Here is a 72089-nt window from a genome sequence, read left to right on the forward strand (position 1 = left end):
GCTGGGCAGGACCTCCTACTACAGATCCTCCCAGGAAAATCCCTCAGCACTTACTTATATGTAATTTTATGGTATTTTCACTAATACTCAATCTGATTTATTTGTTCAGTACATGACACACTTAATTACAATAACAAGTTATACAACGGCCTCAGCTTAGATAGCTTCATTCTCCAGCCATTTCCCTTTTTTTAAAACAAACACTTCCACGATGTACATGGACCCCAGAACCAGGAGGGTCATTTAAATTTAAATTTTTATTCCTCTGAAAGGGCAATTGCTCTTCCTGACTCCAATCCACAAGCAGGGATCTGCCTGTAGCCTAGGGGAAACCTTCAAGACCTTACACTTGGCAGCTTGAGGTTCGATTCCCATCCAGGACAGACTTTGGGGTGTCCATAACCAACCTCCTTTTCCTACCGCTGTCCCCAGTTTTTTTCTTTTAAACATAATTTATAATACACGACACACTATAACTTTTAACAGTACAAATTGATTACCAGGGATTAGGTTTCACTCCAATTTATCTCTTTTAACCCCTTTTAATATTGGATTACGGGGGGCGACTCCCTCCAGTGGGGCCCTCCACTTTTTAGCAATCTTCCAGCAACCCACCATAGGCCTGTGCTCTTAAAATCTATAAAGATAATTTTAACACTAACTATAACCCAAACCTAACCCTAACCCTAACCCTTACCTCAGGCTTTAATCCTAACCCTAACCTCAGTGAGCTCTTCATTCTAACCCTAAACCATAGGGACTGAGCAAAAAAATAGATGGAAAATATTTCTTACTGGCACATTGTACCAGGGAGCTTGAATAACATGCACTGGCCCATGCTTTGCCTTTGGCTCTCTATTCCAAACTGCTCTGCATCATATAGAGTGGGGAGAGTCATCCAGATAAAACCGTTACACCTAATCCTTGCCATGCCCAATGCTGCCACAGGGGGGCGGATATCCTTGTCAGATCTTGCTAGAATCTGCAGCTTCTAGCAGGTGCCTACCACAACAGCATGACTTGAAAAAAGCAATTTCACCACATATCTCACCTGTAGCCATTCTTCATGTGCACACCACTTCATATGTCTCTTCATGTTTTGCTTCACTATGATACACTTCAACAATTCAATTCAATTCAATTCAGTTTAACTAACTTCAATTTTATTTGCATAGCGCCAAATCACAATAAAGTCATCTCAAGACACTTTACAAAAAACAAAAACAAAAACACCCCCTTATGAGCAAGCACTTGGTGACCGTGGAGAGGAAAAACTCCCTGTAATGGAAGAAGAAACCTCCAGTAGAACCAGGCTCAGTTTGGGCGGCCACCTGCCTCGGCCGGTTGGGGTGAGTGGATAGAGGAGGGAAAAAAGGACAGCCACAACATATAGGCTGCAGGCTAATGCTGCAGAAGGTACAGAGAGAGAGGGAGGGAGAGAGCACAAAGTTAGTCACATTCAATGGTGGAATATACATGTCATGCCTGAAGCCAGCCCTAATTATACGCTTTGTCAAAAAGGAAGGTTTTAACCCTCAGTTTAACCCTGTCCTAACCCTTGCAATGCCCATTGCTGCCACAGGGGGGCAGATGTCCTTGTCAGATCTTGCTAGAATCTGCAGATTCTTGCAGGATCTGACAAATGGGCCTGCCACCACAGCATCACCTTTTCATGTCATAAAACAAAAAAACAAAAAAAACAAAAACAAATTGACTCTTGTGAGATACTAGTCAAAATGCAAGTCTGAAATAGATAGTTTTAATACCACAAGCTTACACATTTTTTAAACTCTTCTTTTTCTTCTGATTCACTTCATCTCATGGATTTGATTTACTTCCTCTCATATATATATTTTTATTCATTTTTTCTTCAGTATATATTGTTTTTTTGCTTGCTTTTCAATTCACACAGTGCCTCCTATTCACATGCAACTCTACCTGCCTGTCCTCTGAGCTCCCTGCCGGCTGATTTTCAGACTTCCTTCTGACCAGTCACGGCCAGTATGCAAATGAGAGTCATTCTAATGAGAGTCATCGCGACTTTCACCTTCTATACCTAACCCTAACCCTTGTGTTTTACTGTATGTTTATTTTTCTAATCCTGAATTTATTTTAACCCTAACCCTAACTTCTAGATTTTTTTGTTTTAATCTCAAATATAGCTCTAACCTTCAAAGGAAAATTTAAATTTAACTTATTAAATTTCATTATAAAACATTAAAAAGACAAAACAAATACTTAAACAATACGTGTTAAAATACTAAAAGGAAAACAAACTTTATATTTAACTGATTATAACATTTCATATTATAAATAACAAACATTTCTTAAAATATTAAAAACAAGTAAAAATGCATAAGTTAACATTACACTCATAGTTCTGAATTAAAAGGGTTAAAAAGGAGCTAAAACATTTGGTTGAAAGAACTAAAACATTTATTTTAAAGTGGATGGAGTTTCTCTGAGGGGAGGAGACTATAAACTGTATAGCCTATATACACACAGCCACTCTCCCTCATTCTTGCTCTGACCACCAACAGGACAACATCAAGAAGCCTGTAGCCAGAAGCACATTGGTATTTCTTTTAGTGCCCTCACCCTGAAGAAGACCCCAATACGGTCGAAACGTCGGCGACGGGCACTACTTTTTGGGTTTCATATTTTTTGTTTTTTGTTTTTTTTTGTTTATAACTCATATCTATACTAAAGTCCAAAAGCACATAGTGCAATATACACATATACATACATACCTAATTACCAAACAAATAAATAAATAAATAAATACAATAATAAATTCATAAATATATTAAAAACATTGTAGCCCAGCCATGAGTTGGCCTCAGGTCGCTGAGTGAACTGAGGTGCGCTACGGGAGGAGGCGGGGTCGCTTCCGTCAGAGTGGCTCCCCTACCCCTCCCCTCCCTTCCCTTCCCCTCTCTTCCTCTCCTCTCACATGTATATTCCACCACTGAATGTCACTAACCTTGCTCTCTCTCTCTCCCCTAGTTTGTGCTCTCTCCCTCTCTCTCTGTTCTCTCTCTGTACCTTCTGCAGGTGTCCCTGGTCCTGGAGCTGTATATCACTGATGTGCAGTTACTGGCCCCACCAACCTGCAGTGTCTATTTGTTGTTTATTGTTGCTGTTCTTTTCTCTCTCCTCTATCCACTCACCCCAAACGGTCGAGGCAGATGGCCGCCCAAACTGAGCCTGGTTCTGCTGGAGGTTTTTTCTTCTGTTAATGGGAGCTTTTCCTCTCCACTGTCGCCAAGTGCTTGCTTATAAGGGATTTGTTGGGTTTTTTGTTTTTGTAAAGTGACTTGAGATGATTTGTATTGTGATTTGGTGCTATACAAATAAAATTGAATTGAATTGAATTACTACTATTGTAGTACTACTTGGACTTGCTGCCTCTACAGTTTGGTGCACACGCATACAATGATACTTCAGTTACGCGTGCAAAGTAACCTACACAGACCATGTTAATCGTCAACCGTACTGCTTTTTTAAAAATAATCTAACTATGAAATCTTAGCATTTGAAGTCTGTCTTATGCCCTTTGCTCCAGTTTCACTGCAGTAAAAGTCCATGATTTCAAACAGCAGCTGTTCATGTTGGTGCTGTATAAGCAAAATGGATTTCAGAAACAGCAGTGACAGCTTTATTTCTGCTCCTTTTCTGGTTTTATGTGTTGTTGCATTTCAGACTCTCTCGTAGGTCGCTTCTCTGGCTTGCAATAATCTTGTGAGGTGAGATGATGTTTTATCTAAGGGGTTAAAATTATGATGTGTGACACAGTGCTTTGAGAATGCTGATAGAGAAGTACAGAGAAGACCAGAAGGAGCTGCATTGTGTCTGTAGATTTGGAAAAAAGCATATGACGGTGCCGAGAGAGCTGTGGTTTTGTATGAGGAAGTCTGGAGTGGCAGAGAAGTATGTTTGAGTGGTGCAGGACATGTATGAGAGCTGTAAGACAGTGGTGAGGTGTGCTGTAGGGGTGACAGAGGAGTTCAAGGTGGAGGTGGGACTGCACCAAGGATCGGCTTTGAGCCCCTTCTTGTTTTCTGTGGTGATGGACAGGCTGACAGATGAGGTTAGACTCCGCGGAGTCTGTTTGCAGATGACATTGTCATCTGTAGTGAGAGCAGGGAGCAGGTGGAGGAAAATCTAGAGAGGTGGAGGTTTGCTCTGGAAAGGAGAGGAATGAAGCTTAGCCGCATTAAAACAGAGTACATGTGTGTAAATGAGAGGGACTCAAGTAGAACGGTGAGGCTACAGGGAGTAGAGGTGAAGAAGGTGGAGGATTTTAAGTACCTAGGGTCAACAGTCCAGAGCAACGGAGAATGTGAAAAAGAAGTGAAGAGACATGCAAGCAGGTTGGAACGGGTGGAGAAAGTGTCAGGTGTGATGTGTGACAAAAGAGTGTCAGCAAGAATGAAAGGAAAGGTGTCCAAGACAGTGGTGAGACCAGCAATGTTGTATGGTTTAGAGACACTGGCACTGAGAAAAAGACAGGAGGCAGAGCTGGAGGTAGCAGAGCTGAAGATGTTGAGGTTCTCTCTGGGAGTGATGAGGATGGATGGAATCAGGAATGAGTACATCAGAGGGACAGCTCATGTTAGATGTTTTGGAGAAAAAGCCAGATTGAGATGGTTTGGACATGTTCAGAGGAGGGACAGTGAATACATTGGTAAAAAGATGCTGAGGTTAGAGCTGCCAAGAAGGAGGCCTAGAGGAAGACCAAAGAGGAGGTTATTGGATGTAGTGAAGGAGGACATGAGAATAGTTGGTGTGGGTGACGAGGATACTGAGGATAGGGTTGAATGGAGGTGGATGATTCGCTGTGGCGAGCCCTGAAGGGAGCAGCCAAAAGGAAAAGAAATGTGACACAGTAAAAAAAACATATCTGTTTATAACCCAGACAAAGGGGTTGTAAAATAAACAAGATAACTGTAAAAGTTTTAAAGTCAAAGCTCTGAAGTATGTATGGAAATCATTAGGAAGAACTAAAAAAACCTCAGTCACAAATGTAAACTGTTAAAAAGCAAAAATAGTAAAAATCCTGAAAAAACCCCTTTAAATTTTTCACTCTTTGTGTCATTGCAGCCATTTGCCAAAATCAAAAAAGTTCATTTTATTTCTCATTAATGTACACTCAGCACCCCATCTTGACAGAAAAAAACAGAAATGTAGAAATTTTTGCAAATTTATTAAAAAAGAAAATCTGAAATATCACATAGTCATAAGTATTCAGACCCTGTGCTCAGTATTGAGTAGAAGCACCCTTTTGAGCTAGTAGAGCCATTAGTCTTCTTGCAACAAGTTTTTCACATCTGGATTTGGGGATCCTCTGCCATTCTTCCTTGCAAATCCTCTCCAGTTCTGTTCCTCTCCAGGTTGGATGGTGAACGTTGGTGGACAGCCATTTCCAGGTCTCTCCAGAGATGCTCAGTAGGGTTTAGGTCAGGGCTCTGGCTGGGCCAGTCAAGAACGGTCACAGAGTTGTTCCGAAGCCACTCCTTTGTTATTTTAGCTATGTGCTTAGGGTCATTGTCCTGTTGAAAGGTGAACCTTCGGCCCAGTCTGAGGTCCTGAGCACTCTGGAAGAGGTTTTCTTCCAGGATATCTCTGTACTTGGCTGCATTCATCTTTCCTTCAATTTCAACCAGTCGTCCTGTCCCTGCAGATGAAAAACACCCCCACAACATGATGCTCCCACCACCATGTTTCACTGTAGGGATTGTATTGGACAGGGGATGAGCAGTGCCTGGTTTTCTCCACACATACCACTTAGAATTAACACCAAAAAGTTCAATCTTGATCTCATCAGACCAGAGAATCTTATTTCTCATAGTCTGGGAGTCCTTCATGTGTTTTTTGGCAAACTCTATGCGGGCTTTCATGTGTCTTGCACTGAGGAGAGGCTTCCGTCGGGCCACTCTGCCATAAAGCCCCGACTGGTGGAGGGCTGCAGTGATAGTTGACTTTGTGGAACTTTCTCCCATCTCCCTACTGCATCTCTGGAGCTCAGCCACAGTGACCTTTGGGTTCTTCTTTACCTCTCTCACCAAGGCTCTTCTCCCACGATTGCTCAGTTTGGCTGGACGGCCAGGTCTAGGAAGAGTTCTGGTCGTCCCAAACTTTTTCCATTTGAGGATTATGGAGGCCACTGTGCTCTTAGGAACCTTGAGTGCTGCAGAAATTCTTTTGTAACCTTGGCCAGATCTGTGCCTTGCCACAATTCTGTCTCTGAGCTCCTTGGGCAGTTCTTTCGACCTCATGATTCTCATTTGCTCTGACATGCACTGTGAGCTGTAAGGTCTTATATAGACAGGTGTGTGCCTTTTCTAATCAAGTCCAATCAGTTTAATTAAACACAGCTGGACTCCAATGAAGGAGCAGAACCATCTCAAGATGGTCAGAAGAAATGGACAGCATGTGAGTTAAATATGAGTGTCACTGCAAAGGGTCTGAATACTTATGACCATGTGATATTTCAGTTTTTCTTTTTTAATAAATTTGCAAAAATTTCTACATTTCTGTTTTTTTCTGTCAAGATGGGGTGCTGCGTGTACATTAATGAGAAATAACATGAACTTTTTTGATTTTGGCAAATGGTTGCAATGACACAAAGAGTGAAAAATTTAAAGGGGTCTGAATACTTTCCGTACCCACTGTATTTACTCAAACAGAATATTCTGACATTCACAGAAACAGTCAAACTCCATTAGATGTTTAATGACAAAATAAGCAAAGCACACTTTACACTGAAAGTACAAATATAAGTAAAAGTGGTAATATATAGCTAAAATTATTCCATCTATCCATCCATCATCTATACCCACTTATTACCAACCAGGGTGACAGGGATCTGCTGGAGCCTACCCCAGCTCTCTTTGGGTGAAAGGCAGGGGTCCACCCTGGACAGATCATCAGTCCATCACAGACTGTCTCGACTATATAAAATTTAGATTCACCACTTTACCTGACCTGCATGTGTGTAGACTGTAGGAGAAGTCAAAATAAGTTCGATCTTTAAGGTATGAACAAAATTAGTATGAAAAAAGCAAAGTTCCTAATTAAAAAATAAAACGTTGAACTCCACTGTCTTTCTCCCATTTGTATTTTGATTAATATTCAGCCAAGTTTCAGCTACATGTAGTCTTGCTGCCAAACCAACTGAGCCCTTGTTTGTACGAGTGTAGTAGTGTGTAGAATCTGATGTGCTCATCACATGATTTGCACCTGCATCTCATTCACTGGCACACTGGATGCACTTTGTTTACAGAGAGCACAGAGACGAGGCTACAGGTTGGAAAATGAAAAACTACAATGCATAAGTCTACAAATAAAATTGAAACATACGTCTGTCTTGGATCAGGAAACCCAATGTGAAACAGAAGAAAACAATGCTCAGGAGAATGACCATGGTTTTTGTTGTGTTTTTATTATTTATTTCTGTATTTTGTTAGAATTTGGTTTTCGTGTAGTGAGACTTCATTGTTCTGGTTCACTTATGTGAAGCATATGTGCCTAAATTGAAACATAAAAACGTAATGTATGAACAATATGCAGGCTGAAAGGCAGGAAGTTTAGACATCTGAAATTATTAAAATGATAACATATCGATTATGCAGTCGTCTTAAAAACATGACTGCACAACATGTATTACAAGAGGTAATGTACAAAATCCAAATTTACTAGTACAGGAGGAAGAAAAGTCACAACAAAAAGGACACTGACATTGGATGGGCCTGATATCTATAAATTCAACAGTAGCTGGCAGTAAAACAAATTATCTCAGGATCAAATTTGTCATCAAATCTAATGTGCATACTAAATATTTTAATATCAATTTTTTGGGTTATATGATCATTAAGTTTTGTTTTCATTTAATATACAACATTAATTGGTTGATCCAAAATAAAAAACATCCCAGATTTCCCGATTGACCTGGGTGGACGTGTTTTTTGTTTTGAATAGTATTGGGTGTATGGACCCTGCTATATATATTTTCAAGTGTAGTTTAATTTCTTTGCTTTGTGAATCTCAGCTTTGAGTTCCAATTGTAGACATGCAGCTTTAAACACACTTCACAAAGTGCTGAGACGGACTAGCATCTTGTTGTTTTGTGCCACTTTATATTGACAGAAAGTAAAACACAGTTTAATTCCAGCCTTGTTTAAAGTATAAAACTGAAAAATCCTTGAGCTGATTGTCAATTGTGGCAGCTCAGAAAATCCATCAGGATGTGAGATGAGCTCTTTGGAGGTCCATCTCTGCTTCTTGAGGCCCTTCCTCTTCAGGTGGCTCTCCTTCAGCTGCATGAGGTTATAGTAATCCCCCTTGCCGTCTCCACAGCTTCTGCCCTCTGCTGGCCTGGAAAGACATGACAGCACAAATCTGACAGTGCATCACTCCTCTCTTCAGCTGAGTGCATCGTTGTGAACAACACAGATGTATACAGTACCTTACAGTAGAAATAAAGGGCAGTGTTGATTAACAGCAGAGTCAGCGGCAGGACAACCATTTTGATGATAACAGCTATTGGATCTAATGAGTCTGCCGCTGTGGCTGGAAGAATATGACATCCAGTAAGGGCCTTAGAATACATCAGGGAAGGAAAAGATGCTTGGAGACATGTTAAGGAGGCAGTGACAAGAAACCTTAAAACCACTGAGCAGCACTTTCTAGGAAGTCACTGAAGTCAGTTGAGTGAAAACCGGCTAATAATTGGCTAATAATCATGATCCCTACCAATGAATTGGAAACACATGGTAGGATCAGACATCAAGAGAGTGCAGAGCGTAGGCAGTCAAAGAGACAGTGTTAGAAAAACCAGTCAGAAGTTTTGGCAGGTGGTTCAGCACAGCTCTCAGTGATGAAGAGCAGGTACAGAGCCTGAGGTATTAGGTGATTGATGGCATTAAGAGAACAGAGCTGTCAGGCCTTCCAAGCAAACTCAAACTGCGGTGTCTACACTTCAGTCTTTTATCATGGTTGTTATGGCACCTAGGAGTTTATGATGTACCCATTTAATTTCAAAATTTGAGAAGTTAAAGAAAACATTCAGTGCTTACATTACAAAGTGGCTGGGAGCTCCATGCTGCAGTGTGTGTCTGCATAGTAAAGGGATTTTGAAGCTCTCCATAACAAGTTTACCAGATGAGATTAGACTGGAGTTGACTGTCATGGTCTAAAGAAGCAGCCTTCCAGAGCACAGGACAAACACTCTCAATAGTGAGGAAGTGGAACCCAAAGCAGGCAGTTTTGCAGGCTCAGGTAGCTCTTACACATGTGGATAAGGTCTGAACTGGGGAAGCTGGTTATAGAGGGTTTGTTAGAAAGTCAGTCTTTTCTCTGTTGAGTGAACTGGGTATTAATGGGTGGAGCCTAAAACAGGCAGTAAGAAATATGGTCGACAATGCACAAGCTCTAGCAAATGGCTCAGGAAGAGAAGGAATATGAGTCAGTGGTTTATGGACAGGATGATTGTTGGTCATGTCTTGTTTCTAGGCTGTTGAGAGGGCTGTCTCCATCCAGCAGCAATCTTAGTGCTACCAATGTTTGGTGCATAATACAGGCCTGAGGCCTGTTAGACTAGTTTCTGCTTCCAGATTAGTTTGTTCTGCCGCTGAGTGGGTTGTCCAAGCTGACAGTATTTATTATTATTTCTTTGTGTGTTGCATGAGTCTGTGGAGTTCTGGTTAGCCTGCTGCTAGCATGGTCCTACTTATATTGCATGAGGCATGTCTGAGGACCAGTACTACTAGCTTAGTTTTTCTGCTGCTGAGTGGGCCATCCAATCCAGTCCAAGTCCCTGCAGTTGAACAGTTTCTTTGGTTCAGCTTACCTGAGACAGTCACAGACAGTTGATGGCTCTCAGAGGAGATGTTATGAGAAGAAACGTAGACCTGATAAACACAGGTGTAGTTTCCTTGGTGGGTGGGCTTTGCAGCAGGAAACAGAAAGTGGGCAGAGTGATTGGCAGCTGGCTGGGTGTAGTTGTGTGCTGTGCTGGAGGAGGTGAAACTGAGCTGGAAGGAGCCTCCAGGGTACTGAGGCTGGATGGAGCAGCTGATGGTGAAGTAGGAGCCTCTGAGGATCTGAAGCCCTTGCTGCTGGGCCTTAGAGACCGTGTCCACATAGGTGGATGCAAAGATGATTGGCTGAACCAGGTCTGTAAACACAGAGACAGGCAGATTTCTCTAGAGACCTGTATCACAAAGCGGGTTCAGCTTATTATGACCTGGGGTTATCTGGCTTCACTTAGCCCAGCATTGGCTGTCCCAGGTAACTGGTATGAAGCCTGTTATTGTCAGTCAAACATGTTCATGTGACATTGACATGAAGTGACATTGCCAGGACCATGAAAGAAGTACTGAATATAATATAAAATGAAAGAGTGACAAAAGCAGAAATTTGTTTATAGCCAGAGTTAAAAAAATAAAATAAAATAAATAATGTTATGGCAGGTGAACAATAGGCTATTAGCCCATAATATATTAAGAAGTTATTGAAACATGACCAATTGTTTTCACATATTACGGACTGAGAATATAAATGGGAACAGTATTATTGTGTTTTGATATGGTCCTATACTCTGGAGGAGATTAGCCATGCAGCATATGTTAACATGATGATCAGTTTTGTGATACAAGAAAGCCTCACTAAAGCCCAAAGAAAGTTAGATAAGACACTAATGTTGTACTGTGGCATGAGCCCTAGGTGTGTCCTGTCAGGTGAAAAAAAGTCACTCATCCAGACACTGTTGAGACTTTACAGTCCAATGCAATGGAAAGTACTGTCAAGTGTGACACAGGAAGAAACACACTGACAACATTCCTATGATATGTGCATTACATATCATAGGAATGTTGTCAGGAATGTTGTCCCACTAATGGACTTACCTGAGCAGGTGAGGTTCAGGATGTAGTGAGTGGAAATTGTTTGTACACACTCTCTCAGAGCAGATCCAGACTGCACACACCTAGAGTTGATGGTCCACACAGGCCCTCCTGAAAACTCTTGCAGTTCTACAGAAACAGCAGAGCCACAGTTCAGCTCTCTACAGGCAACAGCTGCTGTCTTCAGGGTCCAGCCATAGCCATCCACTGGTCTCAAGTCTCCCTTATGTTTCACCTCCAGTGTACCTGCACAGCGACTGTTTCCTCCCACCAACCTCACAGGCTCTGAACAGAAACAGCAGAGTCATCAACAAAAGAATAAACTGACTTTGAACACAAATGAACCAAATCAAAGCTGCAGCTCCTCTTATACCTGAGCAGGTAAGTCCAACAGCTTTACCAGGTGAGCAGGTGTTTCTGTCTGAGTCTGAGCTTCTGCAGTCCAGGAGAGCAGACTCATGGCCTCCACACTGGAACTCTCTGGTCCACATTGGAGCCTTCACTTCTCCATAAAGTCCCCCCTGGAGGACTAAAGGAGCCCCACAGCCAAGCTCCCTACAGACCACCTCTGCATCTCGCTGGTCAAAGTCAGCTTCACACATTGAGGACCACCGCTGGTTAGACTTCACCTCCAGTCTGCCTGAACACAGACTAGTCCCATTCACTAGCCTGACAGAGTCTAGAAGATAAAACAGAGATACAAGAAAATTTAAAAAATGAAAAACAATTCACTGATTCAAATTTGATTCAGAACAATTCCCAACATAAGCTCATCAGGTACAACAGAACATATTTATAACATCATGGAGACATTTTAGTGTTACATTAACATAAATACATTTTTTTACAAACATTTTCAACAGGTTTTCAAACAACAACACAACATTATCTGCAGATTTCTCAGTCCTGCTCCTGCTGCTCAGGAACTGCACAGGCTTTGGTCTTCACACAAATAAATGAAGTTAAACAGTTTTCATAGTTTTGCGTTTTTTTCTGAGAAGATTTGCAACTAAAACTAACTTTTCAGAAAATGCTCCACAAACTTTCAAAGTGCTGTGTCTGAGCTCTTGTGCAGGATGCTGTATAGGTGCAGAGACACAGTGGAATGTCACTGAGATCCTTGGATTGACCAGGTTATCTGCATTAATTGGTCATAAATGCTGATCTGATCTTCATGTAAGTCACAACCTTACACAAACACAGTATACTAATACTAACAATGTCAGAAAAAATGTTAATCATATAATCCTTTTCTTGTGTGACATTTATTATCAATGTGAGAAGCTCCTGCATTGTCCTGTTCTTCCTTAATAGTTAAATGTTGACTTACCACAGACTGGACCCTGGACCCTGACTACGGCTACATATTAGTTACTATCAGTTGAACACAACAGTCATGCTGTGCTGTTAGTTCATGTATGTAAAAACGGTCTCTGCCTGAAATAGAGTAGAGCACTCACTCTGTACTTTCTGTGCTGTGTGACCTGCTCCCCTCGCAAAGAATAAAAGGAAACATATTGCCTGAACGGATCGCTCTCCTGGTCATCTTCGATTCACTTGTCTAACTAAAGAAGTACAGTTTTTGAGTTCAATATGCTAAAGTCAAACTGTGTTTGTATTGTAAGTGTTTATATTACGGCGAATGCTTGGCCTCGGCCTACCACCGATGTTTTAATGCTCTCTGACTGTCAGACAGAGAGCAGTGCAACAACCAGTTGACCTTCAGTTAACATTTAATGCATTACGCAGCACAATATTCACTTAGATTCACTTAAGTGACTGAATACATTTCATTTTGATTCTTTTTTGGGGGGTTTACTTTGTTTGTTATACAGTAGGTCATTCTGAGTCAGCCAGGAAACACAGTAGAGAGTTCAACAGGTAGAGAAGGAGAGACACACAACACAAACTGGTAGTTGACCTCAAACCACTGATGTATGTGCTCTAACCGCTCGCTACCTGGGCACAACCTGAAACAATCTTGTTTTGGTCTGTGCAGTTGCAGCATAGTCTCCTAGTGAGGAGCAGAAAGAGTGAGGACAGGGTTAATGAAAGTCAGAAGTAAAAATCTGTGTTGGAAGCCTTACAAGCCTTCAGCTCAGCAAAGCCCATGGTTTAGATTTGACAGCTCATTATTGGATTCTCTGTCAAGCTGTCTGCTCACTTCAATTGATGTGAATAATACTAGCATGGCAAGAAAAAAGACCTTATTTTCAAATGCCAGCAATGACAGGTTGTATAGTTTTCCAGCCAGCATGCTCTGCTGTGCTGCTGGATTTTCTTCTGTTGACCTTTTTGAAAAGGGTGCTCCATGGAGCAGCTTGTAACTGGCAACGTGATCAAAACACAAACTGTTCACATTGGCAAATACATCCTTATCACACGAGTGTAAGACTTCAATTAGATGAATGAAGATCCCCATTCAACTTTCATTTTATCAGTTGCTACAATACTAGTCAGTTCAAACCCTTCTGCTCTGAGTCCATAATGCATATATGCAGCCTGTAATATTTCCATCTCACTAAAGAGATCTGATGCAAGGAAACCACAGCTTTAATGACTCCATAGGAATTATAAAGAAATTTAGCCATGAAGTCCCCTTAGCTGTCTTTCAAGAACTTTAATCCACAATGAAGGAAAATCCAAGTAGCTCCCAAAAGGCATAGATCTGCCAGATGTAGACATTATGAGATAATCTGCAAACCTTGAAAGTAATTTTCTTTGTTGAGCACCAGCAATGTTTCAGTTCTGCACATCATTTTCTTCATTATGTCATCACTGAATCCAATGATTCCCTGAAATTCCCCACCTGAGTTATTCCTTAGATTCTTTGAGGCCCTCAGTCAAGTGGATTCAATCAGTAAATAAAGCAGATGGGGAATGTGGCTCTTTTGTAGTAAAATCACTGGCACTAAATATTTTTAAAAATAGCACAAAGAGAAACTTGCTCTCTTGGTCTTTGTTGCAAGAGATTCAGCATCTGTTTTGGGCTGACCAGAGCTTTTTGCAAACTCACTCACTGTTTCTTCCTACAAAGTCAAATCTGAACTGGCAGGACCAGTGGTTACAATTCATCTGATATCTGTGGAACACACAAGGTCTGTCTGGGTGAAGCTCGTTTAAAAGTTTGAATTTTAGTAATTTGGAAAGTAAGGGCTCATCATTTTTGCATAGCTTGGAAGTTCATGAAGGGACCATGTTACCTCAGGCTCATATGTACAAATCAATTCAAGAATCAGAATCAGAAATTCTTTATTAATCCCTTGCAGGAAATTGGTTTGTTTCTGTGCTCCATACCACATCATATAAGTTCCAACAATGAAAGAAGAAAAGTAAAGAAAAAATAAAAATAAAATATAACATACAATAACTAATAAAAATAAAATTGCCTGGAGAATGCTCTGACTGGGGACTCCACGGTTCTACTGCGAGACTTTACCGCTCACTTTGGCAGGGACAGTGAAACCTGGAGAGGCATGAATGGGAGGAACGGCCTCCCCGATTTGAGCGATGTTTTGTTATTGGAGCTTCTGTGCTAATCAATAATGAACACCATATTCGAACATAAGGGTGTTCCATAAGTGCACAAGGCACCAGGACACTCTAGGTCGGAGGTCAATGAGGTCATAAGGTTGTCGGGGCCATTGAGAAGGACCTTCAGTTCTCAAAGAGACTCTGTGCCTCAGAAGGGGGAAACAGTGTGTGGCTCAATTCAATTCAATTCAATTCAATTCAATTTTATTTGTATAGCGCCAAATCACAATACAAATCATCTCAAGGCACTTTACAAAAACTAAAACTAAAAACCCAACAATTCCCTTATGAGCAAGCACTTGGCGACAGTGGAGAGGAAAAACTCCCTTTTGAGTGGATAGAGCAGAGAGAAAAGAACAGCAACAATAAACAACAAATAGACACTGCAGGTTGGTGGGACCAGTAACTGCACATCAGCGATATACAGCTCCAGGACCAGGGACACCTGCAGAAGGTACAGAGAGAACAGAGAGAGAGGGAGAGAGCACAAACTAGGGGAGAGAGAGAGCACAAGGTTAGTAACCTTCAATGGTGGAATATACATGAGGTGGGAGGAGAGAAGAGAGGGGAGGGGAAGGGAAGGGGGGGGTTAGGGTAGGGGAGCTCAGTGCACCGATGGTCCTCGGGCAGTCTAGGCCTATAGCAGCATAACTAAGGGATGGTTCAGGGTTGCCTGAAGCCAGCCCTAACTATAGGCTTTGTCCAAGAGGAAGGTTTTAAGTCTAGCCTTAAAAGTATAGAGAGTGTCTGCCTCCTGAACCCAGGCTGAGGGCTGGTTCCATAGGAGAGGAGCTTGATAACTAAAGGCTCTGCCTCCCATTCTGCTTTTGGAAACTCTGGGAACCACAAGTAGACCTGCACTCTGAGAGCGAAGTGGTCTATTGGAATAATATGGTACTATGAGGTCTTTAAGGTATGAAGGAGCTTGATTATAATATATACCTCACACTGTATACAGTGGGGATGGTGCGCTGTTGACCTCGACTGGGGACATTGTTGGATGAATGCTTTGAGGATGTCCTCAATCCCACCGCCATGCCCTTCGTAGAGGAAGCAGAGGACTCAGAAGAGGAGTCATCCATCACTATCACTGAAGTCACTGAGGTAGTTAAACAGCTGCACAGTGGCAAGGCAGCAGGGGTGGATGAGTTCCATCCTGCTTACACTGGGTTGGTTCGCAGCCGAGTGTGAAGCAGCTGGGATCAGCACCTCCAAGTCTTAGGCCATGGTTCTCAGCCAGAAAAGGGTATATTGTCCCCTCTGGGTAGATGAAGAGTCATTGCCTCAAGTGGAGGAGTTTAAGTATCTCGGGGTCTTGTTCAAAAGTGGGGGTGTTAGAGAAATTAAAATGTTTACCCTCCTGTGACCTGATTCACCTTACTTTAGTATAACTGAAACACTTCTGAATAGGGCCTATTGTGTATTGTGGAAATATAATTGTTGCTCTCAGTGAGCACAGTTTGCTCTAACCTTAACTATTTGATAAGGGTCCAGATGTCTTTCTGTGTGAAACCACCTCCCTTTTGTATTTGTACAAGGTCTTAGCTTTACCCAATGCAACGCTCATTTACTAATTCAGCCTGTGTATTCTCCTTAGCTGGTGGCACATGTATTTCGTTTTTTACACTAACACTACAAGTATTCAAGTTGATAATAATGGTATTGAATAAATAGAAAAAATACACTCCATGAGTAGCCGTTTGCATTAATAACTTGCTGTCATTCAGTCCAGACGCCTTGCTACCTGCCAGGGGTTTTTTCTCTGTTCCCACGCCTCAGTCCATAGCGAACGAACTGGTCTGGTCACTAGCGTTCACACTAATGGCATGCTAGTCACTAACCTTGGTTAGCTTAGCACTAATGTGTACCTACGTTATCCCACACTATATCTAAGCTAAAATGGCGGATGAGATACCTATGAAGAAAACGTTGTCACCTACAAATTTGAACCGTGCACAACTGTTAACTGTCATTGACAATTATTAACACCCTATAAAGCTCGAGTTAAATGCTGGCAGTCACACATTTGAAACACCCACAGTAAACCTCATTCAATGACATATAACAACTCCTAAAAAAGGAGTAGGTGAAATTATTTTAACAGTTTATAATATCAGTTGCACAGAAACACCCCTTTTGACCCACACGTCACTTCTTATCTTAAAATAAACCATTCTGTTATCTAAAAACAAACCATTTTGCTATTGGGGCCATAGGGAACACCCTTCACCCCTCCCTGACCTAGTTAAAAAAAAAACAAAAAAAAAACAACATTATTTTGACCACGTCCACTTTTATAATTAATTTAATATTGAGGGGAAAAAACAAACCATTCTTTTGACCACGGCCACTTGTATAATAAATTTAATATTGAGAAAAAAAACAAACCATTCTGTTATCTATAAAACAAACCATTCTTATACTACTGTTATTATCTTGTGCTCACAAGAGAAAAATGCATAGTTAAATGAAAATGCCGGCACGTTTTGTGGCATCTTCTGATAACGCCAAAAGAACTTAAATTTAGGTTTTGATCGTACAGATGAGAGCAATATATCATTCGAACCTGGCCTTATTTCAGTGACTTAAAAATGTTAGTTTTTCACTACCCATGCATAAACCCTGTTTCCTCAAAAAACACGATCATGTATGAACATGCTGATTACATATTATTGTAGCCCATTGTGGTGATTACAGTGTTATTGGATTTTAGCCATAAATATGTTTAAAACCAACTGAAAAAATGGCATGTCAAAACACCCCACCAGAACACCCTTAGAACCCGGAGGAAATGACTACAAACACATCTGCCTGTCTTAGTCTTTGACCAGCAGGGGGATTTGTGTCCACATGAAGCCTCAAGAAATGAACCCTTTTGCAAACCAAGGTTTGATGACTTCATGAAGCTTCATCTTGCCATCACCACTTAGCTCCAATTTGTGGTCCGCAGCTTCTCACCATGTGCTGCAGGTAGCCTCCTACTTCTTTGTTTGAGGCTGGTGCCCACTTCCTTTCTAAAATAAAGCCTCCTGGGAATGTAAAAGTCTAGACTTCCTGTAGACCATATATTCAAAGTGCTTTTTTATTCTACAGCAAAAATCCCTGGTCAAATGGAATTTAGCAGCACACGTACAGTATTATGTTCCCAAAAAGTTCACTCATATTATTGCCATACTTTTTTACATTTAAATTTAACCAAGAGCTAATGCTATTGTTCCATGTTCTGTATAAAAAAGGGCAAAGATGGCTTAGATGCTTGGACACCTACAGGAAGATGCTGCACATGTTTTACCAAACTGTGGCAGTCATTCTGCTGTTTTATGCTGCAGTCTGATGTGGAGGCAGCATAAAGCAGAAGGACACAAGACAACTGGACAAACTGGTAGAAAAAACTGGTTCAGTGACTGGAATGAGGCTGGACTCACTGGAGACTGTGGTGGAGAGACACCACAGAGACAAAGGTAGAGACCATCCTGGAAAACACTGACTATCCCCTTCATAACATCATGATGGACCAGAGAAGCAGCTACAGTGAACAACTCACCTCATTGAGCTGCAGGACTGAACCATACAGGAGATCCTTCATCCCCACTGCCATCAGGCCTTAGCCAATGGTGGATGAATAACCAACATGAACTGGACTGTTATTGACTATGTTTTCTACTTAGTACTTACTATTTTTACTACAAGACTACATGGATTTCCATTCAGTTGTTAATAAAGTTAATCTTATTTTATATCTGATGTCACTGTTGGGCTTACCTGAGCAAGTGAGGTTACAAATGGAGTAAGAAGAATCTGATGTTACACAGTCTCTCACAGCAGATCCAGACTGAACACAGTCAGACCTGAACCACCATGTAGATATTTTGGAAAACCCAATTTTCTGTCCATCAGAAACAGCAGAGCCACAGTTCAGCTCTCTACAGGCAATAGCTGCTGTCTTCAGGGTCCAGCCATAGCCATCCACTGGTCTCCAGTCTCCCTTATGTTTCACCTCCAGTGTCCCTGCACAGCGACTGTTTCCTCCCACCAACCTCACAGGCTCTGAAAAGAAACAGCAGAGTCATCAGCAAAAGAATAAACTGAGTTTGAACACAAATGAACCAAATCAAAGCTGCAGCTCCTTTTCTACCTGAGCAGGTGAGTCCAACAGCTTTACCAGGTGAGCAGGTATTTCTGTCTGAGTCTGAGCTTCTGCAGTCCAGGAGAGCAGACTCATGGCCTCCACACTGGAACTCTCTGGTCCACATTGGAGCCTCCACTTCTCCATAAAGTGCCCCCTGGAGGACTAAAGGAGCCCCACAGCCAAGCTCCCTACAGACCACCTCTGCATCTCGCTGGTCAAAGTCAGCTTCACACACTGAGGACCACCACTGTTTAGACTTCACCTCCAGTCTGCCTGAACAGAGACTAGTCCCATTCACCAACCTGACAAAGTCTGGAGAGAGAATAATAAAACAGAGAGGGATAAAACACAACAGTCATTTCTTTTCAACTTAAAATAAAATTTTCACTTACAAATTAGTTACATAATGTAGACACAGTTGTGCTCATGAATTTATATACCCCTGAAATAATGCCCATTTTCAAAATCTATAAAAGATCGGGTAGAAAATGTTTCTTTATAAGGAAAGTGGTCAGACAGTGTTTTTTGGAACTGCAGTTGTCATTATTTTAAAAAGGCAGACACAGGTTCTGCATATACAGTTATATTTTGCAAGACATGTCCAGTGCGTCTCAAACTGTGTCAGGCAAGGTTATTAATATTTGTGAGCACAAGTGTATAACAGCTGGACACACTCATGGCATTCTCTCTACAACGGATGTCAAATATTATTTGTAAAGTTCTTCCCAACACTGTTGGAGAAGTTCCCACAAATGTGTTGCATGTTTAGATTGCTTTGTTTTTACTGTTCATCCCAAGTCAGCTCAATGAGGTTTAAGTTTGGAGGCTGTGTTGTTATAGCTTTGGGTCTGCCTGATCTCTTCTTGTCAGTTTCCTCCAGGTGCCTTTTGATGGTGTAGGAAACTGTATTCTCTGAGCTAATGTAGTAGAAGATTCCTTTATTCCAGGTATAGGAAGCATCTGCTGAATTTTATCTCTAATAGTTGTGATTTTATTTGTAAAGAAACTCATAAATTCATCACTGCTGAGAGCTAAGGGAACACTGGGCTCAATAGAGCTGTGACTTTTTGTCAGTCTGGCTACAGTGCTGAACCTGTTTTGTTCTTATTGTTCTGGGATTGTTCTTATTTTCCTCTGTTAGTGATGAATTGTATGCAGTTCTGGCTTTACGGAGAGCTTTTTTATATGTTATTAGACTGTTTTTCCAGGCTAGAAAAATTTCCTCTAAATTTGTGGAACACCACTTCCTTTCCAGCCTTCGTGATGCCTGCTTTAATGTACGAATATGTAAATTATACCATGGGGCTAATCTCCTCTGATTCACTAACTTCTTTTTCAGAGGGGCCACAGTATCAAGCATTTCACGCAATGAGGCTACAGCACTGTCAACAATATGATCAATTTGGTAGGGAGTAGGATTGAGGCAGCTGCCCTCCACAGTGTTCATACTTGGCATAGATATAAATAAAGATGGAATCATTTTCTTAAATTTATTAACAGCGTAGTCAGATAAACATCTGCTGTAGTGGAATTTTCTTCCAAACACTGCATGATCCATCATTTTAAATTCAAAAGTTATTAAAGAATGATCTGACAAAACAGGATTTTGGGGAAAAACTATTAAATGTTCAATTTCGATGCCATAGGTCAGAACAAGATCAAGGGTGTGATTGAAACAGTGGGTGGGTTTATGAACATTTTGAGTGAAACCAATTGAATCTAATATAGAATTAAATGCAGTGCTGAGGCTGTTATTTTCAACATCTACATGAATGTTAAAATCTCCCACTGTAATGACTTTATCTGAACTAACCACTAAATCAGACAGGAAGTCTGGAAATTCAGTTAAAAACTCTGAGTAAGGGACAGGTGGACGGTACACAATGACAAGTAGAACTGGTTTGAGTGAAAGATTGCAGCTACTCCTCCACCTCGACCTGTGCTTCGAGGAACATGATAATTTTTATGACTGAGGGGGGTTGATTCATTCAGACTGACATTCATCCTGCTGTAGCCAGGTTTCAGTAAGTCAATTTGGTGATCAATTATCAAATCATTTACTGACAGATTTAGATGAAAGAGACCTAATATTTAATAATCCACATCTGACTGTTCTGTTTTTCTGTTCAATAAGAGGAGTGGTCTTAATTTTTATTAGGTTTTTATGAATAACTCCTCTTCTGTTAACATCTGATTTATTTGATTTATATGTTTGAGGGGCACACACAATCTCTATGTGTTTTGAGGGGGGTGACAGCTCTAAGGAAAATGCAGAGAAGCGTTTTAGACTGAGTCTCTCTAATTGGCTAATAAACTTGGCCAAATTTCTAGAGATGAGAGTTGCACCATTCAAAGATGTTGTCTGTCGCTATCAGAAAGTCTCTTCCCCAGAAAGTGGCCCAATTGTCTATGAAGCCCACATCGTTTGTTAAGTGTTTACTAAGGTTTACTAGAGTGTTTACACATACACAAAGTTTCATAAAATCAACACCAGTGAATCATCAGTTCAAGAGTTAGGCCATCATTCATCTGGGGATGCTACAGTCTGTCTTCCTTTGTTAATTGCCCTTTTCTCCCGAACCATTTAAGGTTCTTCACTGGAGTTGAACTGTTTAAATTAAAAAAAAAAAAAAAAAACGGGAAAAATTGAAGTATGTCCAAACTTATTATTGTTTATGGCATGTGTAGATATCATTTACCGGAACAGCTGTTGACCATTTTAAACATGTTTTCAAAGAACACAACATAATTATCTGCAGACTTCTTCTTTCTGCACAGGTACTCCACATAAGCACAGAGGCCTTTATGGTTGTTTTTGCACACAGTTCAACCTTTGGATGTTCTATTTGTAAGTGGGGTTTGCTGAATCCGTCCAGTTAGAGTCTGGAGATGGAAGAGATACATGTTGCCTTCAGATACATATTTTACAGACAATCTGGTAAGGACTTTAAAAGCAGAAAAAACATTTTTTTCTTAGAGTTCCCAAAATACAGAATGGAATATGTCAAGAAATGGATCAGCCTTCATATAGAAGTTCCCTGTCTAGATTGCCCTCATCCATGTGGCGCCAGAAAGGGGGTTATTAGGCAAAAAGATTGCTCCAACTCTTTCCTATCCTTATCCTGGTTGCACATTATAATCTATGTTGTTTTCAGCCCTCTCGTCACTAACCTACCTAAGGCTCAAGTGTGTTCCAGCATCCCAGAACCACCCCTTCTTTGCCTCAACCCACACCCCGAAGCTAGCCCAGTAGGCCGTGACCCTACTTTAGAGATTACTGCTGGGTTGGACAGCCTGCTTAGCACCAGACAAACTGAGCTGGTAGCAGCTAAACTAGCTAACTAACTGAAGTAGTACTGGTCCTCAGACATGCCTCATGCAATGTAAGTAGGACCATGCTAGCACCAGGCTAACCAGAACACCACACACCCGGCTCATGCAACACACAAAGAAATAATAAATACTGTCAGCTTGGACAGCACACTCAGCGGCAGAACAAACTAATCTGGAAGCAGAAACTAGTCTAACAGGCCTCAGGCCTGTATTATTCACCAAACATTGGTAGCACTAAGATTGCTGCTGGATGGAGACAGCCCTCTCAACAGCCTAGAAACAAGATATGACAACAATCATCCTGTCCTTAAACCACTGACTCATATTCCTTCTCTTCCTGAGCCATTTGCTAGAGCTTGTGCATTGTCGACCATATTTCTTACTGCCTGTTTTAGGCTCCACCCATTAATACCCAGTTCACTCAACAGAGAAAAGACTGACTTTCTAACAAACCCTCTATAACCAGCTTCCACTGGGCAGACCTTATCTTTCAAACCATCCGACTCTGCCTCCCTAGCTAGTTCTGTTGTGTTGTGCTGTTTCTACATCATCTTCACAGGAAACTAAATTCCACAAAATTCACAATCCTCTGTGTTTCTGACCACAGCATCTGATCTGAGATTTTAACTGACTATCTCCTGAGGCACTATGAGCTGACTTCCTAAATTACCCTCCTTTGCCAGTCTCTTTTGTAACTTATGCCTGTTCAAAGTTGCTTCCTTCCTGCCTTTTCACACTCCCTAACAACAAAATTCCTCCTTGATTGTTCTTCTCATTTATACAGTTCATTTCTACTCCTTTACTTTTAAGGGCTGCTGTTAGACATTTCAACACCTGGTTATGTCACCTGGCTTTATCACCCTCAAGTCCTTGTTTTACATCCTGAAAGAATGTGTTGCTGTGTAGCGATCTCTGAAAGCAAAGGTGTTAGAGAAATTAAAATGGTTACCCTCCTGATCCTGATCCACCTTACTTTAGTATAACTGAAACACTTCTGAATAGGGCCTATTGTGTATTGTGGAAATACAATTGTTGCTCTCAGTGAGCACACTTTGCTCTAACCTTGACTATTTGATAAGGGCCCAGATGTCTTTCTGTAAGAGATCACCTCCCTTTTGTATTACCATGAAAACTGATGTGTTGGGCTGCAAGCAGCCAGTGACCCTCAGGCTGTACTAAGGTGCTGTGTGACTGTTACTCCTTGCAAGTAAAACTTCTATATTACTGAAGTTCGTCCTCTGAGTCTATTTGTTAAAAGAATTTACCTAGTAAAAGGACACTTTGGGGCCTCATCTATTGAGATTTTGTGGAGATGGTAGTACATATTAGGTTTCATCTAGCAAACATTATTCCTATTTAATCTTTCTTTCTACACTTTCCCAATTCATCTGCTGTCCCTGAGAAACTGCCATTGCCAAATTGAAATATCACGTACATAAGTATTCAGACCCCGTACATGCAACAACATGTGAAAATTAGCTAAGAACCTCCCATTTCTCTTGATTCTTACTGAGATGTTTCTACACTTTGATTTGGAAAGGCACACACCTCTCTTTAGAATGCCACACAGCTTGCAATGCATATTAGAGCAAAAACCAAGCCTCTCAAATGTAATACTCAAATGGAAGAAGTTTGGCACAACCAGGACTCTTCCAAGAGCTGGTCACTTGGCCAAGGCTTAAGGAAAACTCTGAATGGAGTGTCAGGCTGCGACAAAATCAACCTGGAAAATGTAAAGTGGGTCTGAATACACTGTACATTAATTTCTGTGCCAACCTGGGTATATTGGTGATGTATAAAAGATGTCATAGCTGATGTCACTGATGGCCTTACCTGAGCAAGTGAGAGTGATGAAACAGGAAGTAGAATCTGATGTTACACAGTCCCTTGGAGCAAATACAGACTGAACACACTCAGAGTTGATCAACCACGCAGATCTGCTTGAGGACTCCTCTTTCTCTCCTACAGAAACAGCAGAGCCACAGTCCAGCTGTCTACATACAATAGCTGCTGTCTTCAAGATCAAATCATAGCAATCCACTGGTCTCCATTCTCCCTTATGTTTCACCTCCAGTGTACCTGCACAGCGACTGTTTCCTCCCACCAACCTCACAGGCTCTGAACAGAAACAGCAGAGTCATCAACAAAAGAATAAACTGACTTTGAACACAAATGAACCAAATCAAAGCTGCAGCTCCTTTTCTACCTGAGCAGGTGAGTCCAACAGCTTTACCAGGTGAGCAGGTGTTTCTGTCTGAGTCTGAGCTTCTGCAGTCCAGGAGAGCAGACTCATGGCCTCCACACTGGAACTCTCTGGTCCACATTGGAGCCTCCACTTCTCCATAAAGTCCCCCCTGGAGGACTAAAGGAGCCCCACAGCCAAGCTCCCTACAGACCACCTCTGCATCTTGATGGTCAAAGTCAGCTTCACACACTGAGGACCACCACTGTTTAGACTTCACCTTCAGTCTGCCTGAACACAAACTAGTCCCATTCACCAGCCTGACAGAGTCTAGAGAGAAGAGAAGATAAAACAGAGAGGGATAAAAGACAGCATGCTACCAGTCACCTGAGTTTACAGCAGTATAATGGTTCCAAAGAAAAATCAAAATGAGGATGTGGATGACATAGTTGCCTGACTTTTTAAGCGAACAAGTTTCTGCTATCAGACTACAGCAGAAGGAAATGTTGGATCTACTCAAAGAGGTGAAGACGCTGCATCTCCAGAATGTCACATAATGACGACATTATGGTAAGCCTGCTATTCTGAGGGTCATCATTCAGGGAAGGAAGCTAAAGGGGACAAATGTATTCATGAACAACCACCTAGACAAACAAAAAGGCTGACATTGCTAGAAAAGCACAATATTTCAAGAAACAAGTGAAAATACAGAACACTTGGACCACTAACTGCAAAGTATTCATCAAGCTAAACAAAACACCAGAGAAGACCAAAGTATTGGTCATCAAGAAAACTGAAGACAGATATCAATAAACAAATATCAATAAACTTCACAATATACAGGATTGTGAACTATATTTAGATACAGACAACAACTACTGTTATTACACAGTGGAACAATACAATAAAAGCATTAAGTCCAATGGCAGATTTTCAAGTGTCCATTTTAACAGCAGAAGTCTCTATGCCAACTTTAACAATATCAGGGAATATCTACAGCACCTTCAACATAACTGCCACCAAAGAAACCTGTTTAAAATTGAATAAAGGTGTAGGATTGACATTGATTGTGTTACGATTCGGTGTGGTGTTGGTGAAAGAGGAGAGGTAGGACCTAAGTGCAGGACAGCAGACTGTTTATTTCCCCTGAAAAATCCAGGGCTCTGGCAAATAAATATTCACCGCCACTTGGCGGGCAGACAGACAGGTAACAACTGAGAACGCCACTTGGCGAAACGAACAGGCAGGCAAAACAGGTAAACACGATCTTTCTCCTCTGGCTAGCATTAACTAATGCTCCGACAGGGAACAAAGGAAAGAGGGAGGTATAAATAGGGAGAACACAAACAATGATTAGGAACATAATTGAAACAGGTGAAACTCATGAACACAAATTAAGAGCATAAAGCTGGTGAAGACGCTGGTGAAGACCAGTGCGAGGAGAAAAAGAAGACCAGTGCGAGGAGAAAAGGATTTCTCTAGAAAATAAGAGTCCCAAGGCAGGAAGTCCCAAGGGAGAATCGTGACTGTCATGATCTGCACTTTTTTGACTTCCTGTTTTAGACTTTTAGTTTGATGGGATCATGACAGGATCTGATTTTGTTTCATTTTGGTTCACTTTACTTTGACCTAATTAGTTATCGCTTTCACCTGTGCCTTGTTTTGTCCCTCACTTTATACAGTGGGTACGGAAAGTATTCAGACCCCTTTAAATTTTTCACTCTTTGTGTCATTGCAGCCATTTGCCAAAATCAAAAAAGTTCATTTTATTTCTCATTAATGTACACTCAGCACCCCATCTTGACAGAAAAAAACAGAAATGTAGAAATTTTTGCAAATTTATTAAAAAAGAAAAACTGAAATATCACATGGTCATAAGTATTCAGACCCTGTGCTCAGTATTGAGTAGAAGCACCCTTTTGAGCTAGTACAGCCATGAGTCTTCTTGGGAATGATGCAACAAGTTTTTCACACCTGGATTTGGGGATCCTCTGCCATTCTTCCTTGCAGATCCTCTCCAGTTCTGTTCCTCTCCAGGTTGGATGGTGAACGTTGGTGGACAGCCATTTCCAGGTCTCTCCAGAGATGCTCAGTAGGGTTTAGGTCAGGGCTCTGGCTGGGCCAGTCAAGAACGGTCACAGAGTTGTTCCGAAGCCACTCCTTTGTTATTTTAACTGTGTGCTTAGGGTCATTGTCCTGCTGAAAGGTGAACCTTCGGCCCAGTCTGAGGTCCTGAGCACTCTGGAAGAGGTTTTCTCCCAGGATATCTCTGTACTTGGCCGCATTCATCTTTCCTTCAATTGCAACCAGTCGTCCTGTCCCTGCAGCTGAAAAACACCCCCACAACATGATGCTCCCACCACCATGTTTCACTGTAGGGATTGTATTGGGCAGGTGATGAGCAGTGCCTGGTTTTCTCCACACATACCGCTTAGAATTAACGCCAAAAAGTTCAATCTTGGTCTCATCAGACCAGAGAATCTTATTTCTCATAGTCTGGGAGTCCTTCATGTGTTTTTTGGCAAACTCTATGCGGGCTTTCATGTGTCTTGCACTGAGGAGAGGCTTCTGTCGGGCCACTCTGCCATAAAGCCCCGACTGGTGGAGGGCTGCAGTGATACTTGACTTTGTGGAACTTTCTCCCATCTCCCTACTGCATCTCTGGAGCTCAGCCACAGTGATCTTTGGGTTCTTCTTTACCTCTCTCAACAAGGCTCTTCTCCCACGATTGCTCAGTTTGGCTGGACGGCCAGGTCTAGGAAGAGTTCTGGTCGTCCCAAACTTTTTCCATTTGAGGATTATGGAGGCCACTGTGCTCTTAGGAACCTTGAGTGCTGCAGAAATTCTTTTGTAACCTTGGCCAGATCTGTGCCTTGCCACAATTCTGTCTCTGAGCTCCTTGGGCGGTTCCTTCGACCTCATGATTCTCATTTGCTCTGACATGCACTGTGAGCTGTAAGGTCTTATATAGACAGGTGTGTGCCTTTCCTAATCAAGTCCAATCAGTTTAATTAAACACAGGTGGACTCCAATGAAGGAGCAGAACCATCTCAAGGCGGATCAGAAGAAATGGACAGCATGTGAGTTAAATATGAGTGTCACTGCAAAGGGTCTGAATACTTATGACCATGTGATATTTCAGTTTTTCTTTTTTAATAAATTTGCAAAAATTTCTACATTTCTGTTTTTTTCTGTCAAGATGGGGTGCTGAGTGTACATTAATGAGAAATAAAATGAACTTTTTTGATTTTGGCAAATGGCTGCAATGACACAAAGAGTGAAAAATATAAAGGGGTCTGAATACTTTCCGTACCCACTGTATACCTTTGTTTAGCCACAGTGGGTTGCTGGGTTGTCTGCTCACAACTGCTGAAATCTTCTCTGACCAAAGAGTTTTTGTTTGCCACGCTTGCCTTGCTTTTTTCCCTTGTGGATTTATTCAATTCAATTTCAATTCAATTTTATTTGTATAGCGCCAAATCACAATACAAATCATCTCAAGGCACTTTACAAAAACTAAAACTAAAAACCCAACAATTCCCTTATGAGCAAGCACTTGGCGACAGTGGAGAGGAAAAACTCCCTTTAACGGAAGAAAAAACCTCCAGCAGAACCGGACTCAGTTTGGGCGGCCATCTGCCTCGACCGGTTGGGGTGAGTGAATAGAGCAGAGAGAAAAAAACAGCAACAATAAACAACAAATAAACACTGCAGGTTGGTGGGGCCAGTAACTGCACATCAGCGATATACAGCTCCAGGACCAGGGACACCTGCAGAAGGTACAGAGAGAGAACAGAGAGAGAGGGAGAGAGCACAAACTAGGGGAGAGAGAGAGCACAAGGTTAGTGACATTCAATGGTGGAATATACATGAGGTGGGAGGAGAGGAAGAGAGGGGAGGGGAAGGAAAGGGGGGTGGGGGGGGGGGGGGGGATGTTTTCTTCCATCCAGCATAACTAAGGGATGGTTCACGGTTGCCTGAGGCCAGCCCTAACTATATGCTTTGTCAAAGAGGAAGGTTTTAAGTCTAGCCTTAAAAATACAGAGTGTCTGCCTCCTGAACTCAGGCTGGGAGCTGGTTCCACAGGAGAGGAGCTTGATAACTAAAGGCTCTGCCTCCCAGTCTACTTCTGGAATCTCTGGGAACCACAAGTAGACCTGCACTCTGAGAGCGAAGTGGTCTATTGGGATAATATGGTACTATGAGGTCTTTTAGGTATGAAGGAGCTTGATTATGAAGGGATTTGTATGTGAGAAGAAGGATTTTAAATTCTATTCTATATTTTACAGGGAGCCAATGAAGAGAAGCCAATATAGGAGAAATATGATCTCTCTTGCTAGTTCCTGTCAGGACTCTGGCTGCGGCATTCTGGATTAATTGGAGGCTTTTTATGGAGATATTGGGACATCCAGATAGTAATGAGTTACAGTAATCTAGCCTTGAGGTAACAAATGCATGGACTAGTTTTTCTGCATCATTTTGAGACAGGAAGCTCCTAATTTTGTAAATGTTGCGCAGGTGAAAGAATGCAGTTCTAGAGATTTGTTTTATGTGTGAGTTAAAGGACATGTCCTGGTCAAAAATACCTCCAAGTTTTTTTTACAGTAGTGCTGGAGGCCAGGGTTATGCCATCTAGAGTAGCTATAATTTTAGAAAACTTATTTCTGAGATTTTTTGGCCCAAATATAATGACTTCTGTTTTCTCTGAGTTTAAAAGTAAAAAGTTACTGGTCATCCAGGCCTTTATGTCAGTTAGACAGGCTTGAAGTCTGGTTAACTGGTTTGTGTTAACAGGTTTAATAGATAGATACAACTGAGTGTCATCTGCATAGCAGTGGTAATTAATAGAGTGCTTCCTAATGACATATCCTAAAGGAAGCATGTACAGGGTGAACAGAATCGGTCCTAGCACGGAGCCTTGTGGAACTCCATAACTAATTTTTGTTTGTGTGGAAGGTTCATCATGGACATGAACAAACTGGAATCTGTCCAATAAATAGGATTGGAACCATTTTACGCTGTTCCTCTGATACCAGTCACATGCTCCAGTCTCTGTAATAAGATGCTGTCGTCAGTGGTGTCGAATGCAGCACTAAGGTCTAGGAGGACAAGTATAGAAACAAGTCCATTATCTGAGGCTAAGAGAAGATCGTTGGTAACTTTTAACAGTGCTGTTTCTGTACTATGATGTGCTCTAAATCCTGATTGAAAATCTTCAAATAGTTCATTCCTGTGTAAGTGGTCTGATAGCTGCTTAGCAACAGCTTTTTCTAGGATTTTAGAAATAAATGGCAGGTTGGATATTGGTCTATAATTAGCCAAGACTCCTGGATCAAGACTAGGCTTTTTGAGTAAAGGTTTGATTACTGCAGTCTTAAAGGCCTGTGGTATGTAGCCTGATACTAGAGATAAATTTACCAAGTCTAATAAAGATGAGTTCATTAATGGCAGGGTGCCTTTAAGCAGTCTAGTCGGGATGGGGTCTAAGAGACACGTTGATGATTTCGATGAAGCAACTACTGATGTAAATTCAGAGAGATCTATGAGAGAGAAGCAGTCTAAACATAACTGAGGTCCTACAGATGATTCAAGAGCTACTGTAGTAGAAGATTCATTTATTGCAGGTATAGGAATCATCTGCTGAATTTTATCTCTAATAGTTGTGATTTTATTTGTAAAGAAACTCATAAATTCATCACTGCTGAGAGCTAAGGGAACACTGGGCTCAACAGAGCTGTGACTTTTTGTCAGCCTGGCTACAGTGCTGAAAAGAAACCTGGGATTGTTCTTATTTTCCTCTATTAGTGATGAATAGTATGCAGTTCTGGCTTTACGGAGAGCTTTTTTTATATGTTAGTAGACTGTTTTTCCAGGCTAGAAAAATTTCCTCTAAGTTTGTGGAACGCCACTTCCTTTCCAGCCTTCGCGATGCCTGCTTTAAGGTACGAATATGTAAATTATACCATGGGGCTAGTCTTCTCTGATTCACTGACTTCTTTTTCAGAGGGGCCACAGAATCAAGCGTTTCATGCAGTGAGGTCACAGCACTGTCAACAATATGATCAATTTGGTAGGGAGTGGGATTGAAGCAGCTGCCCTCCACTATGTTTATACTTGGCATAGATGTAAATATAGATGGAATCATTTTCTTAAATTTATTAACAGTGTTGTCGGATAAACATCTGCTGTAGTGGAATTTTCTTCCAAACGCTGCATGATCCATCCATCCATCCATCCATCCATTTTCTACCGCTTATTCGGGGCCGGGTCGCGGGGGCAGTAGCCGAATCAGGGATACCCAGCTGCATGATCCATCATCTTAAATTCAAAAGTTATTAAAGAATGATCTGACAAAACAGGATTTGGGGGAAAAACTATTAGATGTTCAATTTCGATGCCATAGGTCAGAACAAGATCAAGGGTGTGATTGAAACAATGGGTGGGTTTATTAACATTTTGAATGAAACCAATTGAAGCTAATATAGAATTAAATGCAATGCTGAGGCTGTTATTTTCAACATCTACATGAATGTTAATATCTCCCACTATAATGACTTTATCTGATCTAAGCACTAAATCAGACAGGAAGTCAGGGAATTCAGTTAAAAACTCTGAGTAAGGGACAGGTGGACGGTACACAATGACAAGTAGAACTGGTTTTTGTGTTTTCCAGGTTGGATGCGAGAGAGTAAGAGTGAGGCTCTCAAATGAGTTATAACTGTTCTGAGGATGAAAGTTTAATAATAAGTTTGAGTGGAAGATTGCAGCTACTCCTCCACCTCGACCTGTGCTTCGAGGAACATGATAATTTTTATGACTGAGGGGGGTTGATTCATTCAGACTGACATATTCATCCTGCTGTAACCAGGTTTCAGTAAGATAAAGTAGGTCAATTTGGTGATCAGTTATCAAATCATTTACTAACAGAGATTTAGATGAAAGAGACCTGATATTTAATAATCCACATTTGACAGTTCTGTTTTTCTGTTCAATAAGAGGAGTGGTCTTAATTTTTATTAAGTTTTTATGAATAACTCCTCTTCTGTTAACTTCTGATTTATATGATTTATATATTCAAATGATGGCGCCTTTATGTTCATGGATCACCTCATTTAGTTAAGTAGCCTTTGTTCTTGTATTTGTTTTCCAAGCTTTTCACTATGTCTTGTGTTCTGGTTTAGTTCCCTTATGTTCGTATCTGGTCCCCTTTGTTCCTGTCTTGTTCCTTGTTCTCATGTTCATGTGTTGGTGTGGTCTGGTGCGTCTCCCCAAGTGTGTGTGACCCAGACGACTTCATGCCCTGACTTCCGGTTCTCATGTTCATGTGTGTGTGGTCTGGTGCGTCTCCCCAAGTGTGTGTGACCGAGACTACTTCATGCCTTGACTCCCTTCTTGTGTTCATGTGTCTGTGTGGTCTCGTGCATCTCCCCAGGTATGTGTGACCCAGACCCTCATGCCTTGTTCCCTTGTGTCCATGTCTTTGTTCCATGTTCATGTTTCATGTCCATGTTTCATGTCCATGTGTTTCCATGCCTTCATCTGTACCTGTTTAGCCTAGTTTCTGTCTCTTGCTTTTTTGCCTTGTTTAGTTAAATAAAGTCTTGTTTTGAACCCTGAGTACTGGAATGGGCGCATCATTGGTCCTAAAGAATTAACAATAATTCCCGAAACTTGACAGTGACAGATTGACATTGTGCCATACTAATAGATAATATATCCACTAAAGATAAAAAACAATAAAGTAAGTGGATATAAATGATATTAGTGATCATCCACCTATTTTTAATTTAATTTATGACAGTAACTATAAACACAGACTGTCAAAGGAAAAAACTCATTACAGTCGTATGAGAACTGAAGAATCAATACAAGCTCTAATAAATGACTTAATGGTACAAAACTGGGAGAAGATGCATGGGGGAAAATACATTGATATTCAATACAATACATCCATCCAGTATCTATACCCACTTATTCCTAACCAGGGTCACAGGGATCTGCGGGAGTCTATCCTAGCTCTCTTTGGGTGAAAGGCAGGGGTACACCCTGGACAGGTCACCAGTCCGTCACAGGGCCACATAGAGACAAACAACCTCACACACTCACACTCACTGCTATTGGCAATTTAGTGTCACCAATCAACCAGACATTCATGTTTTGGACTGTGGGAGAAAACCAGAGTACCTGGAGAAAACCCATGCAAACACGGGAAGAACATGCAAACTCCATACAGAAAGGTCCCTGAAAGGTTGCAAAACCACACCCTTCTTGCTCTAAGGCAACAGTGCTAACCACTCAGCCATCGTGCTGTCCTAAATAAAGTGTGTTTTCATATTCAAGTATTTTCACACCTGCCTGACAATTGCTCAGGGACCTGCTCAGTCCCTGACATGCCTGCTGTCATGTACCTGGTTTAGGTAATGATGTTTACCTTTGATCAACTCATAAGTTGTCTGTGCTAAAAAGCTAGTAAAGTGCTCATGTAACAGGGTTAGAAATGCAGTTTTTTAAAAAATAACTTATTTTCAAATTGTGTTGTGAATTTTATTCATCATTTAATAATTTTGTTTAGAAATTGTCAATTTTATCATATTGAGCCATTTTCTTTTATAGTTATTTTTACTTGTTTTCTGTGGAAGTAATATTGATGCATATCGCCCCTTTTGTGCCTCATGGGTTTCCGTAGTTCTTCCCTTCCCCCCTCACAGTGCGGTTGCGCATTACTGACGGTAAGTCGTATGAGAAATGCTGCTGACAGTATTTGACTATTTTCTTTGTAAAAATGAACGTTTATGTTGTTATATTTAATGTATGTTATTTTCAGTCAGATTTATTACATTACCACGTAATTTTTGTGTTGTTTTGACCGCTAATGTAAGTTTTATAAACGTCTTCGTTGCAACTGTTGGCGCCAAATGCCCAGCCGCAGACTGCTATATTAACGTAGCTCAGCAGAGATTTTAGCGGCATTTCTCCGTGTAAATTATTGTTTTGGGTATATTCTTTTGTTAATATGTTAGCATCCAACCCCATGCACCTTTCTCACATTGTCCATCTGGTGCCCCTGGTTTATATTTTGTACATGATTTCTCATGGTTAAAATGGTCAGTTTGCGACAAGTTCAGCCACTGGCTCAAAGGCCACAAATTCACATTTTGGACTGACAACAACCCGTTGACCCACATTCTGACAAAGCCAAAGCTGGACTGTTGTGAGCAACGCTGGGTGGCCAAGTTGGCGAGCTATAACTTTGACATTAAGTATGTCCCAGGTCCGCAGAACATCGTAGCCGACGCCTTGAGCCGCATACCATTTGTCAAGTCATGTGTTGAGCAAAGACTGCTTGCTGAGCCCTACGCAAACCTTCTGGCTGAAGTCAAAGATGTATCATGTAATTCTGTTCAAAATGCCTTCAAGTCATCCAGTGGTCATGTGAATCCCACTGCAGTGAGTAGCAATGTGCAGTCGACGTGCAATCCACCTCACAAGTGCTCACAGTCTGTTAGAATGGAGGACGTGTCTGCAGTATTGCAGTCACATCTTGAATGGGAAATTGGTCCCAGGGCCAGAGCAGTGGAAACATTGCAGTATCTCCCTCAGTTGGTACCACCTGGACTTGATACCTTACCTGCATACACTGAAAGAGACCTTCGTGATAAGCAGTTGGAAGATAGAATTCTCTCTCGTGTCCTGTATTATGTTGAAAGGCGACGGAGGCCTTCTAGGAGGGAAAGAGCTAAAGAGTCCATCTCTGTCACCAGATACTTGAAGCACTGGGACAAACTTATTGTGAGCAATGGTGTTCTATATAGGGTTTCAAAAGACCTGAAAACCAGAGCAAAGCGGTCCCAATATGTTGTTCCTTCCTTTCTCAAGGATGAAGTCCTGAAAGGAGTTCATGATGAGGCTGGACATCAGGCTCAGTCCAGGACTTTAAGTTTAGCAAGACAGCGATTCTTCTGGCCGAACATTGACAGAGATGTTAGGGATTATGTTTGCCATTGTCAGCGATGCATCATCAGCAAGACAGCCGAACCTGAAGGGAGGGCTCCACTGGAGAGTATAACAACAACTAGACCACTGGAGCTTGTCTGTATTGCTTTTTGGTCAGCTGAAAACTCCAGTAACAAGTTTGGTGGATGTTTTGGTGATAACAGACCATTTTACTAGGATGGCTCAGGCGTTTCCCTGTAAAGACCAGACGGCTAAGCAGGTGGCGAGAGTTCTGTGGGACCGATACTTCTGTGTATTTGGATTTCCTGAACGGATCCACAGTGACCAAGGTGCCAACTTTGAGAGCTAATTAATAAGTGAACTCCTAAAGGTCTCTGGTGTCAGAAAGTCGCACACTACCCCCTATCACCCAATGGGAAATGGGAGCGTAGAACGTTTTAATAGGACCTTGATCCGCGCTTTGTCACCTAAAGATAAAGCTGATTGGCCACGACGGTTACAGACTTTGACGTTCATGTACAACTGTACGGCCCATGAGACGACGGGCGATTCCCCTTTTTACCTCATGTTCCCCGCCTTCCTGTTGATGTTTTGTTTCATACTGTCCTTAATGATTCCGATGTGGCAAGCTATGACAAATACGTGGCCTCCCTATCTAATGATCTGAAGGAAGCAATGCGGATCGCCCAGGATCATGCTATGAAAGAGCAGAAAAGACATGCTGAGCTTTACAACAGGAAGGTGAAAGGAGCCAATACTGAAATTGGGGACAAAGTGTTGTTAGCCAACAGGAAGGAGAGAGGTAAAAAGAAACTAGCTGATAAGTGGGAATCAACCATCTACACGGTGGTGGACATGAATGGGATGACACACACATACAGAATATGTGATACAGCCACTGGAGGGGAGAGGGTGGTCCATAGGACTTTGCTTTTGTTGGGCAACTTCCTTCCTGTGGGGAACACATCTGACATGGCTGACTCGCTTTCACTGATGTCTGCGGCAGATGTTGTTATATTTAATGTATGTTATTTTCAGTCAGATTCATTACATTACCACGTAATTTTTGTGTTGTTTTGACCGCTAATGTAGGTTTTATAGAAGTCTTCGTTGCAACTGTTGGCGCCAAATGCCCAGCTGCAGACTGCTATATTAACGTAGCTCTGCAGAGATTTTAGCGGCATTTCTCCGTGTAAATTATTGTTTTGTGTATATAGGGGTCAATGTGCATGACAGAGAAGAAGACAATCTATGTGTCTGTGTTATTGTCTTCTGCAGGTATGTTTTGTTTCAATCGTCATTCTTTTGTTAATATGGTAGCATCCAACCCCATGCACCTTTCTCACATTGTCCATGTGGTGGCCCTGGTTTATATTTTGTACATGATTTCTCATGGTTAAGTTAGAAAAAAGTGTTAAACGTTACGACTTGTTATTATAGTGTGGGAAAGAAGAAAAAAAAAGTTTTCTAGTTTGATGACTCTTGTTAGAAATATCTTCATCTTGCATAATTCTGAGGAATTATAAATATTTAAGACCTGACAGTGCGGTTGCGCATTACTGAGGGGGTCAGATGTGCATGACAGAGAAGAAGACAATCTATGTGTCTGTGTTATTGTCGTCTGCAGGAGGAATAAATTCTGGAAAACAGTCCTTGGCGTCACGTGTGTCTATGCCCCTGTAAGTGGTCCTGTTACACTGTGCAGATGTGCAGATGTTTTGCACCAACACAGCTTCAACTAAATACAGAGGAAGTAATTTAAGTGTGGGTGCCTGATGTGTGGAGGCTGGGTGTCCCAGATAGGCTGCTATGGAAATAATGTACAGTAATGTAATGTAATGTAATAATGTAATATCTCAAAGCAAATGAAAAATACTACAGTTAAATGTGGTACAATCAGTAGTGACTACGTAGGCTGAGGGATGAGGCTGATAGGTGCAGTCGTGGCCTAATAGATAGCGAGTCAGACTTGTAACCTGAAAGTTGCGGGTTTGAGTCTCAGAATTGTTGGTGAGGCGGCGTGAATAGCCAGTGCCCTATCCATCTTAAAATGTCTGTCCTAGTATGACTGATGAGACCCTTGAGCAAGGCACCGGACCCCCAACTGTTCCCTGGGTGCTGCAGAAATGGCTGCCCACTGCTCCCTGCTCCGTGTGTGTGTTCACTGCTGTGTGCGCACTTTGGGATGGGTTAAACACAGAGCACAAATTATGGTATACGTCACCATACTTGGCCACAAAAGTCACTGATGCTGGGAGCACCCACTTACCAGCTACTGCTATGATGGTGTGATGCCTGCAGCATCACAGAACACACAAAGAAAAAACAGCAAGATTTTTACAACATGAAGTCAGTCCTAAAACCATCTTTCAGACCTTCTTTACAGCACCATTTAACATTTCCAAGGAAATAGTCAGGCTACAGGTTGGAATGTGCATCTCTGATTGTGTTGAAGTGCATTCAGGATTAAAAACAACATGGAAATCCTAATATGTATGTTTTTGTATGTATACTCAATCTGGGTATATTTTTTCTGGTGATTTATGAATCAGGTCATATCTGACGTCACTGATAGGCTTACCTGAGCAGGTGAGATTGATGAAAGAAGAAGACTCTTCTGATCTTACACAGCCTCTCAGAGCAGATCCAGACTGAGCACAGTCAGATGTTATTGACCACACATATCTGTTTGAGGACTCTTGTCTCCATCCTACAGAAACAGCAGAGCCACAGTCTAGCTCTCTACAGGCAATAGCTGCTGTCTTCAGGGTCCAGTAATTACCATCCACTGGTCTCCAGTCACCCTGTTTCACCTCCAGTGTACCTGCACAGCGACTGTATCCTCCCACCAACCTCACAGGCTCTGAACAGAAACAGCAAAGTCATCAGCAAAAGAATAAATTGAGTTTACTTTTGTTTTGTTTAATAAACAAATTAACTAAATCAAAGCTGCAGCTCCTCTTCTACCTGAGCAGGTGAGTCCAACAGCTTTACCAGGTGAGCAGGTGTTTCTGACTGAGTCTGAGCTTCTACAGTCCAGAAGAGCAGACTCATGGCCTCCACACTGGAACTCTCTGTTCCACATTGGAGTCCCCACTTCTCCATAAAGTACCCCCTGGAGGACTAAAGGAGCCCCACAGCCAAGCTCCCTACAGACCACCTCTGCATCTCGCTGGTCAAAGTCAGCTTCACACACTGAGGACCACCACTGGTTAGACTTCACCTCCAGTATGCCTGAACAGAGACTAGTCCCATTCACTAGCCTGGCAAAGTCTGGAGAGAGAAGATAAAGGGTGATGAAAGACAGCAGCAACATTATCATCTGCAGATTGTTCTACGCTCTGTTCCTTCTGCTCAGGTACATTACAAAAAGAAATAAAATGTTTGTTTTTTAGTAGAGAATTGTAACTAAGAATGAAAAGGTATATAAAAGAGTAAAACGGAAATATACAAATTTAGAAGACAAAGAAATACAGGAAATTATTATTAATTATTAATAATTAATAATAATAATAATAAGGACAGTAAAGTACAGGCCCTGTGTCCAGAAGGCCAAAATTCTAAAAAACAAGTCTTAGGTTTGACTGGGGTGGGTGGAGGGGGACTCAGCTGGCAGGTCTCAAAGGGTGGGTGGGTGGGAGACTGGCCAAAATCTGGGAATTCCCCCCGAAGATGCCCCAAGAGTCGAAGTGACTATACAGAGTCCGGAGTAGCTGGGGTGGGCCACCCCTCAGGTAACCAGGAGTCCAGAGCTGCTCTGTGGGGCGGCCCCTCTGGTGAACCGAGGTCTGGGGCTGCTCTGGAGGATGGCCCCTCAGGCGAACAGGAACATGGGTTGCAGTGGCGCCGGCAAAACAGGCTGAACCACAGGAATGAAGCTTTGGGGTTGGGGATGCAGTGACGTCGGTGGGATAGGCTCACCCACCGGGACGAAGCTCAGAACCTGGGGAAATGGTGGCATTGGCAGGGCTGGCCGACCCACCAGGACGAAGCTCAGGATCTGGACAAGCAGGACCAGCCAACACATTGGGACGCAGCTCAGGTTCAGCAGAAGCAGTGGTGTCAGTGGCATCGGCCGACCCACTGAGGCCGGGATCAGGAACATGGATGTGAACAGCACCAGTCTTGTCAGCCAGTCCACTGGGAGTGCCCGAAATGGGAGTAGGGGCCCCTGCGGGAACGCCTTCGTTGGTACACTGAGATCCAGGGAGGTGGGGCGGATCCTCAGCAAGGAGGCCTTCGACAGCACACTGAGGTCCAGAAAGCTGGAGCAGAACCTCAGTGGGGACAGCTTCGTCGGCAGACGGTGAACTTGGGACTTGGGCGAGACTGGTAGAGGTGCTGGAGACTGGGACTGGGAGGCTGGAGACAAGGCATCTTCTGTCAGCAGCATCGCCAGCATTTGAGGCTGTGGAACTGAGGATGCAAGCTGTGGACACAGGAGCTCAGACTGTTGGTTATGGAGCTTGGGCTGTGGGCTTGGGAGCCGAGGAAGGCTGGAGACTCAGACTGCGGTGCTGGAGACTTGGACTGGGGCACTGGAGACTCAGACTGGGAGACTGGAGACTAAGGTGGCCTTGTCTGGCGGTGGCTTTGCTGATGTCAAGGCAGTGGGTCTAGAGGCTCAGGCTAGGCACTTGGGAGCTCCGGCGATGGGCTCAAAGACTGAGGTTGTGTGCTCGGTGACACTGGCAAGCTAGATGAAGGTGGGCATGGGCCCCTCTGGCACCACCGTCGTTGTCAGGTTGCAGGTGTGCAGCTAGCAGGAACATGGGTGAGGTCCCACGGAGCAAGAGGCATAAGGGACTGAGCCCTACCCTCCTGCCAGATGATGTGAGTCTGTGCTGGTGTCAATGACAGGTGAGACTCAGATCCCGGCAGCGAAGACTGGAAAGCCAGTCTAGAAGGCTGGAGAGTCGGTGTCTGAGACTGAAGTGCGGGTGTCGGAGACAGGAGTGCTGATGTTGGAAACTGGAGTGCCAGCAGCAGAGACATGGGAGCCGTTGGCAGAGATGGGAGAGCCGGCGACGGAGACTGGAGAGCCAACACTGGAGACCTGGCAGTGGGGACTTCTTTGCCTCTGATTTGAGGTCAGGAATTGAGGTCATTGAGGTCATTGAGGTCAACATTGAGATTCAGAATTTCTTATTTATTGGACAAATGTGGCATTTTCCGACTGGGTAAGTTACTGTCATAGCTGTCACTGATGAGCTTACCTGAGCAGGTGAGATAGATGGAGGAGGAAGAGAAACTTGGTGTTAGACACTCCTCCAGAGCAGATCCTGACTTGACACAGTCAGACATGCTTTTCCACTCAGATCTTTTGGACCCCTTTCGCCGTTCTACAGAAATAGCAGAGCCGCAGTCCAGCTGTTGACAGACATCTGTTTCCAAGGTCCAGTCATCACCATCCACTGGTTTCCAGTCTCGCTTATATTTCACCTCTAGCGTACCTGCACAGAGAGTGTCTCCTCCTACCAGTCTGACAGGCTCTGAACAGAAACAGCACAGTTATTAGTGACAGAGGTGGATTTCATTAAAACATAAATCTGTAAATTTACTACAGATTATTTTATGATTTTTTATTTGGTTTTGCTTTCTCTCTTCACCTGTGGACTTCTGTTTTCCTTCTGTCTGGAGTCCTGAGGTGGAAATCAGAAAATAAGGATCAGAATAAAGCAGCATTTTGACAGCAGCGCAGCTGTGGACAGACCAAACATTCTCAGACTGTTTGGTAATGGCTTTTCTTTTATAAGCTCAAAAACATCTCACCCTGAAGTCTTTTTACCACTTTAGTAGAGGTGCGAATACACACAGCATTAGTCCACTGACTGGTTTATACACAGTTAAAGGAGAAGTTCCACATTTTAGGAGGGACAACAGTACAGACAACACAATTTTCAGAATAGATTGGAGATAGTGATGGTTTAATTTGGCAATGTTGTGCAGGTGAAAGAATGCAGTTCTAGAGATTTATTTTATGTGTGAGTTAAAGGACATCTTCTGGTCAAAAATAACTCCAAGGTTTTTCACAGTAGTGCTGGAGGCCAGGGCTATGCCATCTAAAGTAGCTATAATTTTAGAAAAGTTATTTCTGAGATTTTTTGGCCCAAATACAATGACTTGTGTTTTCTCTGAGTTTAAAAGTAAAAAGTTACTGGTCATCCAGGCCTCTATGTCTGTGTGTCATTTGCATAGCTGTGGTAATTAATAGAGTGGTTCCTAATGACTTTGCCTAAAGGAAGCATGTACAAGGTGAACAGAATCGGTCCTAGCACAGAACCTTGTGGAACTCCATAACTAACTTCTGTTCGTGTGGAAGGTTCATCATGGACATGAACAAACTGGAGTCTGTCTGATAAATAGGATTGGAACCATTTTTACGCTGTTCCTCTGATACCAGTCACATGCTCCAGTCTCTGTAATAAGATGTTGTGGTCGATAGTGTTGAATGCAGCACTAAGGTCTAGGAGGACAAGTATAGAAACAAGTCCATTATCTGAGGCTAAGAGAAGATCGTTGGTAACTTTTAACAGTGCTGTTTCTGTACTATGATGTGCTCTAAATCCTGATTGAAAATCTTCAAATAGTCCATTCCTGTGTAAGTGGTCTGATAGCTGCTTAGCAACAGCTTTTTCTAGGATTTTAGAAATAAATGGTAGGTTGGATATTGGTCTATAATTAGCCAAGACTCCTGGATCAAGACTAGACTAGACTAGACTACTTTTGAGTAAGGGTTTGATTACTGCAGTCTTAAAGGCCTGTGGTACGTAGCCTGATACTAGAGATAAATTTACCAAGTCTAATAAAGATGAGTTCATTAATGGCAGGGTGTCTTTAAGCAGTCTAGTCGGGATGGGGTCTAAGAGACACGTTGATGATTTCGATGAAGCAACTACTGATGTAACTTCAGAGAGCTCTATGGGAGAGAAGCAGTCTAAACATAACTGAGGTCTTACAGATGATTCGAGAGCTACTGTAGTAGAAGACTAATTTATTGCAGGTATAGGAAGCATCTGCTGAAATTTTATCTCTAATAGTTGTGATTTTATTTGTAAAGAAACTCCTCTATTAGTTATGAATAGTATGCAGTTCTGGCTTTACGGAGAGCTTTTTTATATGTTAGTGTTAGTGCTGTTTTTCCAGGCTAGAGAAATTTCCTCTAAATTTGTGGAACACCACTTCCTTTCCAGCCTTCGTGATGCCTGCTTTAAGGTACGAATATGTAAATTATACCATGGGGCTAATCTCCTCTGATTCACCAACTTCTTTTTCAGAGGGGCCACAGTATCAAGCGTTTCACGCAGTGAGGTTACAGCAGTGTCAACAATAAGATCAATTTGGTAGGGAGTGTGATTGAAGCAGCTGCCCTCCACTATGTTTATACTTGGCATAGATGTAAATAAAGATGGAATCATTTTCTTAAATGTATTGACAGCATTGTCAGATTAACATCTGCTGTAGTGGAATTTGCTTCCAAATGCTGCATGATCCATCATCTTAAATTCAAAAGTTATTAAAGAATGATCTGACAAAACAGGATTTTGGGGAAAAACTATTAGATGTTCAGTTTCAATGCCATAGGTCAGAACAAGATCAAGGATGTGATTAAAACAGTTGGTGGGTTTATTAACATTTTGAGTGATACCAATTGAGTGATACCCCCCCCCCCCCCCACCCCACCCCACCCCACCCCACCCCACCCCACACACACACGTATATTCCACCACTGAATATCACTGTGCCTCTCTCTCCCCTAGTTTGTGCTCTCTCCTTCTCTCTCTGTTCTCTCTCTCTATACCTTCTGCAGGTGTCCCTGGTTCAGCTGTATATTGCTGATGTGCAGTTACTGGCCCCACCAATCTGCAGTGTCTATTTGTTGTTTATTGTTGCTGTTCTTTTCTCTCTGCTCTATCCACTCACCCTAACCTATAGTGATGATATGACTGAACTTCCTGGGAACAGGCACACATTCTAGAAAAGGCGTCCTTTAGCATTGGTATGTGCTACAAAAGGTAGCACGTAGAGTCAGTTTTCGATGTTGTGAGATTGACAAAAGTCAACATGAATATCCGCATATGACACAGACCAGAATCAGAGTGTGGATAATAGCCAGTTGTACATTATGTGTGTGTCCTCATGTAGTGAAACAGTGAAACATTAGTCTAATAAAAGAGCACAGTGGAACAAAAGAAAGATGATCTACACCATGCAAATAATTTTGTTGATATCTAGACAATACACATTTTGTTTATGAAGTAACCTGTCAGCTTTAAATCCAGATGTTTGCTCCTGAGACAATGGTTGTCACAGTTGCCTGCCTCACTTTGTACAATTAAAACATTGAAACGCCTGGTGAGTGAGGGACCCACTGAGTCACCAAATACATGAAAACACTAATGAGTTTCATGTTTAGTTAAACAATGTGAGCAGAGCTGCATGTTGTGCCTGTTTCTGAGACTTTGTGCCCTTACATTTCCTGCTGCTGCAGCCCTGCTGGATGCAGGTTTGTTTTGGACATTTTGTGAAATGTACATGGTATGTTTGCTACACCATGAAATCAAAGTCACTGATGTCCAGAGGCAGTCAGATCCAAGCATTTTGAGCATGAATTAGTCTGTAAGCTTTAAATCCAGATGTTTGCTCTTGAAATGACAGCTATCAAAATCAGCTGTCGGTTGTACACATTTAAATACTGAAGACAGCTAATGGAACAAAGCCATTCAAATGATTTGATATGCACTGTGCATCTGACCTGTCAATAAAACCTGGCAGCCAGTCTCCACATTGAATACTGAATGTGGCAGCAACACATAACAATGGCCTATGTCAAATTATGAAGAGAGCGAGACGAAAAGCAGCTTGAGGGTTGTCTCACTATATTTAACATTATACACAGACTGACTTAATGAATAATCCTCATCTGTTACAGGAAGGTCCATATATTGTGTATGGTGAATTTGGTGGCATTTAAACAAAGTATAGCTGAGCACAGAGAGCAACACCAGACTGGATGGAGAGTTAACAGCACCACCACTGTGTTGCATCAGTAATCTAGGTGACAGCTTTGTTCCAGTAGTTAAACTTTTAAAATCATATTTGTATTTTCATTGATTCTGAATGCAGAGAGAAGAGGTGTAAATGTCATTCTAGTAATTTCCAACCAGGTAACTAGAGTTTTTATAAAAACCAAAAGTAAAACCAAAATAAAAAGAAATTATTATTCAAAGCAGAGTATTGTTCTACATCTCCCAACATGTTTGGAGGGATCTTTGAATATAGCACATTGTAATTTTAATGTGAAAGATTTTACAAAATCCAGTTTTGTTTTTCTCTTCTTGCTGTGATCCTTTGATATGTTGGTGTGTGCGAGCAGATTCAGTAAAAATGCAAATAATAACACATCACTTTAAACATAGTCCTACCTGAGCTCCACAGCAACAGCAGCAGCACCAACAGGTGATCCATGTCCAGGTAAAGTGTCTAAGTCTGTGTAATCATCACATGTGCAGTCCTCAGAACACATCTGCAACAGGAAGAGGTGGAGCTGCGCTCCAACATATCTCATCTCTGTGCCCTTAGTGTGTTGTCTCTTAAACTGGACTAAAACTGATACTGGTCCCTGCTGGGGCAAAATCTTGATTAAACATCATTCAGACTTTTTTTTGGTTTTGTGCAGTCAAGTTTTTGTCTATTTTGTCTACAAATGATGTTTCCACTGTGTCAACTACAAAATGCATTTCTGTTAAACACTGTCAAACTTTACTGTGATAAGAAGCTGCAGTCAGGTTATAGATTATGGGGCAGTGGCTCTGTTCACAGGAAATCCATGAAATCCTAATATCAGATGAATGTGGTCTGTGTTTCCTCATCATCTCTGATGTGTAATAATGTCAGCTGCTACTAATTCTTCCTGTTATCTTTTAAGTAAACAATGATCCTGTCTATCAAACAGCAGTAAGCAGTGACAAAATATCTTCCACAGTTTGTTAGAGTCCAAGCTCAAATGTCTCCAAGTTTAACAATGCTGAAGTTCAAGCTCATGTTTAGTGTTTAATGGAGAAAACATTTAATGTCCTATTATTTAAAAAAACAACTTTAAATCAGCAGCTGTGTGGCCTTACACTGTATATGTACTTCTTTTCTATTGTTAAATATCCTGATCTTTCTCTTACTGTTGCCCATGAGCTAAAGATCTTAGGGAAAGTGTATCTCAAATGTTACTGGAGGAAAAAATGAGTCAGCCAACCCCCAACCCTCATAGTCTTTGTTCACCCATGTGACATCCAACATATTCTTGATGCATTTATGTTAATGTTGATGTGTTTTTTTTCCATGGATGTTACAACCTTCAAGTCTGCTCTCAGACCTGTGATTCGTGCTGCAGAAGAATAGATCCATATTTATGATCAAATTAAACTAAACAATAAACTTATCACCATCACTCACAGATTACGAGACAGACATTCTCCCTTTCTAAGACCACAGACTCAGAAAGAAACAAAAGCACAAGTAGTCTGTTGTATCTGATGGTTTTATGTCTCTTTGTTGTCACTGTCTTCAACATTAGTCTTTGTAATATTAGTGTCTGTTTTTGAGATGATTGTTGATTCACTCAGATACAGGTAACAGGCAAATCTACTAAGCTGTGAAAATGCAGAAAGCCTGATTACAGAAAAAGTGTCTGACAAGTTTTAGTATTCATTTAAATCATTCTGTCACCACAACTGAAGATCATATTCTCTATAATGACATGGCAGTGGACCTATAATTTAGATTTCTCTGCATTCAGCAGAGCAGGTACCAGCACAACTAGAACCTGGGAACAAGCCAACAAGTAAAATCTAATGATATTTTGGGGTGTGCTTTTAGCTACACAAACATTTCTAATAGAGAAAATGTAAATGTAAATGAATCAAGAATCGTCCTTGTCTTTAAAGAAAATAAGAAGGTAGACAGAAATTGACATAATCCCCCTTACTTGGTTTTGCTGATGCTTTTATTTAACCTACAGTCCAAGGTAGACTTTTCCTATTACACTGTAAAAAGCACTTTTCCCTAAAAGCGCTGCATTGCTGACTGTATAAAGCAAAGTGCCAGTTGCCAAGAAGTGCAGTGTTAATGTGTGAGGGAAATTTACACCTTGAGAAGCAGATGAAAAGTCATAGACACAATAATCATATTATGTATGCCACCCAGCCGGCACAATTTACATGTGAGTGACTCTGATGTGTAAATTAATAGTGCTGAGCAGATATAAAAGATCATTTTCTGTGTTTGGGGTCAATCGGTATTGACCCGTTCTGCAGATCGTATGCTCTGTTGCTACTACAGTTTTGCCTATTAAACTTGCCATCCTATAACCTGAAATTTGCCTCCAAGTACTTTTTGCCATGACAGATTTGGTGTCAGGAGTGGGATGGACGCACGGTCTGGACTCTGAAGGATGGAAAGTAACAGTGTGCATTAAATAGCGATTCCTCCCTGCGGGTTGAGAAGCTTCCATCCAAGGAGTCTGGCCACCGATTTAACCCAAGAAATAAAAGTACAGACCAACGGCGAAGAAGCAGAGACACAGACAGACTGGTAACGTTATGGTAAGAGAAACCACTAACTCACTACATGGTTGAGTAGTTGACGAGATGTCGTCTTGGTAGAGACCGTTGTGTTATTGATTACTGTTGTATGCAGCACAGTAAAGAGTCTGGGTCGCACGAGGAAAGATAACACGAGAACGGCTACTAGAAAAATGGGACTAGTACTGGGTACTAAGAGAGAAGCTAATGCCTGGCCAGGGTCCAGTCTATCAATTGCATTGTCACCATTGTGTGAAGAAATGAGAAAAAAGTACAATGGAAGTTGTAAACAACTAACTGTATGGTGGGAGCTGGGTTTTCCTGTAGAAGGGAGTTTGAGTAGTTGACAATTAGTGCAATTAAAAGATAAACTTGAAAAGAAGGAAAGAAAGAGTACAGAGCAACACAGGTTCAATTCAATTCAATTCAATTCAATTTTATTTGTATAGCGCCAAATCACAATACAAATCATCTCAAGGCACTTTACAAAAACTAAATCTAAAAACCCAACAATTCCCTTATGAGCAAGCACTTGACAACAGTGGAGAGGAAAAACTCCCTTTAAATGGCCTTGATCTTTGTTCGTCCCGGGGTTTGACCCACGGAGCCACCCGGAGCTCTGCACTGCTAGAGTCCAGTTGTGGACTCAGTTCCCTCCCGCCGACCCTGGACTTTGTGTTTTGGACAATGTTTGTTTTTTTTCTTTGGCTGTCTGGAGGGGAGCTCAGTGCACCGATGGTCCTCGGGCAGTCTAGGCCTATAGCAGCATAACTAAGGGATGGTTCAGGGTTGCCTGAAGCCAGCCCTAACTATATGCTTTGTCAAAGAGGAAGGTTTTAAGTCTAGCCTTAAAAGTACAGAGAGTGTCTGCCTCCTGAAGCCAGACTGGGAGTTGGTTCCATAGGAGAGGAGCTTGATAACTAAAGGCTCTGCCTCCCAGTCTACTTCTGGAAACTCTGGGAACCACAAGTAGACCTGCACTCTGAGAGCGAAGTGGTCTATTGGGATAATATGGTACTATGAGGTCTTTTAGGTATGAAGGAGCTTGATTATGAAGGGATTTGTATGTGAGAAGAAGGATTTTAAATTCTATTCTACAGTGGGTACGGAAAGTATTCAGACCCCTTTAAATTTTTCCCTCTTTGTGTAATGACAGCTCTTCCGGGGGGACACCCGGAAGAGCTGGAGGAAGTGCATAGCAGTGGTAATTAATAGAGTGCTTCCTAATGACTTTGCCTAAAGGAAGCATGTACAGGGTGAACAGAATCGGTCCTAGCACGGAGCCTTGTGGAACTCCATAACTAACTTTTGTTTGTGTAGAAGGTTCATCATGGACATGAACAAACTGGAATCTGTCCGATAAATAGGATTGGAACGCTGTTCCTCTGATACCAGTCACATGCTCCAGTCTCTGTAATAAGATGTTGTGGTCAATGGTGTCGAATGCAGCACTGTCTAGGAGGAGTATAGAAACAAGTCCATTATCTGAGGCTAAAAGAAGATCGTTGGTGACTTTTAACAGTGCTCTTTCTGTACTATAATGTGCTCTAAATGTTAGGGCCTGACACAGTCTGGGTTTCTTTTCTGTTTAGATGTCTCTCTCTGTTTTCTCTGGTGTGTGTGTGTGTGGGTGTGGGTGTGCTGGTGTGTCTGTAATCTAGGCAATCAGGAACACCTGAGGTCTGAGGAGCCAACCGTCTGCCAGTCCTTCACCAAGGACTATTTATGCCTCGGCCTGACGGACGGCGGGCGTCAGAAGTTTCCCGGTCTCACTGGAAAGCGACTACCTACAAACCGAAGCTCTGATGAGTTACTTAGAAACTCAGTTCTCGTGTATGGAAGTAGAAGTTAGTAACCCTGTGTCACTGTTGTGTGCAACTCCCCTGTACTTTGAATAAAGCTCTGTTCCGACCATCTGGCACTGCCTCTCGTCTGCTCTTGGGTCCAACTTCACCAGGTCGCAACATTAAATCCTGGTTGAAAATCTTCAAATAGTTCATTCCTGTGTAAGTGGTCTGATAGCTGCTCAGCAAAAGCTTTTTCTAGGATTTTAGAAATAAATGGCAGGTTGGATATTGCTCTATAATTAGTGTGGGAATGCAGACACTCTGTGACTAGTATTGCAGTATAGTGTAATCCTACATGTTTAGACATGTGACAGGGTCACCGCTCTTTACTATAGGGGAGACATAAGGGAATAACAACTCCATATATGGTAATAGTTTGAATTCCTTTTGTGTAAAAGTACTGGCATGGCGGTGGCCAAGTTACAAGGTATATACATTCTATAGATTTCGCCTAGAGCTCAGATCTCTCCGTGTGCCAATGAGGGTTGATCTCCAGAGCGCTCTGTATAGTTTTAATAAAACCTGTAATCAGCTGAACCACTCCAGCCGCCTCTGTGTACTTCCTCATCAACGGACCTGTGTAAAACATGTGAGTATTCAACAATTTGGTGGCCCGTACGGGGATGAGGAAAATTGGATTGACTGCCTGAAGAACGCATTGACAATATACTTGGCACCACAGAAAGGTGAGCAGAAACCTTTTCATGAATTCTGCATAATTGGCATATTCTAAAATTACAATTGTCAATGTGTGAATCGGGATAGTTATAAATTTGGACGGTTTGGGGTGGTAGGTCGTCATTTCGTGTTGGATCGTTTGATGAAAAATAAAACCATGTTGGATCGGTAATAATAATAAATGTCGTGTTGGATTGGTGGATTTTAAGTTTTTGTATTTCCGGTCGTGGTGGACCCACCAGTCTTCGACGGGGGACTGGCAGAACTGGGTTGCAAGACCCGGGAAACTGGGGAACCCCCGAAAGAATGTAATGTTGGATTGACAAATAATTAAAGATTGTCGTGTTGGATCGGCAAAATAATTAAAGTGTCGTGTTGGATCAGCCGTGCAAAATTTTTAGGTTTGAAATATTGTGTATTTGTGTGGATGTGAAGGCAGTGTGAGTGAAAGTATGTTAGTGTGAATCAAAGTGTGAGGGGAGTAAGTGTGTGTGTGGAAAGTGCCAGAGATAGAGAGAGACAGGAAGTGTTGGGGCGCAGGGTTTGTGAAGACAGAGAGAAAGGCGGAAGTGAGAGGAGGTAAGGTAAGTAAGGCTCCGCCTATTATTTGGTTCCCTCTACTGGAGGAAGAGCGAATTGTATTACAATTTATTTGGCTCCCCCTTGCTGAAACAACCAGGGATTGCAATAACAACTATAGATAGAGCTCCCTCTGATGGGGAGGGGATAACTACAGAAAAATAAATAAATAAATAAATAAGATATGATAAAATAAAATAAACAAATAATAATAACGTTAATAATAATACACAATAAATAAATAAAAATAAAATAAATATATAATACAAGAATAAATGATAATAAATAAATAATAAGAATAATAAATAATAATGATAGTAATAATAGTAAAAATATACAAAATAAAAATAGACCACGCATTAATTTGGAAGGCAGACCTGAATACAACAATGGAAGGACACCTTGACCAACAGGTAAGTGATGAGGAATGGGGCCCACCTGAAAAATGGGTGAAACTGGAAATTCAGGTGGCATCAACCCTGGCGGCAGGTCGGCTGAAGCAAGGGCAGAAGACTACAAGAGAAGGAATGGAAGAACAATATAGGAAGAAGCTATTGGATGTGATTAAGGAAAAAGGAAGAGACCCACAGGATCGAGCTGCCCTGATCCCATGGATATGGGAGAAGGCACATGGACATGAGAAACGGGCCAAGGAAGCAGGAATGGAAGGAGAAAAGGAGCTCCGAGGGGGGGGGGGGGGGGGGTGGATGGAGAGGACGTGGGGGGCATGAGGCACGGACCCCGAGGCACGTCAAATGTATGCTTCCTATGTGGGGACACAGACCATTGGGTAAAAGACTGTCCTCACAGAGGTTACTTCGCCCGAGGAAGAGCCCTGGGGGGACAGGGTGCCGGTCCGTATCGTGGACGAGGTGGCCCTCCATCCTACAACATGCCAGTGATGGACGGGGGATCTCCCGTGACCTGGGAGGATCCCTACCAAGAATGATACACCCCACCAAGAGGCCCGCACAGCAGTAAAACTACGGCAGATCCACTGCTGCCCGTGACGGTCAATTACATGAATTTGTCGTTTTTGGTCGACACTGGGGCAACGTGCTCCACGTTGAACACCACCTCAGAATCTACGCTGTCGACGCAGACTACCACAGTTATGGGCTTCTCGGGGGAAGAAACAGACTCTGCCGGTGACACTGCCACTACTCACAGAAGTGGGCCACCAGTGCGTCCGCCACTCCTACATCTACTCTCTGGGCACTCCTGTCAACCTCCTGGGCAGGGATTTATTGATCAAATTGGGGGCTACCATTCTTTGCTCCCTTGAAGGACTGAGTGTGACTCTACCAGATGGCACGTGCTTGCCTTGTACCCGGTATTCTACCGGGGAATGTGCGCAGTTCCTACTTAGACCCTCTGAGGAAGAGGGAGCAGACATTTACTGGGCTAAACTTTGCCCTGAACCACCAGACCAGGGAGGCATCTGGTCAGCATATCAAAGGTGGCGCTCCTGGATCTCGCTCCTCGACCCCTACGTCCCTCCCCCGGACCCTCACCATGTCACCCTCTTCTATGACAGGCTCCAAACCGATTGGTACAATTCAATTTCAATTCAATTTTATTTGTATAGCGCCAAATCACAATACAAATCATCTCAAGGCACTTTACAAAAACTAAAACTAAAAACCCAACAATTCCCTTATGAGCAAGCACTTGGCGACAGTGGAGAGGAAAAAACTCCCTTTAACGGAAGAAAAAAACCTCCAGCAGAACCGGGCTCAGTTTGGGCGGCCATCTGCCTCGACCGGTTGGGGTGAGTGGATAGAGCAGAGAGAAAAGAACAGCAACAATAAACAACAAATAGACACTGCAAGTTGGTGGGGCCAGCCATATTTATGTGGCACCAGAAGGCGTGGCGGCAGCGGTGAAGTTGCTCCCGGCACAACAAATCATATCAAATGGAGGAGGACTCTGCACCCCATGTGTCTCTTGCACTACACTCGAATCATGAGGCCAAAGAATTGGGAGGTATCGTTAAGAGGGCATTGGCTCATTCTGACTGGAAGCCCACCTCAATACCGCAGGTCTTGTATGGTGCCATTATACAGACTTTTTGCATCCAGCTCTCTGCTACAGACACGGCGACATTGGAACATTGTGAGGTTTCTAGGTATCACGGGAGAGAAAAAAAAACAGACCACCATTTGACTGCCAGCATGCTTTCCACTCTGCCGGACTCACTCTGGGCGCAGTCGCCCATGGATGTGAGGTTGACAGATTGTGTGCCAGTCACCTTTCAGGTACGGGAAGGGCCCCCTTTGTGGGTACCCCCATAAACAGCAGGCAGCAGAGGGGATCCGGGACACCATTGAAGGCCTCTTACAGGCAGGCGTCTTGGAACCCTCTTATTCCAATTGGAATACTCCCATTCTCCCGGTTGAGAAGAAAGGTACCGGTAATTATCGCATGGGCCAAGACTTGAGAGCAATAAATGATATTCTGCTCACGCCTACGGTGCCTGTGCCCAACCCTTATGTTGCTCTGGCCAATCATACCCAGCACAGAATTGGTTCACCTGTATTGACCTGGCCAATGCTTTTTTCTGTCTGCCATTGGCAGAGAGTTGTAGGGATATCTTTTCCTTCACGTACCAGGGAGCCCAGTTGCGGTATACCAGATTACTTCAGGGCTTTCCTCTTTCACCCGGCATATTTAACCAGGTACTGAAGCAGGCGCTCTCCACTTGTCAATTGCCGGACCAGACCACCCTTATTCAGTATGTAGACGATCTCTTGTTGGCAGCACCATCTGCGACTGCCTGTATACAGGCCACTAAGCAGTCTTGATGCATCCGGCAGAGAGGGGTTTTAAGGTTAGTAAACAGAAACTCCAAACTTGCAGAAGACAAGTCTCTTTCCTGGGGCGTTCGATCTCCCAGAAGGGGGCAGGATTGTCCCCTGCCCACAGATCCACCATACTGCACCACCCCAAGCCCCTGCTGGTAAAGGACATGCTCTTCTTCCTTGGCCTTACAGGGTACAGAAGCTCCTACGTCCCGGATTACACCAACCTCACGAGCCCCCTCCGACGGATGGTGAAAGAACAAGGTCTGAGGAACCTCTCTGCCCACCTTGTTTGGACGACGGAGGCAGAGCAGAACTTCATCCGCCTTAAACAAGAACTGGCTACAGCAGCTGGCCATTCCAGACTATTCACTCCCATTCTTTTTGGATGTTTCTGTCACAGACGCCGTGGCCAATGGCGTCTGTGACAGAAAAAAGGGGGAGAGAGGAGAATTCTGATGTATACCAGTGTAATGCTTGATACAATGGAGAAAAGACATCACGCCTGTACACAACATGCAGCAGCCGTGGCAAAGATTATCAAAAAAAATGCTCATATCGTGATGGGACACGCACTTCGAGTCCTCACGACACACAGTGTTGTGGCATATGTGAATTCTCAAACATTCACTCTGTCGCCACTTAGGCAACAAAGGTTGAGCAAGGTTCTGGAGGAACCACATATTTCGTACACCCATGAGGGAATTAATATGGCAGATAGAAATGCAACAGGGCAACCACATCAGTGTGTGGAAAAGGTCCTGAAGGAGGAGAGGGTGCGAACAGACCTACAAGTGACCCCCCTGTTGGAGGCCCGAGATCTCTATACGGATGGCTGCTGTTATAGGGATGAGAAGGAAGGACTGAAGGCAGCATACTCGGTGGTGGAGGATACAGGGGACGGCTGGGAAATAAGAGTGGCCGAGAGATTGGAGGGACAACAGTCGGCCCAGAGAGCTGAGGTGATGGCAGTAATAGCAGCTTTGAAACTAGGGAAGGGACGAAGAGTTAACATTTACACTGACTCAGCATATACGGCAGGAGCCGTACATGTTGAATTAGGACAATGGCTTAGAGCAGGATTCCTAACAGCAGGAATCCCAGGAGGACATCCCTCTTGGAAGCTCACGGGGTGGGGCATGTTGGGACAGCCCAAATGTTGAAGAACCTAGAGCAATGGTGGCATCCATATCTCAAAGATATGGCCAGAGAGTTGGTCAGGGAATGTGACATCTGTACTAAGTACAACACCAGACCCACAGTGAAACCAGAGATTGGTAGGTATCCACTTATCACCAGGCCTGGATGAGAGATTGTTATTGATTTTACAGAAATAGGCACCACCGTTTGAGGGTACAGGTACGTACTGATGTGTGTGGATGTGTATTCAGGGTGGCCAGAAGCGTGGCCCGCCAAAAGGGAAGACAGTAACACGGTAATTAAATGCCTGATAAATTATTATATCCCCAACCATGGCTTCCCAGAGAAAATTAGGTCAGATAATGGGACGCATTTCAAGAATCAGGATTTGCAGAAGGTGGAGGCCATGATGGGGTTGAAACATGGGTTTGGAACGGTGTATCATCCACAGTCTCAAGGAAAGGTGGAAAGGATGAATCAAACTGTAAAAACCAAATTGGCAAAAATCTGTGCACAGACCAAATTGAACTGGGTTGATGCATTGCCATTGGCACTTATGTCCATCCGCTGTTCTGTTAACCAATCCACTGGGTTTACACCTTTCGAACTCCAAACAGGGAGACCTTTTCCAGGGCCCCATACCATTAGCCCAGTAACCACAGTAGAGAATGAGGGTCTGTCAGCCAAAGCATATTTTAACTTTCTGCAAGCTCTCGTTTCAGCTTTCTCCCATCAGGTGGCGGACCAGCAGGGCGACGGAACACAAACTTCACCTGACGCCGACTGGGTGCTGCTGAAGGTGATAAAAAGGAAGTGGTCAGAGCCACGGTGGACAGGACCCTATCAGGTGACAGAGAGAACATCCCACGCAGTGAGGTTAAAGGGGAAAGGAGATACCTGGTACCACTGGTCGCAGTGTGCACCAGGAGAACCGCCATCCAGATCGTTGACCAAGGTCCAGGAGGACCTGCAACAACATACCTCTGTCTCGGCAGAGGCAGAGAAGGACCCTCCTCAGAAAGGGGCAGAATAATCCCCGGGGAGTGAGTCAGGTACTGAGGTAGTCCACCCTCAGTCCGAAGAAAGAAGAAACCATACAAAAAGGGAGGGGGTTGGCATTCTCCAATTTGGATTCGACCCGCAGGCAGTGGTGGTCCAAAGTCAACTTTCAAAGAGATTTTAGTCCTAGTAGTAACCCTCTGTCCCTTTCTTTTGGCCAATTGAGTACCTCGTCATACAATTGGTCTGTTGCGTATTTCTTCTTGGGAGTAGACATCACCGGAAAGGACCCCCTAGAGTTAATCAGGGTGAACTTCCTAGATCCTCCTCCCAACAAGAATACAAGTCTTTTATCCCTCCCTGTGCCTGCTCCGTCCAGTGAGCCTAATTCGACTATTACAGATAAAGTGATAGCAGTTGATTATTCCACTCTTAAACCCCTAGACATCATGGAATTGGCTACTGGATATTCAGAGGAGAATCTGTGGTTGTCTTAGATGGTACAAAATGCCAAAGAACAACATGTAGGGGACTGTGTGGCCTGTGCCTCCGCACGCCCCCACTTAAGAACTGAACCAGCTCCACTTTTCACCCCCGCCAACTGTACTACCTTGGCTAGTATTTTTCCGCCGATTGACAATAAGACTAAAACTGGCCCCTTTACACCGGATAAGGGGAACGGTTCTTATGTATGTTTTACATCACAACAAGCAGACTAAGGACATTACTGGAACCGTGTCCTGTGGTCTGATGAGACCAAGATAAACTTATTTGGTTCAGATGGTGTCAAGTATGTCTGGCGGCAACCAGGTGAGGAGTACAAGAAAAGTGTGTCTTGCCTACAGTCAAGCATGGTGGTGGGAGTGTCATGGTCTGGGGCTGCACGAGTGCTGCCGGCACTGGGGAGCTACAGTTCATTGAGGGAACCATGAATGCCAACAGGTACTGTGACATACTGAAGCAGAGCATGATCCCCTCCCTTCAGAGACTGGGCCACAGGGCAGTATTCCAGCATGACAACAACCCCAAACACACCTCCAAGATGACCACTGCCTTTGCTAAAGAAGCTGAGGGTAAAGGTGATGGACTGGCCAAGCATGTCTCCAGACCTAAACCCTATTGAGCATCTGTGGGGCATCCTCAAACGGAAGGTGGAGGAGTGCAAGATCTCTAACATCCACTAGCTCTGTGATGTCATCAAGGAGGAGTGGGAGAGGATTCCAGTGGCAACCTGTGAAGCTCTGGTGAACTCCATGCCCAAGAGGTTTATGGCAGTGCTGGAAAATAATGGTGGTCACATAAAATATTGACACTTTGGGCCCAATTTGGACATTTTCACTTAGGGGTGTACTCACTTTTGTTGCCAGCGGTTTAGACATTAATGGCTGTGTGTTGAGTTATTTTGAGGGGACAGCAAATTTATACTGTTATACAAGCTGTACGCTCACTACTTTACATTGTAGCAAAGTGTCATTTCTTCAGTGCTGTCACATGAAAAGATATGATACATTATTTACAAAAATGTGAGGGGTGTACTCACTTTTGTGAGATACTGTACTTATAATTTCTGTTGTCATTATGATTTAAAAAGAGTAAACACAGTTGACTGATAATAAATGGCTTTAGCCCAACACTAACCATGAGTGAAGGAAAAGTTTTTGTGTTATCAGAAATCAGAAATTCTGCCAGGGTATGTAAACTTATGAGCACAACTGTACATTACGCATGCCACCCTGCCGGCATTATTTACATGAGTGACTCTGATGTGTAAATTAATACTGCTAAAAGTTGATCATTTTCTGTGTTCGGGGTCAATCGGTATTGACCCGTTCTGCACATCATATGCTCTGTTGTGACTCTGCTGTTTTGCCTATTAAACTTGCCATCCTATAACCTGAGATATGCCTCCAAGTGCTTTTTGCTATGACATAATGCGCCCTGACTGTGTTAGTCAGTGCACAATCCTTTTCATTTTGATATGAGCCACTCGAGTAGATGATGGGAACTGAGAGCAGACCAGTTAGCTGCTGGCTGTGAGCTCCTGCCCACTTAGCCTGCAATGTAGTGGCGGTGGAGGCGTTACCACTGTCACTTAGCATAGTCCGGAGCCCAGGTGGCCTAGACACTTCTCTCTTCAGTGTGCTGACACGGAGAAGGAATAAGACCTATAGCAATGGCCCAGGGGGTTATGCTGCAGTGTCTGTCTTATCAATCAATCCATCTATCTGTCTATCTGTCTGTCTATTTATCTATCAATCGGTCTGTGTTAGGAACTCGAAATTAGAGTTCTGGTTTTATGCTCTTATTTAGAAGGTCTTTGCGGAAATTACTCTGGTAACTCCAGCAGTTTAACATAATCAAAATGACTGAGTTCACCTGTGACTGCCACTACTTAAGGGGTTCCACAGCCATATACTGTTTCTTTGCCAGATTGTGGTTCATTGTATTTGATCACTCTCCAAAGAGACCTGCTAACCTGGTTAATTTATGCCTGCTCTCCTGTCGTTGTTTCCTGAATCCAAGTCTGTATTATGGATCGCCTCATGCCTGAGCCATTGGTATCCTGATCTCTTGTTGTCTCAAACCTAAAAAGACAAGTACAAGGATTTATTTTGGATTCTACACTACTGGAAGAGCTTTGGTAATCTGAACCCAAGTCTCTGCAAAAGGATTCCGGAATATTCCAATTGAAGGATAATATCACCTGCTGCTAGCAGCAGTCTAAGAGAGACTGTTTCCTTGGTCTCAAGTATCAGGAAGGGGGTTCAGCTCCCAAGAAACCCTATATTGTTGGAAGAAGGGTAGATAGAGGCTCGATAAATGTCTTGGAGTGATTAATACTCATTCTACCATAGTGTGAAGTCTATGTTCTCCTTGGGAAGAATTTATTTGTGACGCTTGTCACTATATCTTAGGAACCCTATTAGTAGCCTCTTCCCAAGAAACAAGCCATTGTTTCTTTTCCACATCCTGGGACCTATTCATCGTCATGAGAAAGAACCTGGGACCAAAGCATTATCAATCTACCATTTGTAACTAACCTGTGTTTTATGTTTAACAGCCAGCAGTGTAATCTTCTTCATGCACTGGCCTTGCATTTCCTGATTCCAGCAGGAGGAACTTGAGTCTGATAAATCAGCACCACTCAGCTTTTCTCTTCATCCCTGTCCTACTGCTCATACAGTTCCCCAGTGTGAGTAATAATATACATCCCAAGATCAAGAAACCTAATTTAAGCAGATTAAACAACTCTGTCTTCCTTTCCAGACCCATTCACTGTTCCACCACCTGTCAGGCAAGAGTCCTGCTTACACTATCAAGAGATTCATGTTTGTTCACTATAAATAAATGAGTTTTGTATTCCAATCCTCCGTCAGCATTCACTTGAGCTCATTCATGCATTTCAGTGTTTTGAACCTGTTTGTTTGTCTGTAGTAGATATTATATGGAGGTGTGAAAATGGGGCGTTCTTAAAATGTTTTACTGTCGTAAAGAGTCGCTGATAATAACATATGCGTGTCATGTCAGTTCAGCCTACACTTTGTATTTAACCCATTGCTGGTGTGCAGTGGTCCCACTTTCCTTGGCAGAAGCTGGTAAAAAGACGAAACGTTGGTTTTCATAAACCAGTTAACCAGACTTCAAGCGTGTCTAACTGACATAAAGGCCTGGATGACCAGTAACCTTCTACTTTTAAATTCCGAGAAAACAGAAGTTATTGTATTCGGCCCTAAAAACCTCAGAAATAACTTTTCTAAAATTATAGCTACTCTAGATGGCATAGCCCTGGCCACCAGCACTACTGTAAAAAACCTTGGAGTTATTTTTGACCAGGACATGTCCTTTAACTCACTTAACATAAAACAAATCGCTAGAACGGCCTTCTTTCACCTGCGCAACATTGCCAAAATTGGGAACATCCTGTCTCAAAATGATGCAGAAAAACTAGTCCATGTATTTGTTACCTCAAGGCTAGATTACTGTAACTCATTACTATCTGGATGTCCCAATATCTCCATAAAAAGCCTCCAATTAATCCAGAATGCCGCAGCCAGAGTCCTGACAGGAACTAGCAAGAGAGATCATATTTCTCCTATATTGGCTTCTCTTCATTGGCTCCCTGTAAAATATAGAATAGAATTTAAAATCCTTCTTCTCACATACAAATCCCTTCATAATCAAGCTCCTTCATACCTTAAAGACCTCATAGTACCATATTATCCCAATAGACCACTTCGCTCTCAGAGTGCAGGTCTACTTGTGGTTCCCAGAGTTTCCAAAACCAGACTGGGAGGCAGAGCCTTTAGTTATCAAGCTCCTCTCCTGTGGAACCAGCTCCCAGCCTGGGTTCAGGAGGTAGACACTCTCTGTACTTTTAAGGCTAGACTTAAAACCTTCCTCTTTGACAAAGCATATAGTTAGGGCTGGCTTCAGGCAACCCTGTACCATCCCTTAGTTATGCTGCTATAGACCTAGACTGCCCGAGGACCATCGGTGCACTGAGCTCCCCTACCCTAACCTATGACTATCCCAGGGAACCAGGGGCTTGGCTTTCAGCTCCTTCCAGATGGCTGGTGCCTGCACTGGGGACAGCCGCTGAGGAATCGGAGCTGGTGGCGGAAGAACCGGTGTCCGAGGCTGGAGGTCCGGTGGAGAGGCTAGGAGGATCCCAGAGGCGATGCTGCGGGGAGGCTCCGGTCTTGTGGGAACACTGCGGAACTCTGGTGACTGGGACGCCGGGAGTTGGGAAACTGGCGACTGGAACAGGGCAAGGGAGTCACACACCTCTGAGGCCTCGTCGAGGGGGGTCCCTGTTCCAGGCACCATTCCAGGACCAATCTGATGAAGGACAAGCGGGAGAGCATCAGGTCAGCCCTCTTCCTAGTGGCGAAGCAAGACGGGTAGGTGTAGCTCCGGGCCAGCGCCTAGCAAAACTCAAAAATCTCCCGGTAACACAGGGCATTCTGAATCACACTCGAGAGGGACTGTAGGAAGCATGAGATCAGCCGGTCCTCCGCGTTCGTGTCTGCTGGGTCCGTCTTTGGCCAAAGCATTCTGTGCGGACTCATGACAGGAGGTTTTTTCTTCCGTTAAAGGGAGTTTTTCCTCTCTACAGCCAAGTGCTTGCTCATAAGGGATTTGTTGGGATTTTAGTTTTAGTTTTTGTAAAGTGCCTTGAGATGATTTGTATTGTGATTTGGCGCTATACAAATAAAATTGAATTGAATTGAATTGAATTGAATTGAATCATTAAGTGACCAAAGGAGTGAGATCAGGTGAGGGTCGTTAGGATCTAATGGTGGACTCCTGATCCCCCAACTGTCTTCAGAGTCTGTCCTTCCTGAGAAACATTGGATTTGTTCCTTAATTTGCTGAGAACAGATGAAAGGACACCCTGGTATATTGAAGATAGATTATGTCTGTGTCCTCCACCCCTGTTGAGAGAGGGTTTCTCCATTTGGACATAGATAGTGTTGGAAAATCTTACCTTATGACTTTCCCCGGGTTCATTAATGTAGGGATAAAAGAAGACGGAATGTAAGTTAGGAATCGACACACCGGTTTATTGTAAAAGGACAGAGACGTCTCCGGAGAGCCACTCACACGCGCAGGCAGAGAGATCTAAACAATAGATGGAAACTATACAATGTTTAAACTGTTGGGCAGCGCCCCACCAAAAGGAATTTATGATATTACCTTATATGGAGTTGTTATTGCCAACTGTCTTCTATGTGTTCTGAGCAGGGGTCGCTTGAGCAAACTAGGGCCAGTTACTTCCTTTATCTTATATGAAGCCCCCATAGATGCGTCTGCATTCCACAAGTCCCCCTTTTGGGCTCTCCTAAGAGCCCATCTAAACAAATTGGAATTTTGCTATCCCTCTCTTGATCTCCCTTAGGAGATCACATCTCTCGGAGCTGTACCCCGTCTAAGTCCTCACCGTTGTCATCTGAGCCCTGAGCCAATAAGGGCATCAGAACTTTCGGGTCATGTTTCTCTATAGTAGACAATATAAGCCTAACTGTGAGGGAACGCAAACATGGAATGAAGCAGCACCCACAGGTGACTAAGACCCCTACAAACACAGCAATAGAAACTAATACAAAACCAAACACAAAACAACCATCATTACAGTCAGGGTCGTAAGGACCCCCAATACCTTCCCAAATCCAAACATCTCCGCTTTAAGTCCCCAATTGTTAACTAAACTATCTAATAATGGCTAAACATACACAATAAACTAAATAAATCAATGGCTAAAACTACCCCTCAAAATCACAACCAACAATCCCTCGACGTTGCCTCCCTCTGCACTCTGATTCGTCGCTGGAGGCTTGGCACACCTCTTGTTGGAGAGGCGCGCTCTTTTTCACCCCCTCCTTCTCGGATGGCTTCTTCTCTCTTCGGACTGAGGGTGGACTACCTCAGTACCTGACTTGCTCCCCGGGGATTATTCTGCCCCTTTCTGAGGAGGGTCCTTCTCTGCCTCAGCCGAGACAGAGGTATGTTGTAGCAGGTCCTCCTGGAACTCGGTCAAAGATCTGAATGGCGGTTCTCCTGGTGCACACTGCGACCAGTGGTACCAGGTGTCTCCTTTTCCCTTTAACCTCACTGCGTGTGACGTTCTTTCTGTTACCTGGTAGGGTCCTGTCCACCGTGGCTCCGACCACTTCCTCTTAATCACCTTCAGCAACACCCAGTCGGCGTCGGGTGGTGTTCCGTCGCCCTGCTGATCCGCCACCTGACGTGAGAAAGCTGAAACGAGAGCTTTCAGAAAGTTAACCCTCTGGGGTCGACGCACACGCCGGCACGTTTTGACGCATCTTTTTCTGATAAGGCCGAAACAAACTGAAATTACTCCGTCAATTCTGATCGTACAGATAAAAGAGGTATATCATTCAAATCTGTAAAGGGTCTAGTTTTAGTGTTATACCATCATAATAACAACAAAACGTTGTGCTTTTTTTAAATAAAGAAAGCCGACAGGGTGCGCTCTCGGACTTTTCTGTCTCTGCCATTTCTCTTCACAGACGCGTAAATAAAACCACCAGAATCTCAGCGAATACTTGGCTCATAAAAATAAGAATTATATGGCTAGAAAGCTTGAAATGTTTTCTTTTGAGTGAAACAATTCAAGTCGAAAACAAATCATCACTTTTTATTTAATCCGTATGAACGTAAGGAGAAGTCCGTTTTTTCCCGTCTCACCTCATTACAGGTAATGCGGTCCCGCCTTGTACACTGTCCACTGTTCACATGTAAATAATCTCAGGTGAACCAGGTAAATATGTGCACGCCCCCGAGAAATGACACAAAATATCAAACTTCATCATAGAATTTACTCACTTTTTCGGCGCGTTTGGATGATGGCGCGTTACGCACGTGAAGCGGCGCTCCTTACATTCCACACAGAGACAAACAGTTTAGCTTGTCCTCAGAGTAAAAACACTGATTTTAATTCAAATGAGGATCGTTTGCTCCTCATTGTGTTGTATTGTACAGCACTAATCCGTCCCATCTACATTGACTGAAAGGCTCATTATGCGCGCCTTTGTCTGGTCGTTCAGTGCGTCTTTTGTGTTCTCAGGTAAATCACATGACTATTCATCCTCAGACACACCCTCTTGCATATGGCCTTTCTGGACAAAAAGTGTCTTAGAAAATTTAAATCAGTGTATTGTTTACTGTGAATGTGTGAACAAGATGACATTCACAGCACTCTGAAGTAAACACTTTAGCCTACAACATGCTGGTCTCCAAAGTCTTGTGAACCAATGTCCTGTTTGTGTTTTATGGTCTTATTTCAGTGAGTAAAAAATTGTAGTTTTTCACTAGCCATGCATAAACACTTTTTTCTCAAAAACACAATAATGTATAAACTTGAAGCTCACATATTATTATAGCCAATTTTGTGCTGATTACAGTGTTATTAGACTTTAGACATTAATATGTTTAAAAAACACTGAAAAAAGCACAAATGTCAGGACATGTCAAAATTTGTCCAGGCCCCAAAAACCCCCTCAGACCCCAGAGGGTTAAAGTATGCTTTGGCTGACAGACCCTCATTCTCTACAATGGTTACTGGGCTAGTGGTGTGGGGCCCTGGAAAGCGTCTCCCTGTTTGGAGTTCGAAAGGGGTAAACCCAGTGGATTGGTTAACAGAACACGAATGGACATGAGTGCCAATGGCAATGCATCAACCCAGTTCAATTTAGTCTGTGCACAGATTTTTGCCAATTTGGTTTTTACAGTTTGATTCATCCTTTCCACCTTTCCTTGAGACTGTGGATAATACACCGTTCCAAACCCATGTTTCAACCCCATCATGGCCTCCACCTTCTGCAAATCGGGATTCTTGAAATGTGTCCCATTATCTGACCTAATTTTCTCTGGGAAACCATGGTTGGGTATGTAATAATTTATCAAACATTTGATAACCGTTTTACTGTCTTCCCTTTTGGCGGGCCACGCTTCTGGCCACCCTGAATACGCATCCACACACATCAGTACGTACCTGTACCCTCGAACGGTGGTGCCCATATCTGTAAAATCAATGACAATCTCTTGTCCAGGCCTGATAACGAGTGGATACCTACCGATCTCTGGTTTCACTGTCGATCTGGTGTTGTACTTAGTACAGATGTCACATTCCCTGACCAGCTCTTTAGCCATATCTTTGAGATATGGATGCCACCATTGCTCTAAGTTCTTCAACATTTGGGCTGTACCAACATGCCCCACCCCATGAGCTTCCAAGAGGGCTGTCCTCCTGATTCCGGGAGGAAGTATGGGGCGACCATCCGGCCCCCTCCACAAACCTTCTACCTCAGTAGCCCCTCTCTCTTTCCAGAGAGTTCTCTCCTGGGGGGATGCCCCCTTTTGCAGTCTCTTGAGTTCCTCCAAGTTAGGTCTTTCTTTAATCTCTTGCGTCACATCCAGCAGCATTAATTTAACTTGGTATCCTGCTACTTCCTTGGCTGCTTGGTCTGCAGCCTGATTTCCTTTTGTCGTAGGGCTGTTGGACTGATCGTGTCCCTTACACTTGATCACTGCTACCGCTAGCGGTTCCAACAGGGCATCTGCTAGTTCTCTCATCTCTTTCTCATGTTTGATGGGCTGATTAGACGCTGTTATGAACCCTGCTCTAAGCCATTGTCCTAATTCAACATGTACGGCTCCTGCCGCATATGCTGAGTCAGTGTAGATGTTCACCTTTTGGCCCTTGCCTAATTTCAGAGCTACCACCACGGCTATCACTTCTGCTCTCTGTGCCGACTGTTGTCCTTCCAGCCTTTCTGCCAGCCTTACCTGCAACTCCCCTCCTGTGTCTTCCACCACCGCATAAGCAGCCTTCAACCCCTCTTTCTCATCTCTGAAGCAGCAGCCATCCGTGTAGAGGTCACGTGTGTCCTGCAGTGGCATGGCCTGCAGATCTGGGCGCACTTTTTCCTCTTTCAGGACTTTTTCCTCACACCTGTGAGCCTGTCCCGTCCCAATCCTGTCTGCCATGTTAATACCTTCATGTGTATATGAAATATGTGGTTCCTCCGGAATCCTACTTAGCCTTTGTTGTCTGAGGGAGGAGAGTGTAAATGTTTGGGAATTTATATAAGCCACCACACTGTGAGTGGTGAGCACCCTGAGTGGGTGTCCCATGACAATGTGGGCTGTCTTCTGTAAGATCCTCGCCACTGCTGCAACATGCTGTGTGCAGGCGTGATGTCTTCTTTCCATAGTATCCAATGCAGTGCTTGTGTACATCAACATTCTCCTGACTCCCCCTTTTTTCTGGAACAGGACGCCGTTGGCAACTGCGTCCTTTACAGAAACATCCAAGAAGAAGAGCTGAGTATAATCAGGAATGGCCAGATCTGCGGCCGTTGCCAGAGCTTGCTTGAGGGAGATGAAGTTCCGTTCTGCCTCAGTTGTCCAAATGAGCGGTGCGGAAAGGTACTGCATGCCATGTTCCTTAACTAGCTGTCGAAGTGGAGCAGTGAGGTTGACACAGTCGGGGATGTAAGAGCAGCTGTAGCCCGTGAGCCCCAGAAAAGAAAGCATATCCTTGACCAATACCGGCCGGGGGTGGTGCTGGATGGTAGACCTGTGTGCAGGTGATAATCCCGCCCCTGCTTGCGAGATGGGTCGGCCCAAAAAGGCAACTTGTTTACGGCACACTTGTAGTTTAGCTTTGCTGACCTTAAAACCCCTCTTGGCTAAATGATGCGGCACGGACTCCGTGGCCTGAAGACAGGTTGCAACGGAGGGTGCGGCGAGCAGAAGGTCGTCAACATACTGGATTAAGGTGGTGCCTTCTGGCAAAGCGCAGGAATGTAGCACCTGTTTCAAAACCTGATTGAAAATACCAGGCGAGAGAGCGAAGCCCCGAGGGAGTCTGGTGTACCTGAGCTGGCGTCCCCGATAAGTGAAAGAGAAAATGTCACGACACTCCTCTGCCAACGGGAGGCAGAAGAATGCATTGGCCAGATTCAATTCAATTCAATTCAATTCAATTTTATTTGTATAGCGCCAAATCACAATACAAATCATCTCAAGGCACTTTACAAAAACTAAAACTAAAAACCCAACAATTCAAATATGAGCAAGCACTTGGCGACAGTGGAGAGGAAAAACTCCCTTTAACAGAAGAATGAACCTCCAGCAGAACCGGGCTCAGTTTGAGTGACCATCTGCCTCGACCGGTTGGGGTGAGTGGATAGAGCAGAGAGAAAAGAACAGCAACAATAAACAACAAATAGACACTGCAGGTTGGTGGGACCAGTAACTGCACATCAGCGATATACAGCTCTAGGACCAGGGACACCTGCAGAAGGTACAGAGAGAACAGAGAGAGAGGGAGAGAGCACAAACTAGGGGAGAGAGAGAGAGCACAAGGTTAGTAACATTCAATGGTGGAATATACATGAGGTGGGAGGAGAGGAAGAGAGGGGAGGGAAAGAGGGGGGGTTAGGGTAGGGGAGCTTAGTGCACCGATGGTCCTCGGGCAGTCTAGGCCTATAGCAGCATAACTAAGGGATGGTTCAGGGTTGCCTGAAGCCAGCCCTAACTATATGCTTTGTCAAAGAGGAAGGTTTTAAGTCTAGCCTTAAAAATACAGAGAGTGTCTGCCTCCTGAACACAGGCTGGGAGCTGGTTCCATAGGTTGATAACTAAAGGCTCTGCCTCCCATTCTGCTTTTGGAAACTCTGGGAACCACAAGTAGACCTGCACTCTGAGAGCGAAGTGGTCTATTGGGATAATATGGTACTATGAGGTCTTTAAGGTATGAAGGAGCTTGATTATGAATGGATTTGTATGTGAGAAGAAGGATTTCAAATTCTATTCTGTATTTTACAGGGAGCCAATGAAGAGAAGCCAATATAGGAGAAATATGATCTCTCTTGCTAGTTCCTGTCAGGACTCTGGCTGCGGCATTCTGATTAATTGGAGGCTTTTTATGGAGATATTGGGACATCCAGATAGTAATGAGTTACAGTAATCTAGCCTTGAGGTAACAAATGCATGGACTAGTTTTTCTGCTTCATTTTGAGACAGAATGTTCCTAATTTTGGAAATGTTGCGCAGGTGAAAGAATGCAGTTCTAGCGATTTGTTTTATGTGTGAGTTAAAGGACATGTCCTGGTCAAAAATAACTCCAAGGTTTTTTACAGTAGTGCTAGAGGCTAGGGTTATGCCATCTAGAATAGCTATAACTTGAGAAAAGTTATTTCTGAGATTTTTTGGCCCAAATATAATGACTTCTGTTTTCTCCGAGTTTGCTCCAGTCTCTGTAATAAGATGTTGTGGTCAATGGTGTCGAATGCTGCACTAAGGTCTAGGAGGACAAGTATTGAAACAAGTCCATTATCTGAGGCTAAGAGAAGATCGTTGGTAACTTTCAACAGTGCTGTTTCTGTTCTATGAAGTGCTCTAAATCCTGATTGAAAATCTTCAAATAGTTCATTCCTGTGTAAGTGGTCTGATAGCTGCTTAGCAACAGCTTTTTCTAGGATTTTAGAAATAAATGGCAGGTTGGATATTGGTCTACAATTAGCCAAGACTCCTGGATCAAGATTAGGCTTTTTGAGTAAAGGTTTGATTACTGCAGTCTTAAAGGCCTGTGGTACGTAGCCCGATACTAGAGATACATTTACCAAGTCCAATAAAGATGAGTTCATTAATGGCAGGGTGCCTTTAAGCAGTCTAGTCGGGATGGGGTCTAAGAGACATGTTGATGATTGCGATGAAGCAACTACTGATGTAAATTCAGAGAGATCTATGGGAGAGAAGCAGTCTAAACATAACTGAGGTCCTACAGATGATTCAAGAGCTACTGTAGTAGAAGATTCATTTATTGCAGGTATAGGAAGCATCTGCTGAATTTTATCTCTAATAGTTGTGATTTTATTTGTAAAGAAACTCATAAATTCATCACTGCTGAGAGCAAAGGGAACACTGGGCTCAACAGAGCAGTGACTTTTTGTCAGCCTGGCTACAGTGCTGAAAAGAAACCTGGGATTGTTCTTATTTTCCTTTATTAGTGATAGTATGCAGTTCTGGCTTTACGGAGAGCTTTTTTATATGTTAGTAGACTGTTTTTCCAGGCTAGAAAAATTTCCTCTAAGTTTGTGGAACGCCACTTCCTTTCCAGCCTTCGTGATGCCTGATTTAAGGTACGAATATGTAAATTATACCATGGGGCTAGTCTTCTCTGATTCTCACTTCTTTTTCAGAGGGGCTACAGAATCAAGCATTTCACGCAGTGAAGTTACAGCGCTGTCAACAACATGATCAATTTGGTAGGGAGTGGGATTGAAGCAGCTGCCCTCCACTATGTTTATACTTGGCATAGATGTAAATAAAGATGGAATCATTTTCTTAAATTTATTAACAGTGTTGTCGGATAAACATCTGCTGTAGTGGAATTTTTTATCCAAACGCTGCATGATCCATCATTTTAAATTCAAAAGTTATTAAAGAATGATCTGACAAATCAGGATTTGTGGGAAAAACTATTAGATGTTCAATTTCGATGCCATAGGTCAGAACAAGATCAAGGGTGTGATTGAAACAGTAGGTGGGTTTATTAACATTTTGAATGAAACCAATTGAATCTAATATAGAATTAAGTGCAATGCTGAGGCTGTTATTTTCAACATCTACATGAATGTTAAAATCTCCCACTATAATAACTTTATCTGATCTAAGCACTAGATCAGTCAGGAAGTCAGGGAATTCAGTTAAAAACTCTGAGTAAGGGACAGGTGGACGGTACACAGTGACAAGTAGAACTGGTTTTTGTGTTTTCCAGTTTGGATGCGAGAGAGTAAGAGTGAGGCTCTCAAATGAGTTAAAATTGTTCTGAGGATGAAAGTTTAATAATAAGTTTGAGTGGAAGATTGTAGCTACTCCTCCACCTCGACCTGTGCTTCGAGGAACATGATAATTTTTATGACTGAGGGGGGTTGATTCATTCAGACTGACATATTCATCCTGCTGTAACCAGGTTTCAGTAAGATAAAGTAGGTCAATTTGGTGATCAGTTATCAAATCATTTACTAACAAAGATTTAGATGAAAGGGACCTAATATTTAATAGTCCACATTTGACAGTTCTGTTTTTCTGTTCAATAAGAGAAGTGGTCTTAATTTTTATTAAGTTTTTATGAATAACTCCTCTTCTGTTAACTTCTGATTTATTTGATTTATATGTTCGAGGGGCAGAAACAGTCTCTATGTGGTTTGAGGGGGGCGGCGGCTCTAAGGAAACTGCAGAGAGGCGTTTTAGTTTTAGAGTCTCTGCATCCCGGTCCCCACCCTGGATTGTCAGGCTTTAGGTCGGCTAATAAACTCGGCCAAATTTCTAGAGATGAGTGCTGCACCATTCACAGTGGGATGGATGCCGTCGCTCGCTACCAGACCGGGTTTTCCCCAGAAAGTGGCCCAATTGTCTATGAAGCCCACATTGTTTGCTGGACACCACCTAGACAGCCAGCGACGGAATGACGACATGCGGCTAAACATGTCATCGCTGGTCAGATTGGGGAGGGGTCCAGAGAAAACTAGGGGTCCAGAGAAAACTACGGAGTCCGACATTAATTTAGCAAAGTTACACACCGACTCAACATTAATTTTAGTGACCTCCGATTGGCGTAATCGGGCGTCATTGCTGCCGACGTGAATAATAATTTTCCCATATTTACGATTAGCCTTAGCCAGCAGCTTCAGATTTGACTCGATGTCGCCCGCTCTGGCCCCAGGAATACATTTGACTATGGTCGCTGGTGTCTCTATTTTCACGTTCCTGACTATGGAATCGCCAATTATCAGAGTCGGTTTCTCAGTGGGTGTGTCGCTGAGCGGGGAAAATCTATTAGAAACATGAACAGGCAGGTGATGAGCCGTGGGCTTCTGCTTAGGAGTACGTTTCCGTCGGACCGTCGCCCAGGCTAATTCTCCGGGCTGCTCCGGAGCTGCCCATGGACCGCTAACAGACCCTGAGCTCAGTGGCTCCACACCAGCTAACGGGGCTAGGCTAGCTGGCTTTTGTTCGAAGGTGCGGAGCCGTGCTTCCAAATCAGTGATCCTCGCCTCCAAGGCTAACAGAACCTTACACTTATTACAGGTATCATTATCGCTAAAGGAGGCAGAGGAATAACTAAACATGTGGCACACAGAGCAAGAAAGAGAGAGAGAGGGAGAGGCCATGTTAGCTAAGCTAACTAGCTAGCTAAGCTAACCGGTAGGCTAACGAGCACTAAGTCAGGAAATAGGAATAAATACCGGTCAAAGTAGAAAGGTACTTGACTAGTACCGGAATGTAGTAGTTAATGAATTGTTTAGAGTTTAGTTAGTTTTTAGGTGTGTCAAACTATAGCTAGTCTGTTGCTAGTCTGTAGACGAACTATACAACACACACAACACGACACGCTTGCAAGACAAAAGTGATTCGCTTACCCGGAGAGCAACACCAACAGGGGGGTCTGCCGCTAGGTGATGGTCAGTGCGTGCCATGTCATGGTACCTAGACACCTCTCTGTGTTCTAATATAGCAGGGTCTGTGGCCGTCAGCTGAATACAAAAAGTTTTAATCTGGGGAGCGTACCAGACCTGCGGTGTGGGGGTGATCTGCCAGTCTTTGTGGGCCAATGCCCTCTTGAGAATACCCCCCAATTCTTTAGCCTCATGGTTAGGATGTAGGGCAAGAGACACATGTGGTGCAATATCCTCACTCATGCGAAACCATTCTTGTTGGGTCGGGAGAAGCTGCACTCCCGCCACCACCCCCTCGGGGGTGACATAAATATTCTTGGCGTCGATGCTCCAGGAGTCCCCCTCCACCTGTTCAAACGCCTCCTTGTACCAATCGGTTTGGAGCTTATCATAGAAGAGGGTAACATGGAGAGGGTCCGGGGGAGGTATGTAGGGCTCGAGGAGCGAGATCCAGGGGCGCCAAGACTGATATGCGGACCATATGCCCTTGTGTCCTGGACTCTCCGGGCACAATCTAGCCCAGTATATGTCAGCTACCTCGTCCGCCAGCGGCTTCACCAAGCATAGTTTTCGTGGCCCGTCTAAATGTGTCCGACATGGTAGTTGCAGGCCATCTGGCAGAGTAACAGTAAGTCCCTCGGGGGCACACAAAATAGTGGTCCTTCTGGACTGTGCAACACAAGAAAATAAGATTCTTGCCAGTTGGACTATTCCACTCCTACATCCCCCCCGCCAAATGATATGTTCCAATTGCATCAGTTGTAGCGCAGAAGAAGTTGTGACAGGGTTTAGAGCTCCCGCGAGCTTATTAAGTTATGAATGTTTCCTACCTTTGGTTCTTCATGTGATGTGCGTCCATCGAACTGTAAGTGCTTTCAGTAATGTTTCAAATAGTTTAAGTAATAATCTTTTCTTTCGTCCATGTCATTTAGGACCAATTAATCCACCAGTTCGTACGGTGCCTTGTGGATGTTGAGAATTGTTTACATGCACTTTATGGCTCGATAGCTCCATCTCGTGGCAGTGTTGTGTATGACACGTATAAGGTCAGGAAAGGTGATACTTGGAATGTATTGTTTGTATTCGTTTCTCATTACTGGTTTTATTTTATATTTCAGAAACCACACATACAATCCCTATGATTACTCATATGTTTAAAAGGAACCTGCTGTTGGAAAGGATTCCCTGTTCGCTGGAATTAATAAAGTGATTTGATCGTCACTTCAGTGGTGGGCTGTGATTTTCTGAACCCAAGTTTCAAGAGAAGCTGGTGTCAACCATTCTCTATTTTACAATCTCCTTTATGCCAATGTGAAGGAGGCATACAGCTCTTCAGCGCTCCCCCCACTTGGTGGATCAAACCACAACTTAATATATCTAGTTCCAACATACAAGCCCGTAGTAAGACAACAGTCTGCTACGAGGTATGTGAATGTTTGGTCAAAGGATGCTGAGGAGGCCCTGCAGGAGTGCTTCAGGGTTACAAACTGGGACCTTTTCATGGACACTCATGGTGAGGACATCAAAGACATCTTTTATCACAGATTACATCCACTTCTGTGAGGACAATGTTGTTCCATCCAAAAAAGTTCGTTGATTCCCCAATAATAAGCCATGGATAAATAAGGACATTAAAGGCCTCCTCAACAAGAAGAAGAGGGCGTTCATGGCAAGAGACAAGGAGGAACTCCGGGCTGTGCAGAAAGAACTCAAGAGGAAGCTGAGGGAGGCAAAGCAGCTCTATAGAGACAGAGTAGAGCACAAGTGAAATGAAAATAATGACTGGCTATAAGAAGTCACACACTGCTGTGAAAGGAGACTCAAAGTTTGCTAATGAACTTAACCTGTTCTTTAATAGATTTGACACCACCTCTGCTTCTTACTCTGACCCAGTGTCCTCACACACCATCTCTCCTCCCTCCACCACCTTAGCTGATGCCTTGGGGTCTCTTCACATCCCTCCACCCAACATCTCTGCCAATGCCCACCCCATTGCCCACTGATGCCATCTCCTCTATGAGCAGCCATACAACATTGAAGTATACCACACCTCCAATACCTCCTCCCCTGCCCTCACCATCTGACTCCTCATCAACACAATAAACAGGCCCAGCCTTTGCCACAGAACAGGTGAGGAAGGAGCTAGCTAAACTAAAGACCAACAAAGCAAAAGGACCAGATGAGATCAGTCCCAGAGTACTTAAGGTGTGTGCTGGACAGCTTGCAGAGGTTTTTCAGAGACTCTTCAACCTCTCTCTGAGGCTCAAAAAGGTGCCTAAGTTATGGAAAACCTCCTGTATTGTCCCATTACCAAAAAGAGGCTTTCCCAGTACCCTCAGTGACTTCAGACGAGTAGCGCTAACATCACATGTCATGAAAGTGTTTGAGAGACTGGTCATGCAACACCTGAGGTCTCAAGTGTCTGAATTTCTGGACCCCCTGCAGTTTGCATATCAGGAACACATCGGAGTGGAAGATGCCATCATCTTCTTAATGCACAGAGCATACTCCCATCTGGAGAGGCAGGGCAACACTGTGAGAGTCATGTTCTTTGACTTTTCAAGTGCTTTCAACACTATTCAGCCCCACCTGCTAAGTGCAAAGATGCAGGATATGGAAGTTCCAGCAGACATGGTGCAGTGGATCAAAGACTACCTCACTGGGTGGCCACAGTTTGTTTGCTTAGATGGCTACATATCTGATGTGGTGATGAACAGCACCGGTGCACCCCAAGGAACTGTACTGGCACCATTCCAGTTTACACTCTACACCTCAGACTTCCGCTACAGCTCATCCTGTCACCTCAAGTTCTCTGATGCCTCTTCAATCACTGGATGCATCAATAATGATAATGATGAGGAATACAGACACTTGATAAAAAGCTTTGTTGATTGGTGTAACAACAACTGTCTAAAGCTCAATATTAAGAAAACCAGAGAACTGGTGGTGGACTTTAGGAGGAGCAGGAAGACCCCAGTCCCTGTCTCCATCCTTGGAGACGAAGTAGACATTGTGGACTCCTACAAATACCTTGGAGTCCACATTAACAAGAAACTGGACTGGTCAAACAATACAGATGCACTCTTCAAGAAAGGACAGAGCAGACTATTCTTCCTCAGGAGACTCTGTTCCTTCGGCGTGTGCAACAAGCTACTGAAGATGTTCTATCAGTCTGTAGTAGCGAGTGCACTGTTCTTTGCGATTGTGTGCTGGGGAGGTGGCATCAAGGCTGGTGAGGCTAACAGACTACCAGTTGATCAGGAAGGCAAAATCTGTTGTTGGACTGGAACTGGACAGTCTGGAGGCTGTGGCAGAGAGGAGGATGGTGGACAAAATCAAGTCCATACTGGACAATTATGCCCACCCACTTCATGAGGAACTGTGGCGAATGGGAAGTTCATTCAGCCACAGACTAATTCCTCCTAAAGCCAAGACTGAGAGAT

The 72089-nt window shown here is 43.2% G+C and overlaps 1 protein-coding gene across 1 annotated transcript; it reads right to left on the reverse strand.

The window, feature by feature from the left end:
• Window positions 1-7820: 7820 nt before the first annotated feature.
• On the reverse strand, window positions 7821-39723 carry LOC113129718 (scavenger receptor cysteine-rich type 1 protein M160-like). The gene is made up of 12 exons (XM_026305777.1): window positions 39646-39723; window positions 39253-39528; window positions 37004-37309; window positions 36618-36899; window positions 24107-24412; window positions 23734-24018; window positions 18574-18879; window positions 18201-18485; window positions 11278-11583; window positions 10908-11189; window positions 9851-10177; window positions 7821-8571 (listed from the first exon to the last, which is right to left on the reverse strand). Exons 1-12 carry the CDS (start codon window positions 39719-39721, stop codon window positions 8315-8317), a joined length of 3294 nt encoding a protein of 1097 aa, XP_026161562.1. The 5' UTR covers window positions 39722-39723; the 3' UTR covers window positions 7821-8314.
• Window positions 39724-72089: the final 32366 nt, after the last annotated feature.

The sequence above is a fragment of the Mastacembelus armatus genome, unplaced genomic scaffold (genome assembly GCF_900324485.2).
Source record: "Mastacembelus armatus unplaced genomic scaffold, fMasArm1.2, whole genome shotgun sequence".
Lineage (NCBI taxonomy): Eukaryota > Metazoa > Chordata > Actinopteri > Synbranchiformes > Mastacembelidae > Mastacembelus > Mastacembelus armatus.

What these genes read in the sequence shown, in the direction of transcription:
- LOC113129718 (XM_026305777.1), bottom strand. Translation starts at nt 39,721, where the DNA reads ATGCTGCTTTATTCTGATCCTTATTTTCTGATTTCCACCTCAGGACTC. An exon ending in TGTTGGACTCACCTGCTCAG is followed by an intron (nt 36,900 to 37,003) that starts GTAGAAGAGGAG and finishes GTTTCTGTTCAG; the next exon opens with AGCCTGTGAGGTTGGTGGGA. An exon ending in TGTTGGACTTACCTGCTCAG is followed by an intron (nt 11,190 to 11,277) that starts GTATAAGAGGAG and finishes GTTTCTGTTCAG; the next exon opens with AGCCTGTGAGGTTGGTGGGA.